The sequence below is a fragment of the Hyalella azteca genome, unplaced genomic scaffold (assembly GCF_000764305.2).
Source record: "Hyalella azteca isolate HAZT.00-mixed unplaced genomic scaffold, Hazt_2.0.2 contig16642, whole genome shotgun sequence".
NCBI classification, from domain to species: domain Eukaryota; kingdom Metazoa; phylum Arthropoda; class Malacostraca; order Amphipoda; family Hyalellidae; genus Hyalella; species Hyalella azteca.
Genome location: NW_025946456.1, coordinates 63,142 through 134,565, shown reverse-complemented (window position 1 = coordinate 134,565; position 71,424 = coordinate 63,142). Strand labels below are relative to the sequence as shown.

The following is a 71,424-nucleotide window of genomic DNA, read 5'->3' as shown; positions in this document are numbered from 1 at the left end:
TCTTTGGGAAGCTGTCACGAAATCATTTTTTGACGCACAGGGATGATTCTGGTACCGTTGAATGCGTTGAAAAGTGAGCTTTAAGATGAGCCCAAAAAGTGGAAAACGCCAAAATTGAAAATTTTAGGTTAGACGGTCCCCTTAAGAAATTGGTTTAAATCTTGAGTAAATAAGGAAATTAAAAATGAACCGATTCCAAGAAAGCCCGGGTTTGCCACTATCGGCACTATGCTACTACCTAGTAGACAGTACTCAGTAGTAGGTACCACTACCAGCCTACTAGGCATAGTGGCAAAGCAGAGAGTTTTTTAGACTCTCCCTCAAAGTTCATGTTTGAGTCCTATACGTAGACCAGTAAAGTATCCTGGATACCAGCATCATCATACATGATACATAAGAAATTGGTTTAAATCTTGGGTAAATGAATAAATGAAAAATGAACTGATACTAAAAAATATCTGGTTTGTCACAGTGTCACTATGCTACTAGGTAGTATGACTAGTAATCTAGTATCTACGTTGCCCATTTGCTATTGCACTGAGTCACTGACACTCAGCGTCTCAGCCTGTCTGACAGTACTGAGTACAGAGTACCATGACTACCGTCTATGGTATAATTCCATCCTTAACGTTTGTGATCCAAAATGCTAAGTGACAGTGAGTCAGTGACTATCACTATGGATTTAACAAATGATAGGACAAAACAATTGATCTTTTTTTCACATGATTAATCTGTCATTTATTCCATTAGGAGTTGATAAAATTTGACTAACAGATTTTTAAATTTACAGATTTAATTAGTAATACTGAAAACAATGCTCAACAAACTATTAATTAAAGCATAGCCTAGCCTATTAAAGAAATAGGAAGATTAGGTAGATGTATGTACCTATTGAAAATGTATACTTTTTTAGAAAAGACAGGAGAAATGAAAAATTATCCGTTTTTAGAGTGGTATGGTTTTTCACAAATCACAATAGTACTTTATTTGACCCCGTAATGAAATTCTATCACAGAAGGTACTTTTGGCTCTTTGTCCCAGTCTCAAGCTGTTTGCCTTGAACCAACAGTCTAAACCCATCTCATGGTCATGACCCCGAATGAATAATCTGACCTCATGGGCCCCTTGCAACCCCTCTCTAGAAACAGGGGGAGTTTCAAAATTGATTTAAATAAAAAAGTGTAGATTTGAACTGTGTAATTTCTTAGTTGCTTCTGTGGGTCTAAAATGCCATAAATGACTTTAAAAATGGCAATGACTTTCATTGGTTGTTCACTTGTTTGGTGTTTCACCGTCCCTATTTCCCTATACCAGCTTCCTTTCCACCAGTTCAGGCCTTTGTTTCTCTCTCACCTGGTTACTCATGATGTTAGTACTTTGACATTCAAAGGTTGACCCTACTGTCAAAGTGTCAGTATCACAATCAAAATTATTCACAATATCAAAATCCAAAATCTAATTCACAATCATTGGCAACATTTGTCCAGCCCCAGCGGTCCAAGTTGGATCGCTCAGTTTTCAAGTGACGTTTATTTTCACATTCAAATTTATTTTTGCTATTTTGCGTGAGAGTATTGCATTGCAAAAGTATTTTTTGCATGAGATATACTTTGAAGTTTCTCAATGTTAACAGCATTGAAATCCATGTAGAAACATAAATTTTAAATATTTTTAGACCAAAATTTAGCCTCCTATGGACTTGAAACCAAGGCTTTTGATTTCAAATTCTTAATTCAGTCCACATAACGAGGCTAGCTGCCACAGCTGCTGGCACAGCTTGAGCTTACAACATGATCGGCCCGTCCATTTTGTTCATTTATGATAGTGTGTAACTAACTTTTCTTTGGGAAGGTGCTAGTGCTTTGTGCAGTGGTTGGTCTGTAAAGAAGCATTGATTGCTTCAAAATGTCATAATACCATGTTCTTTCCTATTACCTACGTATAGAATTGCACTATGTTTGAGCCTCATCATTGTGCTGTGCTAATGCATGAACACTATTGACTTGAGCTCTGATTTGAAGTACATTTACAAGGCCAAGTCGACAGTTGTAAAGTGGATATGCATGTCTATAAATTACACTATCAACATTGATTATCAATTCAACATTGAGAAAAAACAAGTTATCAGTAAATTATTATTGATCCGCGATTACGGTTTCAGAAATAAGTATCACACAACCCAGCCTAAGCAAAACTTGGATTTTCATTAGAGCACTTCATGAGTTAACGAAATTACAATAATTACATCGATCGACGAAAGATCAGCCGCAACTTCGTATCTTTTCACAATAGACGACCATACAACTGCAAACCTGCATCAACGTAAACAAACTAACCCGCCACCGGTCACTTTTGAACTAATATTTATCTTCGCAGTCAGGCAAGAGTAGCCAGGCGTGCAAAGAACAGTTACTATGATGATAAAACTTATTTAGGACTCAAAATAAACAAACTGCTAACTCTATCTAATAGATTTCTACAATATATATAGCCAAATACCCATCTTTTCTACTCATCTCACGACAGTCTGATTCTAGATATTCAATAAGTATGCATAGGTAAAATCTAATAATATACTATAATCATGACATTAGACTGAAGCCAGCATAAGTCAGTTGAAGTTATGATTTAGTCTTTTAGTACGTACTGACATATCTTGAAATTTCAGATCCGTGCTGAATCGAGTACCATGTTGTAAAAAAATCAAACCATCGACATTTCCTCTTGAAAATATTTCTGCGCCCAACGTGTTGTAGAAATTCTTTCCAAAAGTTCGCCCCAAAAGTCTCCGTGTGGTCTACAACCGACGACAGCTATATCAAGCATGCTTGGATATTCAGAGGCACTGTAGTGAAAAAAAAAAAAAACTCATAGTACACTGTGATTTCCCGATGATAAACAATAGATGATGGGCAGCATGGTTGAACTATATAAGGTTGACCCACGAGAAGTTCCGTCTTTATGTTCAGTTTTCTTGTTACGTCACGTAGATCGAGAAACGTTAACAAACCCGTCATTCCCAAGACGGATTGGTTGACTGGTTTGATCGCATTTCGGTGATTGGTTAATAACCGTGACGTCACTGAGATCATTGACCTCACAGGCGATCAACGAACTACATCCGCAAAAATGGGCTTCTGATGGGTCAACCTTATACTAGTTCAACCATGGATGGGCAGTGTTGCCCAGTGGTTAAAGCTCAGGCGAGTTTTGAAAGTATGGCCCCAGAGTACCAAGATTGGCGCAGAGGTTCGATCCCAGCCATGGTTGCACCCATGCATCCCAGCAATGTGCGCGTTTCTGGTCAGAATCGGCAAGGAAGCCGGGCGGTTAAGCAAAAACATATTTGGAGCAGTGAGTTGCGAGTTCGAGACCGCAAAATGCTGTGAATGTTCTGCTATGTTAAGAAGCGGCGACAGGCCAGGCCTACAGCCTAATAAACGCTGAAACCACTATTATCTATTATGATGTACATTGTTTGTGCCTGATGAAGGAATTCACGATACATGCAGTTTATATTCCATCATGTAATCTGATTCAGCTGGCGTAAAGTTGTGTAGCGCAGTAATTTATTGATATTTCATTCACTTCAATTTTGATCAGATAGCTCATTAGTTAAAATTTCCATCCGTATTCGACGAAATATTAGAAAAATTCCTAAACGTAGAATTTTTAATTGCTCTAGAGTCAATTTATTGCATCAAAGTTGATAATTTACTGATAAAAAATAAAGGTGGTTTAACGCGGTGGTAGGGTTGGTATTTCGATACGTTTTCTTATATTGACATGAGAATATATTACTTATACAGAATTCCACACATATAATGGTAGGTTTGCATTCTAAAGGCTTTTAAATAAATATGGCAACCATAGTGGCAAAGCAGAGAGTTTTTTAGACTCTCCCTCCAGTTCATTTTTGAGTCCTATTGGTAGACCAGTGAAGTATCCTGGATACCAGCATTATCATACTTAAGAAATTGGTTTAAATCTTGAGTAAATAAGGAAATTAAAAATGAACCGATTCCAAGAAAGCCCTGGTTTGCCATTATGATGGCAACACTTTGTGACGTTTCATCGTTGCTGGCGCGTAGTGCGGTGTTTTGAGAGTCACGTAAAGCAAACAGAACTTGAGTAGCCTAACGCATACAGTTATTTTTCTTATAGCTTTTCATTTCTCGATGCGTCATAAATGTGTCGGAATATATAGCGTTTACCCTATTCCAAATTGGGATGCTATTCATTTTTTATATATGAATTAACTTTCAAGAATCAGTTTCATATATAGGCTAGTTTCTATTTTAATTGTATGACTATGCAGTTAAGAAAATAAAAATTTGCTTTACCTTTTGTAATAAAATTTATTGCTGATGCCACAGAAGTTTCTTCAGCCATGGCAAAAGACAACTTTCTTATCAAATTAAAAGCATGAGAAAGTGAAATTGATGGAAAAATAAAATATTGAAGTTGGAGTCTTGAAGGTTTTGTGCTTTGTAAAGTTGGGAGATTTAGCTAAATTGTATGACTTGTATTCGATTTTAACAAGTAATGCAGACATTTCTTGCTGCAAATATCACACATTCATATGTTCAAACCAATATGGTTAAGGGGAAAATAAGGGCTAAGGCGAGTGTACTTTTAACGTCACTCAAATTTTAAGAGATAGCTAATCAAAATCCAGATGTCACAAAAAACAAGTTATCAGTAAATTATTATTGATCCGCGATTACGGTTTCAGAAATAAGTATCACACAACCAAGCCTAAGCACAACTTGAATTTTCATTAGAGCACTTCATGAGTTAACGACATTACAATAATTACATCGATCGACGAAAGATCAGCCGCAACTTCGTATCTTTTCACAGTAGTGAGTAGACGACTATACAACTGCAAACCTGCATCAACGTAAACAAACTAACCCGCCACCGGTCACTTTTGAACTAATATTTATCTTCGCAGTCAGGCAAGAGTAGCCAGGCGTGCAAAGAACAGTTACTATACTCAATATAAACAAACTGCTAACTCTATCTAATAGATTTCTACAATATATATAACCAAATACCCATCTTTTCTACTCATCTCACGACAGTCTGATTCTAGATATTTGGTAAGTATGCACAGGTAAAATCTATTAATATACTATAAAATCAAACCATCGACATTTCCTCTTGAAAATATTTCTGCGCCCAACGTGTTGTAGAAATTCTTTCCAAAAGTTCGCCCCAAAAGTCTCCGTGTGGTTTACAACCGACGACAGCGATATCAAGCATGCTTGGATATTCAGAGGCACTGCAGTGAAAAAAAACTCATAGTACACTGTGATTTCCTGAAGATAAACAATAGATGATGGGCAGCATGGTTGAACTATATAAGGTTGACCCACGAGAAGTTCCGTCTTTCAGTTCAGCTTTCTTGTTACGTCACGTAGATCGAGAAACGTAAACAAACACGTCATTCCCAAGACGGATTGGTTGACTGGTTTGATCGCATTTCGGTGATTGGTTAATATCCGTGACGTCACTGAGATCATTGACCTCTCAGGCGATCAACGAACTACATCCGCAAAAATGGGCTTCTGATGGGTCAACCTTATACTAGTTCAACCATGGATGGGCAGTGTTGCCCAGTGGTTAAAGCTCAGGCGAGTTTTAAAAGTATGGCCCCAGAGTACCAAGATTGGCGCAGAGGTTCGATCCCAGCCATGGTTGCACCCATGCATCCCAGCTATGTACGCGTTTCTGGTCAGAATCGGCAAGGAGGCCGGGCGGTTAAGCAAAAACATATTTGGAGCAGTGAGTTGCGAGTTCGAGACCGCGAAATGCTGTGAATGTTCTGCTATGTTAAGAAGCGGTGACAGGCCTACAGCCTAATAAACGCTGAAACCACTATTATCTATTATGATGTACATTGTTTGCGCCTGACGGAGGAATTCAAGATACATGCAGGTTATATTCCATCATGTAATCTGATTCAGCTGGCGTAAAGTTGTGTACCGCAGTAACCTTATTGATATTTCATTCACTTCAATTTTGATCAGGTAAGCTCATTTAGTTAGAATTTCCATCCGTATTCGACGAAATATTAGAAAAATTCGACACGTAGAATTTTTATTTGCTCTAGAGTCAATTTATTGCATCAAAGTTGATAATTTACTGATAAAAAATGCCCGATACGAAAATAATGAAGATTTACATCATTTACTACAAGAAAAATCTTTATATTTTGCAGGGTGGCGCAGTAGTTTCAGTTCAGAGTAAAAAGAATGGAGAGTTGCGTGTTCGGGACCGCTATAAGCTATGAACGTTCTGCGAAGTTAAGGATCGGCGACAAGACCACGGCCTAATAAACGCTAAAATTTCTATTAATAGATCATTGTAGTAAGTAAATTATTCTCGTTGCAGAGGCGACATTAAAAAATTGGTTCAAAGTCAAAATGGAAGACGTCGCTTATGGCAGCAGGTTTTACGGCGAGCTCAGACATGATTTCTCGAGTGTGTATTAATTAAAACAATACCCATGACAATACACTGACTTATTGACAATAAGCAGAGTATTGAACACCTGAACGTCATGGGCCTTCACTCCGAGTGAGTAGAGTCTTGATAGTTCTATGAGTTCTGATGAGCCACACTCAACCGATGTAGTACGGATGCTCTTAGTTAACATTAACAAATGCTTATAATGCAGTAGATTGGACCGGCGTCGCTGGGCTTGACAATTTCTGAAGTTTTCAAATATTTTTACCCCAAAGCTCGTCATTCTCGTGATCCCCAATCCCGTTTATAATTAAAAAGCTTGTGCATTCCAATTAAATAAGATAATTTAAAATCCACATTTTACATAGATGATAGGACACCGACCAGCCCGTGTAGGTCTACAGCGCTAGGATTCAAACAAACACACAAACGAACTTTTAATCTAGTCTCTCCAGCAGGTAGGATGTTTTATTATTTGGGTCCCGAATGACTGTTCCTGTAATAAAGTAGTCACACATAAGACTTCAATAGAGTTATATACTTTCGTCAACGCGGGTCGGTTCTCATAGCACCTTAGACAGGTTGGGTCAATAAGTTTCCTTACAAAGATGATACTTTATTATTTAAATTTCTGAGTGCGTTTTCGAGTATTGTTTTCACAGTTTAGCGGTCATTCTATACAACTTTAAAAGGGAATTAAATGCTACTTACATCAATGTGCCGCCATGTTACTGATCAGTGTCGATAAAAGTTACAAAAAAGTCCAATTCAATATGAAAAGAATGAAAAGTAGACATGACGAAGATTTAATCATTAAAATTAGGTGATGTGCGTGTTATGTCGATCTAACAGCCGTCGTTAGGCAACGAGTCTAGCCTAATATTTGGTATTTATAGAACGCTCAATAGACGTAGCTCGCGTCGACGTCATTTAAAAAATTCACAATCCTGTAACTTTGAATCAATATAAATAAACTATTACTCTTACATCCTTTCAAAAACTCAAAATGTGATCTTAAGCTTGGGAATGTTCATGTGTTGGTTACGAAAATATACCGTACATAGTATTATTAGGCCTGCTGGAGACAATTTAAAACCGAATAATCCTGAGCACTTATCGTAAATCATTTTAGTCAATTGGAGTCGTAAATACCGCACGTCTAAATTTTATAGTTTATTAAGTGAGTAGTAGCTGAAATTTGTTCCAAACCGTTATAGTAGTAATAATTGTAATAATGTAATAATGCCCAAGCTTTTAGGCCTTTTTGAGTTTTTCAGTGACAAATTCAAAATAACGTAATAAGTTAATAACTATTCCTTTTTTCAAATTATACAATGTAAATAAGCAGAACAGTTCGTTGATATAATATTTTATACGCTTCTTTAACTCTGAAATCCTGTTTATGTGCTCAGAAATCCTGGATAATGGTGTCTTTTTTAGTTTTTGCTGTGGCTCTATTTTTATTGCATCACGGCATGGCGAACGCAAATGTGATAGGTTACCGGTGTCCGTTAGTTGTTAGTAGGGCGCCAATACTTCACAGTAGTTCAATTGGTGACGCTCCTCAACTTATCTAAGCAAGTTGTTGTTAAACTGGACTGATGAGAAGACGTTTGAACACTGAATCAGTGAGTGAGTGCAGTAATCGCCAATCGGTGACACTTGCCACTATCTCACAAAAATAAAAAACACTCAAAAAAAAGGGCGTGGGTCCCTTGGGGCTTGGCTCAGGGTCCCTGGCCCCTGCCCCCTGGGCAGCCTTTGACGTCAATTAACTTTACTAAAAGTGGAGCTGGCCAGCTGGGAGTCTGGGACCACACCAATGAGGCAATGACACCATTGTTATGATTGTACCTAGTCTAGTAGGCTAGTACCTAGAGGCTAGACAGTACAGTAGTACTAGTATGACTATTGACTAAATATAGTCATGTGAAAAAATTGAAGATACTAATTCTCCTATATTACAAATTTATTAGTAACTGACATTCAACAGAATGGTTTAATAACCTTCGTACATGTTAGTGCATGCATGCAGAATTAATCGTGTGCAACAGCTAAGGTTGCGGGAATCTAATTATGGTTAGTGTTTACTTGTTAGTTCTCATTACACAATTGGTGTGTGAGGTTACTGAGTAGCTACAGCCCATTAACTGCAGATAAAGCTCCTGAACTTGGAGACGATAATTGAGTGAAAACTTTACATGATATATTGTGAGCCTTCTAAAGTTTTAATAATGAAGAAATCACAAGGTTCACAGAATCTAAAGGTTTGAATGCTAAATTGTCGAGTAAGGTAGTCCATTCTAATCAGTCAATTGAGTCAAGGGTCATGTTGTGCATTGCCTTTTCTTCAAGAAGTTTCTCCTTTGCCAATGAGTTTATCCTCAATTTGAGAGCTGACGTAAAGAATAGGTGCACTAAATGTTTTTTTTTATTTAATTTGAAACCAGTATGTTAAACCTAACCTGCGAGGACTCTCGATTGTCTCTTCTGCTATGGCGAGCACCAGTTTATAAGGCATCCCAGTAGCCGTGATGTTAGGCAGACCAAGAACTTGGTAGCCTGGATGTTAGGCAATACAGCAAAAGTACAGTAAAATTTGACATACTTTGAACAGCAAGAGTAAATAGTATTTCCTTCTGTACTCTGTAGATTCCTCTTGCCTATCAGTGAGTGACGCACACAATTGACAATCGTGGGACCTTCAATGTGTAGCCTGATGTTACGTTCACGCCCATTTCCAAGGCTGGTTTCTGACAGGCGACAGACTACAAACCTGTTTCTAGTTGCCTTGGAATGTTTTTCTTTTTCTGGCAGAACACTTTTTTTTAAGTGAACCACTAATTTTAGAATTCCACCCTGATTATTTGAATAGATGATAATCATCTATGTAAGATTTATAGTGAAATCTTGTGTTTCTATTATCTAGGTATTCCCAATTTTACCAGTAAAAAATAAATTAAACAGCCTATTTATGCCTGTGATTTTGAAAAATTACCTATGAAATGATAATTTTTACCCACATTTTTTACTAAACTTCTGCTTGATAGGGTAAACGCGGTATATTCCGACATCGTGGGTAATTCCGACACCTCTCTAGTTTTTCCTTTATATTAAGCTTCGCCTTAGTTCCACGCATTTGTTGATGGTTGAAATAGTGACGTCATACCTTTGCGAGCCAAACTATTGCCAAAACACTAGGTTTGGGCCGTCTGGCGGGAAAATGTTGAGATCCAAAGAGAGACAGTGCATGCCACCAAGTGAGATCATCGAAAAATGTGTCAAAGTTGATAGTTGACCTTGCTCTACCAAATAGTGATAAACTGTTTGTGTAGAAAGAATATTATGGCTTGAGACTTTTAAATACATCTGTGAATATATTAGGAAATAGGAATCCTTTGGGTATACTTGTATTTGCTGATTTCAAGTGGTTAAATAAATTAATAGATGATTAAGTTAAGAAATTGAATTAGACACATAAAAACTAATTCCGACACCACTTGAATTGGACACACACAGCTTGTTCCAAGCTGTGTGCAAAAATTAAAATTTTCTTAATTAAAAGCTTAATAGCTGTTAATTAAAAGCCTAATTAAGTAGTGTTCAATATTAAATAGTGTTCTAATTCAAAGCCCTGTCGTATTCCAATACAGCTCACACAGCAATCGGAATTCAAACACAAGGATGTCGGAATTACGTAGCGTCGTAGCCTATTAGTAGAGTTTGAAGCGCGGCCATAATTAGTTCCACAACGTGCCAAATTTAGTCACACACAGCATCGGAATATAGGGATTTGGTAGGTTTGCAGTCTAAAGGCTTTTCAATAAATCTGGCAACACTTTGTCAGGGCTGGAAATAATGCGATATCAGACGTACTGATACGCCTGTAATTAAATCCGCAACATGCTGCGTAATTGCAAATATTCACACTAATTCCGCAGGAAGTGTAAAATTACAAGTGAATTATAACTCAATTCCGCACATGTTCGCCGTGACAAAATCCGCGGAATCTCAGCCGGAAAGTTTACGAATCACGAGCAGCAAGCTAACTTCCTGAGAGCTACGTTCACGCTCGCGGTATAGCTCATGGAACAACCATAACTTGAACGCAACGGATGACGCACAACTCTGTGGGCAGCGGCTTTGCAACATCACACTGATTCAAACATATAGTCTCACCGCTCACGGTTCTCAGTGTGTACTGTGTAAGTGACTTCGATCGCTATAGGTCGGCTGGCTTTTGTGCTACTACCAGGAACTTCATAATTTTCAAGAATTTTGGATCTTTCGAACAATCTACTCTATTAAAAAGTGAGTTGATATGTTTTTGCAACCGAATAAATTAATTATATTTGTTCTGAAGTGCTTTCTTGTATTCAAGGAAGAATGAACACATCTGCGGTCCGACTTCTTAAAGTGAAAATTTCGCTTGCCGACACTCCGAGCAATTGCATGCAAAATGCCCCACTTCAACTCATTCAAAGCAGGCCCTAAATTTCGGTATAGCTCCCGTTACTGACTGTCCGCTTCTCCCGTTACTGACAGTCCGCTTCTTCAAAATGGTAGCCCGTATGCTGCAATTCTAAACTTCACACAGGAACACACGGCGGCACACGACGAATGACTGGCTTCAAGGCAGAAACTATCTGTGCAGCTGTGTCTAACATAGGGTTACGCTGACGCATGTTGAAAATCTGCACCGTCACCTGTGCTCTCACTTCGTCCGGCAAACTCTCCATCAGCTTGCAAATGATAAATTTATACCTTTCACCTATTTCTCCAAATGGACTTGCTATGTCTGGTCGGTCGCATCGCGAACACATGAAAAGTTTCACCAGGCTGTCTCATCGTAGTCATAAACGCAGTTATCTTGCCAGTAGGTAAAATATCACGAGGAATAAACAATGAGACTAGGTAGTAGTAGGTTCTGCTTCACTGTATCATAGTCCAATTGATTCGAACACATGGCAATTAAACAGCGCTGCGCATCGCCAATTTAGAAGGATCTCAGCGCAATCAACCACGCTTCACTGTTGTTCACCAACCAAAAAAATGACCAAAGGAAAAAATTACCAACCAAAGAAAAGGACCAAAAGAATGAGCGGCGTGTAGCTCAAACGAACGAAAAATTCCGAAATACTCACACTTTTAACTGTTGGATCGATGTGATACGGAGGATTCATGTCGGCATATGTCGATCTATTCTGAGACATCGCATGAACAAATAAAAACATAAATGTTCACTAGTCTATAAAAAATTATCAGAATCACAGGTAGGGCTACCTAGTCCTTCCCTTCTGACACCAGAAAAAATGTCACCGGATGTTCGCCGCAAACTTCAATCTTTTTCAGAATGTTCGAGCTTTACTACCAACTATCTTGGAAAAAAACACTGATTTGGATAAAATTTCAATCGCTGGTACCTATTTTATTGCGCTTGATAGTTCATTAAAGCTCAAGTTTATACGGATAAACTTGCATTTTATTTCAGAAAAGAACACCTTAAAAGCAACACTATTTGATGAAATTGCTTTTTATGAAATTAAGTAACTATTTGATGAAACTTTCAGAGCAAGAACCACAAAAACTAGCGTAGGGGCACGAGATCGCTAGTGGGAGGTTCGTCTACGCCTAACCTCCCACTAAGGCTGGCGGGACACGACTGGCTACTTTACTAGTTACTTACTACAAGCAGACTAACCCGGCAGCCAATGTCCCGTCTCACAGCCATCAGACCTAACCTCTCACAGCCACTCAGACCTAACCTCTCACAGCCACTCAGACCTGACCTCTCACAGCCACTCAGACCTGACCTCTCACAGCCACTCAGACCTAACCTCTCACAGCCACTCAGACCTAACCTCTCACAGCCACTCAGACCTAACCTCTCACAGCCGCTCAGACCTAACCTCTCACAGCCNGGGGGTGCATACAATCTAAAGTAATGTGCAACCCCGGGGTGCATACAAACTAAGGAAACGTGCAACCCCGGGGTGCATACAAACTAAAGAAACATGCAACCCCAGGGTGCATACAACTAAAGAAACGTACAACCCCGGGGTGCATAACAACTAAAGAATCATGCAACCCCGGGGTGCATACAACTAAAGAAACATGCAACCCTGTGGTGCATACAATCTAAAGAAACAGGCAACCCCGGGGTGCATACAACTTAAGAAACGTGCAACCCTGTGATGCATAAACACAAAGACACATAAACACACATGCACAAAGTTAGACCAGAATCAAGAGAACTAAACCTAAGAAAAAATTCACTATTATCAACTAGTTTTGAATTTCAATGTTGAGTGCAACAAAATCCTAAACTACTTAACTTCAACAAGAAACGGAGCTCAATGACATAAAAAATCCAACTCTCAAACAAGAAGGAAGTTGCTAAAATTTTCTTAACTTCATAAACAGTCGGTGAATTTTAGTTCAAGATTCTTAATTAGTGCTCCCGAAGTCGCTTCACTCGTTTATGCTTATAAAAGACCTATAGTGCTTATAAGAGATATGCCATAGAAACATAATTTCTTACCTGAAGAGAGAGCAACATCAAGCCAAGACTCTAGCATGACTGTGTCGCGGCGGCTGTGAGGTTTAAACCACAGCAACAGAAGAGGGCGTCTCAGCATTGAGGCAGGATTATTAGGCCAAATCCACGAGTCTGAACTGGGTATGGCTGATACCAGCTGCCGTACTCTGGTGCACTGCATCACGTTCATGCGCTTTGACTGCTTCTCTTCTAATGTTCTGGAGTGCTGTACAACCTGACCATAAGATATAATAATTAAATTTATCTTCTGCTGTAAGGTTTGAAACATACATCTCATGGGCTGTACAACCTGACCATAAGATATGTTTAATAATTAAATTTATCTTGTGCTGTAAGGTTTGAAACATGCATCTCATGGTTTAAAACACTAAACTGAACTTGCATTGATCATATCAGTGTAGTAGAACATATGCCATTGTGAAGTCATGTTAATAAATTACACTGACTTGTCATAAGAAATAGACATGGATGCAAATTTAATAAACGTATTAGTGGCAATACTTAAGTCTCAATGGAAAATAAATAAATAGTGCAATAATGCCCAAAATTGATAAATATTATTAATTATATTTACAGGTAAATAACATACCACTATGTTTCTTCAATACCTCCGAGAATGTATGTATTACCTTAGGAACTGGTATGGCAGAATCTCTCAAGTGAAAATTAACTTTCTGTCTCTTGTAAGCAGAGGACCAGAGATCATCTCCATATTCCTCTTGGTCTTGGTGCGCTGCCGCGTGTCTTCTTATGAAGGCATCAAGGCCTGGAGCCATCAAACGGTTGGTGACAATTTTAGGAGGCATCACCATGCCATCATCGTTGACTAAAATAAGATCTGGGCGCATGGTGCTGTACAATCTGCCAAATGATCACATTATTAAATGCTATAGTTACCTCACACAACATACAGCCTTTGGGTACCCACACAGTGAAAGCAGGTTTGCCCGCGCAGGGCAACCTGCTCCAACCTGCCACAAGAATGAACATAGGATAATAATGTAAGTGTTCAAGGTGAAAACCTGTACGAATAGGCCAGCGCCAGGCCTTTTTATTTCAATTTCAGGCGCCAGCCTCAGCAGGTAACCAGCACGCTGGCAACCTGCTTTCACTGTGTGGGTACCCTTATATTGTATCGGGTGTTAGGATCAAAAAATATTTTGTAACTGACCTTCATTTACATCAAACATGATTACAATAACAATATAGGAGAAACTTATAAGCAAACATTCTCACACAGCAATTGATTGCTTTTTAAGAATTGAAAATGCAATTAAATAAGAATTACTGTGATGTTAAGAATTGAGAACAGGCCTATGGCCTAATAAACGCTGAAATCACTATTATTACCGTTAAAAAAAATGGAGGTAAAAGCAAGCTGGAGTGGTAAAACCTACAATTCCTACCCCTCAAAATTTTAAAGCCGTATCAAAATACGGCTTTAATAGTATGTAATAACATTACTTGAAAAAAGTCATGAATGCAACTTGACTGTGACATTTACCTTAACAACTTAGTTATGGGAGATGTTAGACCAGTTTTATTCTTGATCTTGAGTAGAAATTTCACTCGAATTGGCGTGACATCAATACGTCTGGTTAGCTTGTAAACTATGTCAGCACATAGACGAGCCTGCACAAATATATACATCAAATTTAAGGCAACATAGTTTAATGGTGAAGCATTTGCTTGGCCAGAGAAGGAAATATTTAGTTTAAATCACAACAGTGAAAAATGCAACAGAGAATAAATTCAGTAGAATAGTTTAACAACTCAATTTATTAGTACAGCAAGGCACATAATTTGAGACGAGTGCTTGAGAACACAAATGCTGGGGTTACTAGTACACATTATACAGTTGATCTCAATGATGACTTACAAGTTTGAAGTTACCAAGTAGATAAAAACAAGGAACATAACATAACCGCAGACGGATGTTCTCAGTGTCGAGGACATCATACCGCAGCAGAGCAGAGAGCCATCCCAGCACAGTGATAGCCCAGGACCCAATTCCTCTCTGAGTGAGAAATTTATAGTCTTGTTACAATATTTATAGAGAATTTATAGAGAATTTATAGAGAATTTATGGAGACTATAATTTATAGAGAAATTTATAGTCTTGTTACAATATTTATAGAGAATTTATAGAGAATTTATAGAGACTATAATTTATAGAGAAATTTGTAGTCATGTTACAATAATTGATGCTATAAATTAGCTATTGCTTATCATGTATCTTTTATTCATGGATATATCATGTTGAATATTCTAAGCAGGAAAATGTTCAAGCATGATGAGGAAAGTTATATTTCAGAATATACTACACTTACTAGGTATTATTTATTAGTAAATCTTCCTGTAAAATTTATCATTACTAACTGGCTTTTCCAAGGCAATTGGATAGATGGTGCAAAGAACGCATGGTATAATTTCATGTGGAAAACTCTCAGCCTTTGTAGAAATAAAGCTGTACAAAAGTCTACGCCTGATGCTCACACCTGAAACAGTTACAGTCCATTGGAGATAACAAATTCAACATGTTAATGTATACAAACACTGTAGACTGTACTGTATTTCTACACACAGTAGAAATAAAGCTGTACAAAAGTCTACGCCTGATGCTCACACCTGAAACAGTTACAGTCCATTGGAGATAACAAATTTAACATGTTAATGTATACAAACACTGGTAAAAATATCTGAGAAATAAAATTAAATTTAATTAATTCCAACTAATTACTCTACAACTCAGTAGTATAGCACACTGTCACTTATAGGTCACAAATTGTTGATAAATATTCAAAGTATGAACTATGTACACTTTGAAGCAATATCAATAATAAAGATACAGACTACTTCCATAAAACATAAATTCAATTATGCTTCATGATGAAATCAATTACCGTATGTATCAAATTCAGTTACAATTCTGTGTGTAAGAAGCTTCATTTGCTTGGCTTCTAATCCATGTTTTGATGAATGTTTATATACAATTTCAACCATTGCCTTCAGCCGTTCCTTCTCTCCCTGGGTTGCATGTTGACCTGCACATAAGCAAACGCATTAAAACTTCAGTCACATTCAGCATAACTTGGTTTTGACTTAAAATATAACAGGGGTGACTTTGACTATTTACAGCATTTACCTTTTTGTGATACAAATAGTCACATAGTGAATTTATAAAATATATATCTTTATTGCGTTTGTAGATTATCTTATGGTACTTCAAGAGCCATCAACACAATTTTTCTGAGGCAAGAACTTTTTGAGTACTGTCAACCGGGGCTACTCGGGACGATTTCAAACATTTTTCNCTTATTACCCGGGAGGGGAGTCTCTTATTACCCAGGGAGGGGAGTCCCTTATTACCCTGGGAGGGGAGTCCCTTATTACCCTGGGAGGGGAGTCTCTTATTACCCTGGGAGGGGAGTCTCTTATTACCCAGGGAGGGGAGTCCCTTATTACCCCGGGAGGGGAGTCCCTTATTACCCCAGGAGGGAGGTCCTTTATTACTCCAGGAGGGGTGTTCCTTATTATCCAGGGAGGGGTGTCCCTTATTAGTCCGTCTTGCAGAAATGACCATTTTTTTAGGGATGAGCTAAGCAAATTCTGTAAGTCACGTTTTTAAGCCAACACCTGTGTGCAACTTTTATGCAAGTAAAATTTTTTAATACGGCAAATATTTTTTGCTACAGACCTTAACAGAGGTACCTACTTGTAAAAAAGCTCACTTTTCATAGTTTTTTCAAGGAGGTAGAGAATGTATGATTTATTAACTTGTTTTATGCTACACAGATAGGAAAAATATTGAACTTTACAATACTATTTATAGTTTTGCAATATTTCAATTAGTTTAGTTGCTATAACAGTTCTACAAAATGTTGGAGGACTTCCTGATTTACCACATCTATCTCTTATTACCTTGTTTGATAGTATACTTGTTAACTAAATTATAATTTGGCTAGGTATCTTGCTCAAAACCTCTTTCAGAACCAATAGGTCCACTCAGTCCAATCGAATGTATGGTTTACAAAAGTCTAATGATATTAATTGCAGATGTATAGAGCTAGCATGAGTCATGCTACTAATTTGTCATGAAAGTAGTATCCCCATATTTCCAAGCTTTGTTACAAGTGAAATTCATCACCTGAGATGAAAATTTTCAAGTAAAACATGATAACTCATGTCATGTGAATTCCCCTCATACTAGTCTCCTTGCACGAGAGATAATTTGAAGTTTCTCTATGCTAACAGCAGTGAAATCCATGCAGAAACCTAAATTTTTTATATATTTAGGCTAAAATGTAGGGTCCTATGGACTTAAAACCAAATTTTGTCCAGGTCTTTTACTTTCAAATTAAAAATTCAGTCCACCTAACAAAGCTAGTAGCAGCAGCTGCAGCTTGCTGCCGACATGACTGGCCCACCTCTTTTGTTCATTTAGTCATTTTAGTGAGTAACTTTCTTTTGTTTGGGAAGGTGCTGGTGTGTTGTGCTGTGGTGTAGCAGTCCCTAAAGAAGCATTGATTAGTTCAAAAGGTCATCAGACCATGTTATTATTTTATATTACCTATAGAATTGCACTATGCCTTCCAGGCATTATACATAGCAGCAAAAAGTTTTTTAGACTTTCCCCCAAATTCATTTTTGAGTCCCATAAGTAGACCAGTAATTTAATAAAGTATCATGGATACTAGCATTATCATAAATAAGAAATTGATTTAAATCTTGAGTAAATGAGGGAATTAAAAATGTACTGATTCTAAAAAATCTGTAGTTTGTCAGATTGTCATTTCATTTTGCAGGCTGCAGACATAATGGACAACCAGAGATTTTTTAGAATCAGTTTATTTTCTATTGTCTTCATCTTATTAAGATGAAGTGTGGAATTCCAGAGGGGTAATATATTAACTGGTAAACATAGCAAATCAGAAAGCATGACCTACAAATCTGGAAAGGCCAGCAACCCAGCATACTTCACCTTTCAGTCCATCATCATCACTGACAAGTCTCTGTAAGCTGCCACAGCTGTTTCATTGGAATAAAAACAGAACGTGTCCAACGTCACAGTCACATAAATCCAATCATTGCTAGAACGCGTGCAACGTCACAGTCACATGAATCCAATCATTGCTAGAACGCGTGCAATGTCACAGTCACATGAATCCAATCATTGCTAGAACGCATGCAACGTCACAGTCACAAGAATCCAATTAGCATCAGAACGTGTCAAACGTCACAGTCACTGGAATCCAATCAGCATTAGAAAGCTAGAATGGACCACCCCAAATGCACACAATGGTAATGCACTGGTGCGGTGCTAATTTAATGCATAATGCTACATTTCTTATTTCAAGTGCATAATACAATACGTAATGTAGTTATGTTACTATTGATGGAAATCACAAAGAATAACATCTTCACTATGTACATTCACTAACAAATACATGAAAAACTACCTATGATTCAATCCACAAATACAAAACTGATCACTGATGCAATAAGCTGAGACATGGAAACTCCTTCCATTGCGATCAGGAATACCATCCTAACAAAAAAATGTAAACAAAGACGGTAGCAGGGATACCAACAAATGATACATCAATATAGTCATGTGAAAAAATTGAAGATACTAATTCTCCTATATTACAAATTTATTAGTAACTGACATTCAACAGAATGGTTTAATAACCTTCGTACATGTTAGTGCATGCATGCAGAATTAATCGTGTGCAACAGCAATTTGAATAGATGATAATCATCTATGTAAGATTTATAGTGAAATCTTGTGTTTCTATTATCTAGGTATTCCCAATTTTACCAGTAAAAAATAAATTAAACAGCCTATTTATGCCTGTGATTTTGAAAAATTACCTATGAAATGATAATTTTTACCCACATTTTTTACTAAACTTCTGCTTGATAGGGTAAACGCGGTATATTCCGACATCGTGGGTAATTCCAACACCTCTCTAGTTTTTCCTTTATATTAAGCTTTGTCTTAGTTCCACGCATTTGTTGATGGTTGAAATAGTGACGTCATACCTTTGCACGCCAAACTATTGCCAAAACACTAGGTTTGGGCCATCTGGCGGGAAAATGTTGAGATCCAAAGAGAGACAGTGCATGCCACCTAGTGAGATCATCAAAAAATGTGTCAAAGTTGATAGTTGACCTTGCTCTACCAAATAGTGATAAACTGTTTGTGTAGAAAGAATATTATGGCTTGAGACTTTTAAATACGGTACGTCTGTGAATATATTAGGAAATAGGAATCCTTCAAGTATACTTGTATTTGCTGATTTCAAGTGGTTAAATAAATTAATAGATGTCAGATGATTAAGTTAAGAAACGGAATTAGACACATAAAAACTAATTCCGACACAACTTGAATTGGACACATACAGCTCATTCCAAGCCGTGTGCAAAAATTAAAATTTTCTTAATTAAAAGCTTAATTGCTGTTAATTAAAAGCCTAATTAAGTAGTGTTCAATATTCAATAGTGTTCTAATTCAAAGCCCTGTCATATTCCAATACAGCTCACACAGCGATCGGAATTCGAACACAAGGATGTCGGAATTACGTAGGCTAGCCTATTAGTAGATTTTGAAGTGTGGCCGTAATTAGTCTCACAACGTGCCAAATTTAGTCACACACAGCTTTGGAATATAGGGATTCGGTAGGCAGGATGGAATTCTAATTTCGAAGGTTAATATATTATTTCGATCCACCAAGACCACTTTTTCGATCCAACATCGTTATTTGAGGCAAAAAATGAACTTCTTAAAGGCTAAAAACACGTACGCTAACTTGCTCAGTTTCTATAAAGTACCTAATCACTTGGAAGTTGCAAGTCTGCACCTTTCACTCAACAATTAAAATTAGACTTATAAAAAGTATTAGTTAGTTGAAAATTTGTCTCTTAAGTTGACCGCAATGAACTAAACTTCTTTAAGTAATTATAACTATGCTGCAAAGCAGAGTTTCACACACACGCACACTAAACATCATGCACACTAAACACGCAATTCAGAGTTCAGACGAACAGAACTATATATCACGTGGGCCAGCATGCAACTGAATTAAATATAGATAATTCTGAAATCGTATGTCATAACATCTATTGAATTCTATGAATTCTAATACGGATCGTTAATTTTAACATCGTATTTCCAAAAATCAATTATTGCATTTATTTTAATTGAAAAATATCCTTTTACATAAAAAAACAATGAATTTTTTCTTACAGCTCCTCAGGAATGACGAATGAATGCTCCTCATATTGACAAATGACGATCTTACTCTTAAAGCTAAAAATTTTAAATTGAATGATTTTGTCATTTCAAAGACTCCATTGATTACAGAACTTTAGTTTTTGGAAGTGTATTCAAGAAAAGTTTCTGTTGCGTGTTATGTCGATCTAACAGCCGTCGTTAGGCAACGAGTCTAGCCTAATATTTGGTATTTATAGAACGCTCAATAGACGTAGCTCGCGTCGACGTCATTTAAAAAATTCACAATCCTGTAACTTTGAATCAATATAAATAAACTATTACTCTTACATCCTTTCAAAAACTCAAAATGTGATCTTAAGCTTGGGAATGTTCATGTGTTGGTTACGAAAATATACCGTACATAGTATTATTAGGCCTGCTGGAGACAATTTAAAACCGAATAATCCTGAGCACTTATCGTAAATCATTTTAGTCAATTGGAGTCGTAAATACCGCACGTCTAAATTTTATAGTTTATTAAGTGAGTAGTAGCTGAAATTTGTTCCAAACCGTTATAGTAGTAATAATTGTAATAATGTAATAATGCCCAAGCTTTTAGGCCTTTTTGAGTTTTTCAGTGACAAATTCAAAATAACGTAATAAGTTAATAACTATTCCTTTTTTCAAATTATACAATGTAAATAAGCAGAACAGTTCGTTGATATAATATTTTATACGCTTCTTTAACTCTGAAATCCTGTTTATGTGCTCAGAAATCCTGGATAATGGTGTCTTTTTTAGTTTTTGCTGTGGCTCTATTTTTATTGCATCACGGCATGGCGAACGCAAATGTGATAGGTTACCGGTGTCCGTTAGTTGTTAGTAGGGCGCCAATACTTCACAGTAGTTCAATTGGTGACGCTCCTCAACTTATCTAAGCAAGTTGTTGTTAAACTGGACTGATGAGAAGACGTTTGAACACTGAATCAGTGAGTGAGTGCAGTAATCGCCAATCGGTGACACTTGCCACTATCTCACAAAAATAAAAAACACTCAAAAAAAAGGGCGTGGGTCCCTTGGGGCTTGGCTCAGGGTCCCTGGCCCCTGCCCCCTGGGCAGCCTTTGACGTCAATTAACTTTACTAAAAGTGGAGCTGGCCAGCTGGGAGTCTGGGACCACACCAATGAGGCAATGACACCATTGTTATGATTGTACCTAGTCTAGTAGGCTAGTACCTAGAGGCTAGACAGTACAGTAGTACTAGTATGACTATTGACTAGTATCTACGTTGCCCATTTGCTATTGCACTGGTAACTGGTTAGACAGTAGGTACGTACAGAGTAGCCTTAGTAGACACTAGACAGTAGGTACTGTCTACGTCCTACCGCGGGTACTGCCTACGGTATCCTTCCATAGTAAAGACAGGAGAAATGAAAAATTATCAGTGTTTTTAGAGTGGTAAGCCTACGGTTTTTCACAAATCACAATACTTTATTTGACCCCGTAATGAAATTCTATCGCAGAAGGTACTTTTGGTTCTTTGTCCCGGTCTAGAGCTGTTTGCCTGGCCCTTGAACCAACACTAACAGTCTAAACCCATCTCACAACCTGGAATGAATAATCTGACCTCAGGCTCATGGGCCCCTTGCAACCCCTCTCTAGAAACAGGGGGACTAGGCCCTAGGGGAGTTTCAAAATGTATTTAAATAAAAAAGTGTAGATTTGAACTGTGTAATTTCTTAGTTGCTTCTGTTGGTTCCAAAATGCCATAAATAACTTTAAAAATGGCAATGACTTTCATTGGTTGTTCCACCCTTGTGACCTTCTTTCCCTATAGGCTATACTGGCTTCACGAGTTCAGGCCTTTTTTTTTCTCTATCACCTTGTAACTCATGGTGTTGGTACCTACTTTGATGTTGGAAGGTTGACTGGTTGACCCTACTGTCAATATCACTATCAAAATTATTCATAATATCAAAATCCAAAATCTAATTCACGATCATTGGCAACATTTGTCCAGCGGTCTAAGTTGGATTGCTCAGTTTTCAAGTGACGTTTATATTCAAATTTATTTTTGCTATTTTTGCATGAGAGTATTGCATTGCAAAAAGTATTTTTTGCATGTGAGATACTTTGAAGTTTCTCAATGTTTACAGCATTGAAATCCGTGTAGAAACATGAATTTTAAAAATTTTTAGGTGGAAATTTAGGCTCCTATGGACTTGAAACCAAGGCTTTTGATTTCAAATTCACAATTCAGTCCACCTAAGGAGGCTAGCTGCCGCAGCTGCTGGCACAGCTTGAGCTCACAAGTCACAACATGATTGGCAAGTCCCTTTTGTTCATTTTTGGTAGTGTGTAACTAACTTTTCTTTGGGAAGGTGCTAGTGTGTTGTGCAGTGCTGTGGTTAGTGGGTTGGTCTGTAAAGAAGCATTGATTGGTTCAAAATGTCAAAAGACCAAGTTCTTTCCTATTGCCTATAGAATTGCACTATGTTTGAGCCTCATCATTGTGCTGTGCTAATGCATGAACACTATTGACTTGAGCTCTGATTTGAAGTACATTTACAAGGCCAAGTCGACAGTTGTAAAGTGGATATGCATGTCTATAAATTACACTATCAACATTGATTATCAATTCAACATTGAGTGCCTTCATAAGTGAAAAATAACTATGATTTTTGCTAAAATACAAAATTCTCAAACTGCTTTCTCACTCATGATGTTAGTACTTTGACTTTGAAACGTCTTCTCATCAGTCCAGTTTAACAACAACTTACTTAGTTAAGTTGAGGAGCATCACGCTGTCACCAATCAGACTATTGAAGTATTGGTGCCCTACTAATTTACTAACTACATGATGACATGATGTTAGTACCTACTTTGACTACCAACAACAAACAGACAATTGTGTCTGCCAACAAACAAAATTATGAACAACAAACAAATTATGAACAAATTATAACAAAAAATTATGAACCTCTGTGACAGAATGCAGGAAGCCTTCCAATCAAACTTTGCTAGGTTCAAGTGTTGCTAGTGGCTTCTAGCAGCTTCTAGTCCTGTGGCTCCTAGCGGCTTTCCATTAACCTGAAAATAATAAAATGAGCAACAATCATTGAGGAAGCAATTTTTCTGTAAAAATGGCAATTGAAAGTCATAATGAAGTGCAAATATTGCTGGATAAATTGGAAAATTTAGTATATAATGACAATGACTCAAATGGAGGTTTTGCTAAGGATATAATAGTTGATCTTTCAGAATTGTTGAGCAGTGATACTACATCAGCCCACTATGGTGAGTTATTGTTTTTCTTTTTAAAATTGTTATTAATTTATAAGCATTTGTGAGAGGTAAGCTGTGTGATTTTGTTTGTTTAAAATCTGAAATGGTGAATATATTATGATATATGATAAATAATGATATGCTGATGTGATATGTGATGTGATATGATAATAATGATATGATAAATGATATGCTGTTTGGGAGCAAGTCATCAATACCTACTTACCATGTTGAAATATTACCTGTACCTAAGAATTTATTCTAAATGGGGAATGGCATGGCAAAACTTGGAGGAAAGATGTGGATAAAAAATTGACATTTTACTTAGAGGATACTTATAAATCTAATTTAGAAGACATGAAATTTTTTACATGTTAAAATGAATCAAACCACTGTACAAATGAGTTCAAATGCGGGTGGAATATGGAATGGTTTTTTAATGACATACATAAATTTTATGCCTAATAATAGGATTTTGGATAAAAAGATCATAGAATTGTAAAAATTATAGACTGTGGGGAAATGCTGGTTAATCTCCAAATGTAACTAACTTAAAAAATTCAAATTCTTCCTCTAAATATTTACTTGGATACATTTTCTTTTTAACACATTTTGTCATTTATGGAAAAAATGCACTATTGTGCTTGCCATGTCTGTCTGTCTGTCCATGACCTCAAATTTTCGTGGACGAGAAAATGCGCTCTCTGTCACTCACTGCAGTGAGTACTAAGTTATATTTTTTTATATTTCAGATGTACATGTGAGCTGTATATTCTTGTCCTATAATACACTTAGTAGAAATAAAACATATGCCTTATCAGCCACAAATTTATCACTCCTTAACTTAACCTTGATGATCAATTTATTAATTTATGTGTTGAAATGTGCAGCTTGTGAGCGTGTTGCTGTACCGAGGGGACCCTGCAGCTAAAGTGCGCTGTGCTGCACTGGAGCTGCTGAGTGTCTTGCTGCTTCGCTGTGTCTGCTACCTCAGTGCTGACATCCTCAATGTGGAGCAGCTGGTTGTTGACCTCAGCATGGGCATCAGGGGTGCCAAAGTGCCATCAGGTATAAATTCCAATAGCTTTTTCCATCTTTTTAGCGCATTTTCTCATTTATGGAAAAAAAGGCGCTATTGTGCTCATTATGTCCATCCGTCTGACTGTCCGTCCGGGACTTCACGGACGGACGAGAAAATGCACTCTTTGTCACTCACAGCAGTGAGTACTGAATTATATTTTTTATAAAAGTCGTCATAAGGTTCATGAATATTGTTCAAAAATTTGCTAGTTTCAATTAGCAGTCTAGACTTACTAGGGTCACTGAATATGTCAACGTGAAGGGACCAAACTATTTGTGAAATTAACAGAAAGACTTGATTTTGCAGTTGTTCACCATGAGCTGCAGCTACTGGGGCTGCTGACCTTTGCTCTTCCAGAAAAAGCTCAGAGTCAAGCTGTGTTCATTCTGAAGGTGCTTCGAGACCAGCTCAACCGACATGTCAGTCAATCCTGTTTATTTTCTTTCATTTGTTTAGTGAATGCTGACATAATTCATGTTCCCACGAGGGAGAAAAAGTTTTGTTTGTTGTTCCTCTGTTAGAGTAGAACTTATCATGTGTGCTTGATTATCAATTTTACAATTTTCATTAATATAGTAATTTTTTAATGAATCATTGATGCTACATCTCTAAGTAGGCTGCATGCTCATCCTCTTTGATTTAAAAATTTTCCATTTTTGTACATCTGTAATCAGAAATGGCCTTCTTAAATATGGTTACAATTCATGAAATTTTACCACTTGCATTGACGTGCTCTGCTTATTCAAGTATTTACTCAGACTGGTGCTCGCCCTGACCTCACTATTCTGTCTGGATGCGTACGAGGGCTCACATATTACCTGCACCACTTCCCTGATGGAGCTCACGACACTCCAGAGCTTTTTGCTGATCTTTATGAGAGGCTCCACAAGATCATCAACCCTGCCCTGAACCTGCCCAAGAGAGAGGCTCCCAGAGGTGCTCTTGACTGTTGATTGATTGCGTCATTAAAGATTGAACTATTTGCTATTGAGTGGACAAAAGTCTTTTTAGAGAACTTTAAGTAGAAGAATATTTCATTTCTTATAGAATGTTAACATTCATGAAGCCATTTCACATAAAGTCGTAGATAACAGCTAATTTTTCAGACTCAGTTTGTAAATGGATTTAAATAGTAAATTTACCTAACATGATCTGCTTAAATACATTTCATTACACGGTTACAATTTCTTATACTGAAACAAAAGTTCATGTCTAATAATACATTCTATTACATTTAATCTACCGTCATCTGAAGAAAAGTTCCAATCACTTATAATATAAATCAACGAATTCTCTGGTCATCAATCGCACGTGTATAAGTAATACATTCATAAACGTTCTGTTTGTGTCTGCGTGCAGTGACCCTGGAGTTGCTGCACCAGCACGCTGCACGGTTCAGCTCAGAGTTATTGAAGCAGCACGCGTTGGTGTATGCGTGGCTACTGCGTTGGAGCTGCGCCTCCAACACAGATGACCTCAAGGCCGGCAGACGCGCCATGGAGTCTTTCCTTTCTGTGCTTGCTTCTGAACTGGAGCTCAACCCGTCCGACGTCGCGCACACTGCTTTCTCGGTCACTAGTTATATTTGATACTTAGTTATTTAGTTAGAGTTATTTACTTATAGGTAGTTATTTAGTTATATAATAGTTACATTTGATACAGTTATTATTTTCTTAATTAATTGTTTATTTTCATATAATATCTATACTGTGAAGAATACAACCAATATCTTGATGTTGATTACAAAATATTTTTCAATTTATTGTGCAATTCATGTCTCAGTTTTTTGTTATTTTTTATATATTTATATAAGTTTTTGTACATATATTCTATTATCAAATACAATAATATTTGGTTAGGCTTTTATTAATTGAAGTTTATTGACAGCACCTGGTGAATGAGTTCAATGCGCTGCTAGAGAGCGTCAGAGCGTTTGTAAATTTATTTAAGTTTTTGTATGTATATTTTACTTTCAATGACAATAATATTTGTTTAGGCTTTTATTAATTGAAGTTTATTGACAGCACCTGGTGAAGGAGTTCAATGCGCTGCTAGAGAGCGACAAGAGTGAGGGCAACTCAAGTTACTGTGTGAGCCTCGCCGTCCGCGGCTACGGGCTTTTTGCTGGCGCTTGTAAGCAGCTGTTGCCCTCCCAGCAGCTACGCCAGCTCTTCTCTACCGTCCTCACTGCCAGCCAACACGCCTTCAACCAGTCAGCACTTGCTTGCATAAATGTTATATGTCTTATTATGTATCTATGTATCATGTATCTATGTATCATGTATCTTCTCTACCGTCCTCACTGCCAGCCAACATGCCTTCAACCAGTCAGCACTTGCTTGCTTAGTTGTTAGATGTCTTATAATGTATCGTGTATCATGTGTCAAATGCATAAACTCTCAAATGTATCATGTACCTAATGCATCAAGTACCAAATGTATAAAGTATCAAGTGTATCAGGTATCAAATGTATCATGTACCAAGTGTAACAAGTATCAAACGTATCAAATATCAAATGAGAAGCTTACTGCTGCTGGTACTGTTACTCGCTTCTTAAGTGAGCGAGACCCCAGCTCTTGCAGAACTGTTTACTTGACATCTAATTGTATTTAACGAATCTGCTAAAATTAATGTTTGCACCTTTCCTGATGCTTTGCCACTGGATTTAATTTCTTGATTGCTAGTCTTATGATTGCTAGTAAGCTTTAATCTGCATCACTCTCATAATGTCAAGATTAACAATTTTTTCCGATACTCTGAAATATTATGGGTTTCAGAGAGTAGAAAGATAAATCTTTAAATTAAGGCTTAATTGGATCTTTCAAGTATACACATATCCATCGTTATAAGCTGGTTTTAACATAAATTCTTTGTCAAATTGTTTAGATAATATGATTCGATGATTTAAATGATTGTTTTGATTACAAATGATTCTAGATGGAAGTTGACTTGCGTTAGGACAAAAGTATATAGCATGAATAAAATATTGAGAAAGATATTAATGCTGCAGGGCGTCTTATGTATCAATATCATGAATCTATATATCATGTATCTTCTCTACCGTACTCACTGCCAGCCAACACGCCTTCAACCAGTCAGCACTTGCTTCCATAGTTATTATATGTCTTGTGATGTATCTATGTATCATGTATCATGTAGCTATGTATCATGTATCTTCTCTACCGTCCTCACTGCCAGCCAATACGCCTTCAACCAGTCAGTACTTGCTTGCACTTTTTATATGTCTTATGATGTATCAATGAATCATGTATCACATGCATCAAGTACCGTATCAGTGTATCATGTATCGATTGTATGAAGTACTCGTATCAAATGAGAACCTTACTGCTGCTGGTACTGCAACTCGCTTCTTGAGTGGGCTATATCGCCATACAAAACATCAAGTCTCCTCAACACCGAATGACTGCTCATGCAGAACTGTTTACTGGACATCTGATTGGATTTAGCAAATCTGCCAAAATTACTATGCTAATGGATTTTAATTTTAGGATTTGGGAGAAGTCTTAAGACCGCTGGTAAGCTTTAATTTGCATCACTTTCATAATGTCGAGATTAACAATTTATGTCTGGCTTTTTGAATTACCTATCATGGTTATCAGAGAGTAGAGACGCGATAAATTTTGAAATAAGGGTTAATATGATCTTTCAAGTATGCAAAGACTCGTCGTTATACAGCAGGTTTTTAACATGAGTTCTTTGTCGAATTGTTTAGATATGATTCGACAATTTGATGATTTAAATGATTGTTTTGATTACAAATGATTCTAGATGGAAGTTGACTTGCGTTAGGACAAAAGTATATAGCATGAATAAAATATTGAGAATATCCAGTCGCTGGCATCCATCATAAAGCATCTACCTGACGTGAGTGTTAATTAAACCGCTGTGCCCGTGTTAAATTAAATTAATTTTATTAATTTAATCTAACAGGGGCACATTTAATTTAACATTTAAATTAAATGTTAAATTAAATTAATGCTGCAGGGCGTCAGAACTGTTCGACACGAAGCTGGCCAATCTGCCCAACTTCATCCAGTCGCTGGCATCCATCATAAAGCATCTTCCTGACGTGAGTGTTAAGTATACTATAGTCCCCGCCATACCTGCACCTGCCTGTTTAGTTGTGTGTGTTCAGCGCTCACTGCATTTCGTACTCGAGCGTACGCACGTGTGATAGTGTTTGTTCTTAGGTGGCTTGCTGATAAAGGAACCGTCGTGCTTGTTCGCTGGGGAGGTTGAGCATTAAACTCGTAACTTCTTAAGGCCCATTTACACTAGGGGCAACGATATGGCGCTTGCTGCAGCGCCTGACGCTTACAAGCGTTCACACTTATTTTTGTGTGCGGTAGCTCGCGACCGCGCGCTCCGAAGATAAGTTGCTAATTAGACGTCAGTGAGGATGGATGCATCCGAATTTAAGCTCTGGGTCATTGTTCTTGGTGTGCTGCTGTGATAACATTCATGGTCTATATAGGCATTGATGGTCTATAGGCATTGATGGTCACTACAGGCATTCATGGTCTCTATAGGCATTCATGATCTCTACAGGCATTGATGGTCAGCACAGACATTCATGGTCTCTATAGGCATTCATGGTCTCTATAGGCATTGAAGGTCACTACAGGCATTCATGGTCTCTACAGGTTCAATTAAGATCAATTAGCCTCTCTACTAGAGAGTGAGTATTAACAAACGTGACGCTAGTTGACACATTGTTGATAAGGACCAGCGTATACAGACAATCTCGCCAGACCACAGACAGCCGTCCACTGTGTGCAACACTTGTGTTGCAAGAGGCAGGTCGACTGCGAAGCGCTAGCTTGTCAATCGCTTCGTTGCCCGTCTGAAGCGCACGTAGACGCTGCACAGATGGGCATTAAGGCCCTTGACACTGATACCTACTACCACAGACACTGATACCTACTATTCGCGATACCTACTATATTATCATTTAACCACAGACACTGATACCTACTATTCGTGATACCTACTTTATTATCATTTAACTACAAATTGCTAGAGTCGTAATGATGGTTTGTCGTCAGGCTGACAGCGCGAGTGTTAGCGCCGTGCTGGAACTGAGCGTGGCGCTGACGCGGCACTACCCACAGCTGGCCGCCCCTGAGCGCGGTGTCGCCCATGCTGCGCTACTGACGCTCCTCGCCACCTCTACGGCCGCTCCTGGGCTCAGCTGCATCCGCTCTTCTTGGGGTGAAGTATTTATAAAGAAGCGCCTTATTCGGGTATAAGGATGTAATGCTCGCTTAAATTAATATGATATGCTTTCAACCTTACCCTTATACCTGCTTAAATTATATGATGTGCTTGCAACCTTACCCTTATACCTGCTTAAATTATAATGATGTGCTTGCAACCTTTCCCGTATAGTTGGCTAATTTATTGAGAAAATTATTTATTTAATGTATATGGCGTATCACTCCGGTGCTTTCAACCTTTCCCTTATACCTGCTTAAATTATATGATGTGCTTTCAACCTTACCCTTATAGTTGGCTAATTTATTGGGCAAATTATTCGTTTAATGTATATGGCGTATAACTATGTTCCTAAACGCATTACATATAAATCTATCCGTCCATGTTCATTAAATTGTCAATGTTTTCACAATGGTTGTATGATTATTTTTCTGAGTCAATGTTTTCAGAATGGTTGTATGATTATTTTTCTGAGTCAATGTTTCCAGAATAATTGTATGATTATTTTTCTGTGTCAATGTTTCCAGAATGGTTGTATGATCATTTTTCTGTGTCAATGTTTTCAGAATGGTTGTATGATTATTTTTTTGGGTCAATGTTTCCAGAATGGTTGTATGATTATTTTTCTGAGTCAATGTTTCCAGAAATGTTAATAGATTGTTGGTCCAACTACAGTGCACCAGAGTATCCTGCTGACGTGCTCGCATAGTGTCCCTGGGGACGACGCTGTCCCTGCCAGCGTCCCGACAGGAGGCCGGCGGTGGTTTGGTGTCGCGGACGAGCCCGTCTCCTGTGCCAGCTTCTTCCCCCTGTGGCGGGCGCTGCTGTGCCCCACCGCAGCCAGCGCCGTCAAGTGTTCTGGTGAGTGGGTGGTCACCTCACTCCCGTAGGTCTGAAGTGGTATTAAGTTGACCAAATATATTGGTATTAACTAGACCAAATATATTGGTATTAACTGGACCAAATATATTGGTATTAGATTGGTATTAACTAGACCTCAATTGCTATTAGATTGGTATTAACTAGACCTCTATTGCTATTAACTTGACCAAATATATTGGTATTAGAGTGGTATTAACTAGACCTCAATTGCTATTAGATTGGTATTAACTAGACCTCTATTGGTATTAGATTGGTATTAACTAGACCTCTATTGCTATTAGATTGGTATTAACTAGACCAGATCAAGTTTTATTAAATTGGTATTAACTAGACCTCAATTGGTATTAACTAGACCAAATCAATTGTTATTAGATTGGTTTTAACTAGACCTCAACTGGCATTAACTAGACCAAATATATTCAATGAGTAAAAGTGTTTTAAATTATTTTCTGGTTACTTGCCTCGCTAACTTGATGCACAACACATCGTCACTTTAGCTTATTCTCTACATGCATGACATTTGTAATAGATCTCTATAGCTGGGAAATTAGTAATAGATCTCTATAGCTGGGAAATTTGTAATAGATCTCTGTAGCTGGGAAATATCTCTAGTGTTAAGTGTTACATGTGTCACAGAGGTAGCCGTGTCACGACGCTCAGCGGTGTGCAGTGCACTCTTCACTGAGTTCTCCTCAGCAGCGGACCTCATCCTAGGGCAGCTTGACCTCAGCACTCAGCAGCAGCAGCAGCAGCAGGAAGATGAGCTGCCACCACAGGTGCAGCTTACACATACGTTAAAACTTAAGTTCAAAATTTAACAATAATTAAATGCGAGAAGTCCTTTTGAGTAATTGAATCAATTTAACACATACCAAGAACAAGTCACGACCGTCAGTCATACCACCAGTTTTGTAACTTATTTAAAAATTTAACAATAATCTAATGAAACACAATAATCTAATATTTAATTGCATCAATTTATATCCTAGCTTTAGGGAATTGAGATTTAAAGATTATCTAAATTATAAATATTATATTATCTAAACTGACGTGATTTTGATGGCTGGTCCTCTCATATTCGTTATTAATTCTTGCAGGCGTTGGATGCCACAGATAAGAATCCTGTGCGCACTGACGTCGTGCTGGATTTGGTGGCTAAAACTCCTAAGGACTTTCAGGTAAATTGTTCTCACATTGTTTGGGTTCATTGAGTATTTAAACAAGTATTTCCACTGCTTGTTCAGTGGGAAGAAAGACAGACTCAGTTTTAATCGCTTTATATAAATTTTGCTTACTTGTTGGTCAGTGCAAAGCATGCAACTGTCAGAAATAGAATAGATTTGAATAGAAATAGATTTGAATAGAATAGATGCAATAGATTTGAACAGAAATAGAATAATTAAGACTCGTTCATAAAAGATCAACGAGAGAAGCAATCCATTCGTAGACTTCAAATGTGTGTCTGGCCATGATTGCACTAACTAACTGTATATTATTTTCTGCTGAGGGTTTAGGCCTAGATTGTATTAAATCAACTAAATTTTTTGTCCTTAAATCATAAAGGTTTGTATGTACAAATTGGCAATCTTTCATTCGGATGTCTTATCGACATCATATTCTAACATAGTCGGTTTATAATTCAAACAACTACATTACTACATAACAGCTGTAAAAACTCTTAACGTTTACTAACATTTCTCAGGTGTACGACAGCTTGGTAGCCCTGATGTCAGACTGTAACTTTGGCTGCTACATGCCAGAAGTAAAAACTCTTATCGTTAACCAACATTTCTCAGGTGTACGACAGCTTGGTAGCCCTGATGTCAGACTGTAACTTAGGCCGCTACATACCAGAAGTAAAAACTCTTAACATTAACCAACATTTCTCAGGTGTACGACAGCTTGGTAGCTCTGATGTCAGACGTCCCGGAGGCACGCTACATACCAGAAGTAAAAACTCTTAACGTTAACCAACATTTCTCAGGTTTACGACAGCTTGGTAGCTCTGATGTCAGACTGTAACTTAGGCTGCTACATACCAGAAGTAAAAACTCTTAACGTTAACCAACATTTCTCAGGTGTACGACAGCTTGGTAGCTCTGATGTCAGACGTCCTGGAGGCACGCTGCCCGCGTACGAAGTCTGAGGACAATCTAATCAGCCACTCGTCAGAAGGCGACTGCGAGGCTGCGGTGACATCAGCTTTCTGTGTCGTGGCGAGGGCGATCCGCGAGCCGCTGGTGTCGCAGCACTACGCGCTGCTCACGGTGCTGCTGCGCTACCTCCACGCTCACCAGCTCTGGCAGAGACAGCAGGTTTGGGATCAACATAACGGAGTCGTGGAAGTGCGGCAAGACAAACACTATTGAGCATTTCCACGCTCACCAGCTCTGGCAGAGACAGCAGGTTTCCTAGGTTTCCTTGTTGTTGTTGTTGTAGTTGTAATTGCCCATCCTGGTAGTGGCGACAAGGGACGGGGGTGATAGGTCAGTTTTTCCGGGCACTCTGTACCACTGGTAGTTCTACGACCATCGCTGGCTCGCTGACCCGCCAGAACCATTTCCACCCGCCATCCTTAGTTTCCTTAGTATTTGTTTGTGTCAGGTGGTCGATTCTGTGACCACCTGATGGATTTCAGGATTCGTAACTAAGAGTCAGGGTACTTTATTGTTCCAAGTAGGACTAAGGCAGGACAAGTGAAACACATGGTAACACTAGTTATATTATAATAATAAACTGGCTCGGTGAGTACAGAAGGACGGGGATTTAACAGGCTATAAGATGGTGACGTATGATAACCTAGATGGTGATAAAGGATCACCGGACATTTGGGACATAGCAGTCCCAGGCCACGATGGATCGCCGCCTCTGATTATCGTTCATCCGCCCTCATTTGGGCCACCTGATGCACGATGCTGTTGCTCTTTAACATGCGAAGATTCCCAAACACATACAGATACAATTATTCGTACAGTTGAAAAATACTAACTTAGTTGCAATAATAATAATGATAATAATCAATGGCATACCCTTCCATCTTGGTAACCTCCATGCCATTAATTAATAATATTGCAACTATGTTACTATTTTCCAACTGTACGAATAATATTGTCTGTAGTTGTTGAAGAATTTCTGCATGTCAAAACGTTTTGAAGTTACATTTTATTCTGAAAATATAGTATTTTTTTCCCATTACTTGCTGCTTAGTTCAATCAAATCTTAGGCTCAAACGTGCTTTGATTATCTATTTATTGAAGAAAACATTGAAAAGAAATATTTGTACCAATAATTTTGGTGCTAGCTGTATATTCGTAGTGTCCGCAAGTATTGGAGCAAGTAACTTTCCTAGAGTAAAACTTTTATTTGACGGAATCTTTTAACTAAACATCGCTCAGCTGTGTTGATTTTAGTTCTTGCCGTATTTAATTTTCTTCACGTCTCTGAAGATGAGGCGGAAAAAGAGCTAAGCAGTCGTGGAAGCCATTCTTAATCGATTATATTTCTTGTTTTATTCACGTTGTGGCATTGTCAGTGTAAATGGCGTGCACGTTCAATGTTCTAACTTCTTCAGCAAGTTCTTTAACGAAGCTGGTCGATTATGTTCCTTTATGTTTTACAGCACCTGTAGCAATACTCAGTCTTATGGGCACAGTAAATAATTATCATGTCTTCATTACAAATGTTTCTCCATGTATTACATCCACTTGTCAGCTTTTAGATGTTTAATCGTAGAAAATTATCAGTAATCATCTTAATTGTTAGTCATAAATTAATAAATTCAAGCCAACAATTATACTTACTCAATCCAATACCTATGAGCTTTTTGGATTTACGGACTTTAGTTATTGATATTCTGAATGCCGCTCTAATTATTTAGAAAGATTTACAAATTAATAATTAGCTCTTCAAGTAGCAAAAAAGACACACCTAATCAGCATTTTCTTCGGAGTTGGTTTGTTTGAATAAAAGTGATTCAGGTCAAAGCCAAAACACACACTACAAACCATATTGAATCAGCACGTTTTATGTTTGTTTCACTGAGTATGCCTGAGCCCAATAATTTGAATTAATAACTAATATTATTTTCTTACTCAAGGATGTGGCATCTCGTAATCTTGGCGAGCTCGTGGTGAGCTTCGCCAGCGACTGCTGCGAGACGAGCAAGCAGTTCAGCGACCATCTCCTTGCGTCCTGCCTCGCGTTCCTCCTGGCTTTGCCCAAGCCTCTGGCCAGACAAATCCTGCCCCAACTGTCGCAACCCATGCACGTCAGTTGCTTTTTAGCATCTATCGTATTAATTATTAATTTCATTAGAAGCGTGTGCAAAAAAGCGTTAATTTTTGCTCTGAAAATTAAGCTGCATTCATTTGCCTACTTCGACTTAGGTAAGCAGTTTTAATTTAAAAACCTCTAACAAAACTGTGAAGTACTTGTTTTCTAACCTCTTGTTCGTTTCGTTCACAGACTGCACTGGCGATGGGATTAAGCTTCCTTCCCGTGGCGCTCTCGGCCGTAGCTTGCCTACAGCGTCTTGTTGATGACCTCGCCTTCAGTCAAGACGGTCAGTAATACGGGCTCTTTATAGTTGCAACGCCTTAAAACATTCGTACAAAGTTATTTTAGGCCCCAAATTTACATTCAACACATTTGTTTTTAATTGTAATCTGAAGTAAAGTTATTTGAGTTGTAAATTGGAAGCTTACTCTGCTGACGCCGAGCTGTAGAAATGCTAAGTCCCTTGTCAATACCATGCTTTCCTCCACTACAAAACATCAGTTCACTGAACGGAGCTTATGTCGTACGAGGAATTATTTGAATGTCCTGATTGCTGTATAGGTAATTTTCATCTTCAAAATGGACCGATTATAATTATCTGGGCAGAGAAGTACAAGGCCAACATCCGCGGGCTGGTGCAGAGTGTGCTGCCAGACTTGCTGACGCACGTTCAGAGCCCTCAGAGGGAACGTTCTGAGCTCCAAAGTCGTGTCATTAACGTTAAGCTGTCCTTGCTTAATCAGAGACGTCGAGTCGACGTAAGAAAAATGAGAGACGCTCGATGTTCAAAAGTTAGCCCCTCGATAGACTTGGAACGAAACGTGTTGAAATTGCTGGGCAGTCTGGGACCAGACGTGTGTTCAGCATTGTCATCTGAAACTGGCTCTGTAGCCAACACTTCGTCTGAACCAGGCATAGCTGTTGAAGACACGGGTATTAGATGGGATGAATGCGATCACGTGGCTTTGAAAATACCCTACGAGCACTCTACGCTTGACCTGCATCTGGACTCTGCCCTGCCTCGTATAGCGCATCTTGCGCTACACGCCACCAACAGACAAACTAAAGTTGCAGCGGCCGAGCTGCTCCACTCCGTTGTCATCGTCCTTATTGGATCGGGTGAGCCACGATATTCCGTTCACCCGAACTCCTGACGACCTAATTGTTATATGATAATCGTTACTCGAAGACCGTAGACTAAATAAATCCATGCGATTTTCTTTCACGTGCCGAGACAGTACAATGCGGTCTTTGTTACGGTTGACTTACTATTAAACTATTGAATCAACTTTATTTTTTTATGGCATTATCAGAAATTTACTAAGCTCGCTTGTTCGTTGTTTTTAGAGGTTTAGTGAAGTATTGCATACTCAGTACTGTTAATTATCTCTAATATAATTCGTGCTCAGGACGGACGGCAACCCGACCAAGTGCCCCCGTCTACCGTCACTTGTTTGCCGCCTGCCTGCGCCTCGCGTGCGATGTTGACCACGTGAGCCGCCACCTCTTCGTGACGCTCATGATGCAGTGCACGCACTACTTCTCCAGCAACAGGGGCTACGAGCATCCGGACACGGTCGCCCTGCTTGATGCCATCATGGTAAGCCATTGGCTCGTAATGACACGGTCGCCCTGCTTGATGCCATCATGGTGAGCCATTGCCATGATGCCATCGGCTCGTACTGTAGCGTCAACTCGTGTTACGGTCAAACTGGCACTGCTGCTTACTGCCATTGTAAACTGAAGTATATTGTTCCTTCAATGTACTCTTAGTTTATCTCAATGTGATGATGTTCGGTTGTTCCGACGATATATCTTATTTACCGGTATGAGTGTCTATCGCATGAAGATATTTGAATGAAATATTAGCAATTATGGTGCTTCCATCTTGTTGAATTTACCTGTAAGGAATCGAGTGACTATCTACTCTCTCTTTTCAATATGAATATACGTATTCCATTAATAAATAAATAACGAAGAAACGTTACAATAAAAGCTCATTGGTTCACAAAATAATGGCGCTGGTCTTCGAAACGTTCTACTAGAAAATATGGTGACTTTTTAATAATTTTTTTATATCTTAAGTAAAAGGTTATGTGGCGATGTACGAAATATTAATATTCATATTTTTATTTTGTTCGAGTTTATTGATATGATTGGATGACAATGTTTTAATCTTTCACTGTTCAGTCATCACAGCATCAAAATTTATGGCCTAGTGTTGCCGCATCCACTTCTCATTTGATCACAGTTTTGCTACTCCTCATTATAGAAGTGTAATTATTTTAGCCTAACCTTGCGTTGTGTTGCAGGAAGGCCTGGAAAGTGTGAACAATCCCGCGCTGCGCGACTTCTGTGGTCGATGCTTGTGCGAGTTTCTGGTGTGGTCCCGCAAACAAAATGTCCAGGTATGTCATGAAAATCTTGATTCAATACTTTAATTTATGATAAATTACTTGAACTAAATAACGTCTAATCCACAATTTAGTGAACAGAAATTTCGCCTGGGATTTTTTTGCATATAACAGTCCGTACATTGATTCTAAGTTGCCTTTTATATCGATGCCTAAAATTATTTGGCGACAATAGCCCATGAGATTAAGAAGAACTCACTGCAGGTAGGGTAATGTATGTAATATTTAACTGAAGTATGTAAAGGCACGCACCTCGAGCCGCGCCACGGGTTCTGCTGCCCACGCTGACGCGGTGCACCACAACCTCAAGAGCGTCATGAAGAGGATCATCCATCTGATGCGCCACCCCAGCGCCTTCAAGAGAATTGGTGCGTCTTGCTCACAAATAGCATTTCGAATTACCGGCGAAAGCTAATTGTATGGAATTGCTAACATGAATCAATAGCATTGGTGTCGAAACGATCTTCGCGATTAGAGGTTTTACACCACGCTATAACAGAGGCCGCGAGCCTTCTTGTTTTTTTAAGAAAATACATAAATTCGTGTCACGAACTTTTGGTTTATAATCCCGAGTTCATCGACACCAAAAAAGTCTTTATATTTATTTGGTTACAATGTTTGTCTTCTACTTTTGACCCTGTAATGTCCCTCAGGCGGGTGCGTGGCTTTCAACGCGGTGTACACGGAGGTGCGTGAGAGCGAGACGGCCGTGAACGTGTGGCTGCTGGAGCTGTTTGCTGCCGTGGCCGCCTGCCTCACGCTCGCAGACAAGGACCACGCCGCTCTGCCTTGTGCTGCTCTCGCCTCTACCTCGCTACGGCATCTCTGTCGTATAGCCACCCACTACAAGAACTTGTTCAATGCTGTGAGTTGCGTCTTATTTTACACCGGCAACTCTTTTGGTTCAATCCCGTGGCCATACTTTCAAAACTCGCTAGGTGAACGTAAGTACTTACGCTCTATTTTCTTGTCTTTGATTGGTGGATTTTGCTTGAAAGGTCGTCAATGATTGGCAGACGAACTTACGATCTCTTAACTTTTTCTGAAAGTATAGCCCCTGACTTCGAAGATTGCGAGGTAGGATCACTTGCCTTCACCTTATCCTTCGTGTGACGTACAAATGTTTTCATGGTACTTTGAACCCATCCCTGAATCCTAATCCTCTTCCTGAAAACCTTTTTATTCTGTAGCCTTTTTTATTCCCCGAATTTTAATCCTCTCCTTGAAATGCATTATTGTTCTGTGCTCCAAGCTGATTCCTTGGAATCCTAATCCTCTTCTTGAAAAGCCTTTTTAATTTCCAACCTGCTCCTCTCCTGTTGCACAACTTCCCCACCACCCCAGCGGTCTGAGATTAGCATCCTTGGTTCCTAGTCTTCCTGAATTTTGTTCTGTACTCCAACCTGATCCTCTCCTATTCCACATCCTGACCTACCACCCCAGCGGTCTGAGATGAGACGCATCCCTGACTGCCTGACGGGGAGCGACGGCACGCTCGCTGCCCTCACCGAGTGGATGCTTCGTCTGTGTGGCCACCGCGCCTCTGCGTTGCGTCACGCTGTCACAGCATCGCTGCCGGGTCTTGCTTCTTCTGTGCTCGGTGAGGTTACGTTTGTGTCTTGTAACTATTGTTACAGCATCACTGTCACAGCATCACTGTCACAGCATCACTGTCACAGCATCATAACCCCTGTATTATTTGTGTGCCGATTGTTAGACTCAGATTGTTGTGTATTTTGTTACAGGTTGCAGTAACCTTCAAAGTTTGGTAGACCAGCGATTTATCAAAGCAAATCGTCTGGACGTGCTTGTGGGTGAAGTGCTCGAGCGAGGTGGATGCAAGGCGTTCGCTCCTGTGATTGGGTCCGGCGATATCTCCCCATCACCCGCTCATCCTAAAGAGTGGACAAGCTTCTTGGAGGTGCTTCTTAATCTTTTAGGTCATCACTTACTATGACTACGTGTAACTCTTAACGCTCGGCTTTGGTATTGTCATATATATAATCATATAATAGGAATTTTGGTCCATGTAAGCTAAAGTGGTGTCTATTATAATTACAAGTTGTATTTCGGCAGCTATACAAGGTTTTCCTAAATGATGGACCCAATTCATTAAATTTGTGTGTACCTAAGTATAGGTTCAAAATAAATAATATATACAACGATGGAAAGGGAAAGATTCAATTTTTTACTTATACGGCGCAGTGCACCCTAGCAGTGATACAGTTCTTCAGATCAATAGGAGTTGCTGGTAGAGGCGGGACGTAAACAGTTTTCTTGACGTAACCCCATAAGAAATAGTCACATGGAGTGAGATCATGTGATCTCGGTGGCCTGATCTTCATTTCCTATGCGTCCTACCCAACGCTCAGGAAGTGATTGATTCAAAAAGTTTCGGGCATCAAGATGCAATTGGGGCCAAGTTGCCAAACGCAATTCTGCGTTTGAATAGGTTACAACAAATTTGAATCTTTCTATTTCCATTGTATAAATGATTTATTTTGAATATATACATGAATAAATACGAATTTATTAAATTGGGTCCAACATTTAGAATAACCCTGTATACAAATACCAAATTCTATTTTCCACTGGTGCTCATGACTTGTTTTGCAGCGCCTACTGGCATGTCTGGAAGGCAACGTGTGGCTCATCGGACATCGGCTCGTACCAAGCACGGTGCTGCTCACCCATCGAGACTCCAACCTTCTGGCTGCGCTACAACTATTCTTACTCAATGTTGTGCCTGAACCACGTCATGTTCTCTCCTCTAGCAAGCAAGTCAGCAACTGCACTCTCATCGTCAGGCTCATGGATTTTATGACAGTCGTCATGAAAGACGTGAAAGAAACTTCGCAGTCTCTCCTTGCTTCAATTTTTTGTCCCAATTTCCGCAAGATTTTTGTGACTGCTGTGTTGGAACCTGCTAGTGTTGGCTTTGATTTGCGAGACACTGAAGTCAATGAGAAATTATTACCCAGACTTGTGGACACACTGCAAACTTTTCAGCGATATCTTAGCCAAGAGCAGAAATTAGTTTTGCGCAAGTCCATAGACAGCCTGATGAGTGGAGACAATCTCCGTCTTTCAACTCTCCTGCCACTTCACTCCTCTGCTGTGACGTACGTGGCGCCACCAACGCGTCACTTCTTGCAGGTACAGACATCTTAACGTCGCTGAATAGTTACGTGGACAACAATGATTTTACACGAATATTAAATTGCATCTCGCTAAATGCAGCGGGAATTGGACCATATTATGATACATGCTGCCATGTTTTGAGTCAACTTGTCCAGCGACTCTTATTCCCTAGCGCGAACTCGGTCTCATGATATACAGTTGAGTTTCGAAAAATCTTAACATTCAAGTTTTTTTTTCATGCGAACTGGAATTAGTTTAATTTATGTGCAGGGAGTGGCAGCTTTACACCAAACTGAGTGGCTTGACTCTCTTGGTAGTACCGACGATCTAGCGCGTCACGTTACACGCTGGGCATCAGATTTTCTCATCACGAATCCTAGCCGTTCTGTTGCAGCCGCTTTCGCCCCAATTTCTCATCAAATCACGAGCTTTGCTTCAACTGCACTGCATGTTGCCTTGCAGTTACGTGAAGAGGTGAGTCTCACCTCGACGGGTGATTATTTTACTGTGTTAATAGGAAGGGAAGTACGAAGAGTCTGTCTGTCCTGTCTATTCTCGCTTACAGTATGAAGAAAATTCATGTAATAATATCGTTCTATATTAATGCAGCAAAACTGCATAGTAAACTTGCTTCTTTGGATCTTGCCAAAAATCAGTATAACTGCCAGTGCTATTTATTCATAGTAGTTCCAAAGTACTGATGTACGCAGAGGTTGTGGTCTGATGTCTGGTGTGAGGAGGGGGCGCTGGGTGGGAATGGACTGCGTGGTGGATTGAGAAAATGAAGAAAACCTGGGAATGTGCCTCGATTGCGTTTTTTTTCTTCAAATATTCACATTTTCGGCCTTGTTCTACCAGCAGTCAATTTGAAAGAAGGAAACAGTTTCAGGATCCATTCCAACAAGAATTTAAGATGTCACTTTAAAAACCGGAATAAATCCTAAAGTTTTGGTGTGATAATTTTGGGATCACTCCGAGCGATTCATATGTTTGCATCATCTTAATAACATTTGTATGGCCACTTACCAATGATATCCTTGGTTTAATAATAATAATAGCGGATTCAGCGTTTATTAGGCCGTAGGCCTGTCGCCGGTTTTTAACATCACAGAACATTCACAGCTCGTTTCGGTTTCAAACTCGCAACTCACTGCTACAATTCTGCTGTGTTTAACCGCCCGGCCTCTTAGCCGATTCTGACCAGAAACTGGCGCACAGAGCTGGGATCGAACCCGCACCTCTCTACTCCAATCTTGGTACTCTGAACTGTAACCACTGGGCCACCCTGCCCAATGTGACTGCCTAACTTCACGTGTTGAATCACATCGTTGATTGACTCCCCATTATCATACAGACTGTGAGTGAAGTGCTGGAGCTGGTGATTGCTGCTGGTGACGAGCCTCTAGTGCACGCAGACGCAGTGATGACGGTGCTGGTGCTGCGCTGCAGCTACGCTGTGCAACGCTGTGTTCAGCTCGCCCAGGCTGGCGGCTGGAAAAAAGCAGTGTTGCTGCTGCTGTCTCTTGCCAGGACCTTGCTTAAAGACTCGGCTTTGCGCAAAAAGTGAGTTATTTGATGTAGGTACCGGTAATTATTTTGTTGATATCGCAGGGTGACTTTTGTGTATTGAAATTGACCCAAGACTCAGCATAATCAATAGAATTAACGAAATAAATTTAAGAAGTTAGTCAACAGATATGTTAACAGTTAATACTTTTATACAATTATTGTCGTGACGCACGGGGTGACTTTGTTGTTTTGAAATTAACCCAAGACTCAGAATAATCAATAGAATTAACGAAATAAATTTAAGATGAAAGTCAACAGATATGTTTACAATAAATACTTCTATATAATTTTTGTCATGGCGCAAGTCATGTAATTCAATCGCAAGTCATGTAATCGCATTCAATTCAATCGCAAGTAATGTAATTTTGTCAAGATATGTCAACAATTACTAATACTTTTATATAATCATGGTCATGACGCAAGGCTTTATTCTGCACCTGGATTCTCATGCTTAGGTACTCGGAGGAACTGGTGCGAGGTGTGGAGACGACCTGGGGGACCTTAGCCACGTACGGTAGCACCAGCGACCTGGTGTCGCTCATGATAAATGATGAAAATCTGGTGCTCAGGTACTCGGAGGAACTGGTGCGAGGAGTGGAGACGGCCTGGGGGACCTTAGCCACGTACGGTAGCACCAGCGACCTGGTGTCGCTCATGNCTCGCTAAGATCTTCTGCCACGAGTCTAATCACAGGTACACGCCAGATTTATCTGTAGATTTTATCGTGTGTACCGTGTATCGTGTGTACCGTGTATCTTGTATACCGTGTGTACCGTGTACCGTGTGTACCGTGTATGCGCTTCTGTTGCACCTCGCTAAGATCTTCTGCCACGAGTCTAATCACAGGTACACGCCAGATTTATCTGTAGATTTTATCGTGTGTACCGTGTATCGTGTGTACCGTGTATCTTGTATACCGTGTATCGTGTGTACCGTGTATCTTTATCTGTAGATCTGATACGAGATTTATCATGTGTATTTTGGTGATTATTACAATGTTATTGCATGATTATATTCTCAAGTGTTATCAGTAGGTACCAATCCTAATCAGGGTTGATGCAAAGTTATCAGCTACACTCGTTTATGGCAAATATACCTATTCTTTGAACCTCATCTTCTACTATTATTTGACATAGCATTCTTTAATAAAAATCATTTTCACCAATGTGGCATAAAAAAAAGGAACTCTAATAGTTTGTTGATCTGGTCACATTGATGAAATCATTTTCACCAATCCCCACTTGACCATCCCTGGACCAGGTATAGAGATGAAAATGATAAATATAAATAATAAATATAAAGATGTACTAATTTTTCCCGGGACCAGGTATAAAGATCTGCTGGAGAGCAGCATGAGCAAGGTGATGGCAGGCGTGGGCACAGAGGCTCAGTTCTCGCTTGCGTCCCGCGTCTTCCAAGTCGTAGAGGCTCAGGAAGCATCAGGCCTCCAGCTGCACCGGCAGCTTCTGAACGAGCGCGTCTTACTTTCTCTGCTGAGAACTGCTGATGTCGTGAGCGTGGAGCGCTTCTTTGAACGTCATCTCAAATCTATCATGAACCTCTTGTCCTGCTCTCTACCTTCGCGCCCCGAACAACAGCTCTGCGTGTTGACTGGCAAACTCGCCGCACTTCGACTTTTGCAAGTACGTGATGAGTATCAGAAGGCTGTATTGCTGTTTATTGAAATGTTCCTCATTTATTTTATTCGTTTTTTTAACAGAATGTAATTCTATAGTTTGAACAGTAAAATGACGAGAATTTCATATGAAATCAACTTTCAAATTGAATTATTAGCGCATTTTCTCATTTATGGAAAAAATGCACTATTGTGCTCGTCATGTCCGTCTGTCTGTCTGTCCTGTCCGTGATCTCAAGTTTTCGTCGACGAGAAAATGCGCTCTCTGTCACTCACTGCAGTGAGTACTGAGTTATATTATTTTTTTATTTTGTTTCACAGCTGCTGTATGCCAAGCTGAGCCGTGATCAGTGCTTTAGCTCCGCATCTGCCGTGAATGCCGTAGTGAACCCAGCGGACGCCTCGGGAAAGGAACTGACGAAGGAACTTCTGAAGCGAACTGTACGCCTTGCTAAAGGCGAACTCCGACACGACACGACTCACGCTGAGCTGCGACGCTTGTGTGCCTCAGCTGCGTATTCCCTTTTGATCGCCATCCTCATCAACGTTCAGGATGATCTCAAATTCTACAATAATTTCCTTTTTGTTCAGAACACTGCAAAAGGAGAAGCTTTGTGGGCTTCAATGATCGACGTAAATCAGAAATTAGAGTTTGAAGAAGAAGTCGGCGTCGCAAGCAAGAACACGAGCCGTCTCGTGGCGGTGCGTCAAGTCCTCTCCAAGTCCGATGCGGTTGCCGAGGCGCGCTATCAACCAACTGTGCTCATGTTCAAGTCCAATTACCTGGCTGACAGTAGCCTCAGTCAAGACCTGAGTCAGTATGATTTCTCATCAGCTCTCGTCTTATCTTTGGGCGAGAAAACTCAACACTCCAAACCCAGAGACATAACTGAAGGAACCTTGCTTCCAATGACTCTGGAAACGTGTGATTTTAACAGCCATGAGGTAATGCCTGAATTAACTGCTGTGTTGCATCATATTCACAGATTAACTGAGGATAAAAGCCAGTCTTCGCCTCCTCTCTGGATGACAGAGATTTTGAAAGAGCTTAGCAACTCTAAAGCACCTCGTAATGTCCGGCTTTTCCTTCTTAGGCTCCTAACCAACACGGCCCAATTGTTCGCTCCGTACGCGCGTCATGCTAGTAGAGCTGTCTTACAGTGCATCACCGATGGCACCACTGGCGTTGGCTTTAATTATTTTTTGGCAGACTTGGTAGTGTTGCTTGTCGGATGGGGTGTAGATGGAGCACCCAATGACCCCGATGATAGTCCACTTTTGGCAAAACTTATGTGTCACCTCATTACTTCGCTGCCCCATCTCAGGGCAGACGTGTTCCGCTACAACGTCGACCTCCTTCGAAGCCTCGTATCAGTTTGGTGTTCGGCGTGGCCCACAGTGGATGGAAGTGCAATAATAGAGCTGCTCGAGACGCGTGAGGGACATAAGCGGGAAGTTGATGCCGGATTGCACGCTGCAGCCTGTCTGCTTGTGGCCGGCGTATCGCCTTACAACGAGCAAGATCGCATGCAGGAACGTAAGATGCATGGCGTGTTATTGAAGTGTCTCGCTAACCCTCGAGCAGCTGTTTACAACGCTGCTTCTGAAGTTGTAGGTCTGATGCTCGCACGATCCATGACATCGAGAGGAGGTGTGGGTGATGCTGTGCCCAGCAGCAGCAGTGACAGCCTCACCAGCGAGGCCACTGTTGGTTGTGATGAGTTCTTCGGTGATGTTGTTGCCTGTGTTATGGACCTCATAAGCAAGCATCAAGCTCAGGGTCTCTCGGTGCTTTATCACATCCATAAGCACTTCAACACTATTGACAACCGGTCAGTCATCTATATTTTTTTACATTTATATTTTTTCCCATGTCTTGATATCATTCCAGGATGCACTATGGTGGTTTGTTTCAGATCTACAATTTGTTGTGCATTAAAATTTCTCAACTTGAACGAATAACATGAATGTTATATTTATGACATGTATATATTAGCTATTACTAAAGTGGTTTCCATTGTATAACAACCGACTTCTATTGACTTGCATTGTGAAAAAAGCCATTGCTGATTCTATAATATTTGCAGGTTTACTTCGAAGCTGCTGGTGCTGCTGCCCAAGCTTTACGGCTTGCAAAAAATGCGAGCTATGGAGTGCCTCATCGCTCCTCTGTCTACGCATCCCGACTGCTTCCAGCACCTTCAACAGCAGCGCATCACAGACGCCCTACAGATCAGAGAACCCGCTACGCAGCTAGTTCTTCTGCAGCTGCTAAATTCTTCTCTGACTCAGCTGACGGCCAGCCAAGTTTTAACGTTCTTACCCTTTCTAGTGAGCTTTCTAAAACACCCGGTGTCGTCTTGCCGCGAGGTAGTGTTTACGTCGCTTACTTTTCTACACGACCGTTACCAATGTGAAAGTTCAGAGGACCAGAAAGAAGTCTACTGCACAGTGCATGATGCTCTACTGCAAGCGGTCGCAGACGAAGACACTGAATTACGCAATTTCATTCTTGACTACTGGACGCGGAGGGCTCAAAGCCTAAGTCCTCATGAGCTGCTCGTTTTTGTTCTTCGTGACCTATACAGTGTAAGCAGTGAAGATACGTACTTACACACAGTTTGCCATGTATTGCTGCAAATCACTCACTCTTCGCCGTCTTATGCTCGACCCTTATTCGAACATCCTCTGACTGACTGCAAGTTCGTAGAGATGAAAGTTTGTCCGGCATGGCGAGCTCGTCATGCGTCAATGGTGCCTTTGTTCAGTAACACACAGAGCAGCGCTGACTCAAATGGACCATCGCTATCGCAGTTGGTTGCTTTGACTCAAGGAGGCGAGGTTGGTCATACTTTGGCTGCTATTGCCGCCACTCAACAGCGACAGTTTACGCCAACTCAGGCGGCTCCAGAAACACTTGGAGGAACGTTTGATATGGGAACGGATGCGTCGATGCAGGAAGAAGTCTCGTTCACTCAACTCCAAGATAAGGCAAATACTGTGTCTCAAGGTTCTGCGGGCCTGGTTTTCTCTTTGAAAACTAATCAAGCCCGTACGTATTCGAAAACTGGACTCGGTAAAACGAGACTAAAGCCCAAAACATTTGGTGATGAAAATGACGGGGATGAAACTCCTTCAGCGATCGTATCATCGCTCGTTCGGCGCCGGTTCACTCGTCAGCAAGATAAGGAACAACAATACAGATACTTTGCGCAGGCCGAAGAAAAGCGTCGTGCGCTAAAGCATCGACTAGAACGAGAACGGACGTTGCGACGTGAAGCTCAAGTGACAATGCTACGAGAGTATCGGGTGGGCGAGTTGCCTGACATACAGATTCAGCACAGAGCTGTTCTGGACCCACTGCAAGCACTTTCTGAGAGAGACAGTTCTGTAGCACGACATGTGTTTGTGCTACTGTGCGAAGGCCTCTTTCGACATGGGGAGGAAAGGCTGTCTGAAACTCAACTTAAGAACTGGAGGGAAGAGATTAGATCAGCTCTAAGCACCCTCCTCGTCGAAAGTGTGCAGAACTCTGCGCCTGTAATGGCAGCCGTGTTGCACCTTCTTCTTAGTGCCAAGATAATGGCTGATCCTAAACTTATCACAAATGCGGCCCTTAGCAGTGGGCAGGAGTCACTGGGTATCCTGCTTCTTGAACAAAATGTTTTAATGATACGCAAAGATGTGAAGTCGTCTCCGCCGCGGAAGAGACAAAAGCGAGGCGTGACAAGCGAGTTAGCACAATCTTCAGAAGACGACGTGCCGAAACTGATGATGCATCTTGCTGAGCTGTACAGCAGCCTCGGAATGTGGGATGCCGTGCGTGGTGTGCTTCAAAGCAGCATGTCTTCTCTTCACGGCAATACTAGAGAGGCGTTACACTGCGAGTCTCTTGACAAGCCACTTGAGGCTTATAAGTTCTATCTGTCTGCTTTGAGCTCCCCAGAAGTAGAGCAGTCATCTGAAGAACAAAAAATTTGGGAAGAACGTTTGTGCGCTACTGCCAGTGAACTTGGCATGTGGGGAGTGCTTGATTCATTTCTGGACCAACGTCTGCTGACAGATCCTGAGAGCGGTGCAGTGGATACCGAGCGGCTATGGCAATTGCCGCGCCCTGCAGCTGCCATCACAGCATTCGTCAACTCTCGAGTCATGAAGCTGCTTTCTAACGCTGAATCTGACGGCGGTCTTCTGCAGTTTGTGAACAATGCAATGAAAGATGAACCGAGGAAGATGCTACTCGAAGACAATGTCAGTTTACAGCTTGGCGTGTTATCAGTTTACCAAGAATCCCCTACAATAGCTCGAACTTTCCTGCTGTCCGCCACAAACGCTTTGGTTGGAAAACTAGGCCATCTATCTCATTTGTCACCCAAGCCACTCGCAGCGGCATTACGGCATCTTCAACTTATTTTGGAAATGGATCAGTATTTGTCCATTCTTCAAGAAAATTCAGAAGCAGGAAAAAAGGCCCTGGCTTCTAAATTGTGCTCTAGCTGGCTACATAACCTTCCTCGAAAGGAAGATGACGCAGTTTTTGCTCAGTTTCTTGCGTCATATCGCGGAATTTACTTGCACTTCATGTCTAAAATGTGTGGACGTGAAATAGCAGATAAAGTTAATGAAACTAAAGCCAACTCTCATATCGGAGTCGTAGAGGTAGCGCTCTCCACTGGAAACTCTTCTTTGGCAACTCAACAGCTGAGTAGAGTGGACCCGCTCGTGAAAAAAGGCCTTCTTACCGAGAGCCTTACTGTCAAGTACCACTTTTTGTGCGCCAACACAAGTATCATTATTGGTCAAAATAAACGTGGCTCAGAACGAATCAAAAGTCTCGTGGAAGCTTGGTGCAGACAACTTGGGGAAGTGGAAAAACTGCAGGAAAGATTCACTTCCCCATTCGTCAACATGGAGTACCTGTGCGTCGAAAGTAAACTCTGCGTCGAGCTATGCAATGCTATCCAGTCTTTGGGAGGAAATTTCGATGCTCAAAACGCGCACCTTGCCTTAGTGGCTAAAAAGTTTCCTGAAGTTCAGAATGATCCTCGTTCCTGGTATCAAAGCTTGCTCATGTGTGCACTCAATGCCCAGGTTCAGGCCTGTGAGCTTTCCGACAAAATCAATTCTGAAATGTTGGATGGCAACTTAGTTTCGTCATATCATATTCAAACTCACGAAAGTTTGGCAGTATTCTGCGAAGATTGCATCAGCGCCTGGTCCGAATCAATACAAGTGGATGAGTACCTCAAGATCCTTGTTACATCGACTCTGAAAGCCATGACAGCAGGATCTCGTGTTTCTCACTTCAATTTCCCGCGCCTTATTCACCTCATGGAGGATCATGCCGAACTTATCGAGGTTTTTCAGCGGGAGATTTCAACCGTTCCCGTATGGCTGTTTCTATTATGGCTACCTCACATATTGATTTATCTGGAGAAAACTCCGGGGCGAGTGTTGCGACCTATAGTTGTTCAACTTGCCGAAGAGTATCCACAAGCCGTCTTTTACCCCTTCTCAGTGAGTAAGACTTGCTACAAGTTCGACGGTCCACACGGTTCTGATGTTCGGGCCACATGTGTCAAAGTTGAGGAAATTCTAGACACGAAGTGCAGACTTCTACAGCCGTTCCTGGAGGCGATCACACTCGTTACCGAGCCTTTTGGGGACGTCAAAGTTGATGTGAGGAATGCCGAGAGACTTCCATCCAGTCAATCAAAAGCGAATAAATTAAAATATATTAAGGAGCAATTTTTTGCAAACGTAACAAGCCTTGCGCTGCAGCAACAGGAAACTCAACGTGGAGCTCAGTATTACCTGATCCTTGACAAACTCAAACTTGTCTTCAAAAAATATTTTGGTGACAAGGGCAGCGAGATGAAGTCTCTCAAATGTACGGAAATCGATCGTTGTATTACAGAATTGCTATCGTGCTGGTCCAGCAGCTTGAATGATGTCAAGGAACTCTCTCCGTGGCTGTCCAGCTTCCAAGGATCTCAGTATTCCGATAGAATTGAAATTCCAGGTCTGTATTCCGGCTTCTCCAAACCAAATGTTGAACATCACCCGTGCATTTCAAGCGTTGACAACAACCTTGTCGTCTTGAAGTCACTACGAAGCCCAGTTGTGCTAAAAATGCACGCTGATGATGAGAAAACGTACAAATTCCTCGTTAAAACTGGCGAAGATCTGCGCACTGACCAGCGGATCGAGCTTATGTTCACTCTCATGAACAACATTTTCGCTCACTCGCCCGTCACTAAGCGCCTGAGCGTTGAAGCGCGGGTCGTTACGTACAGTGTTGTGCCGCTCACGGTCGAACTTGGCATGTTGCAGTGGGTTGATTCAACTGTAACGCTAAAAGATTTCATGGAGGCCGCACTCACAGACACAGAAAAACGGCCTTATTCTAAGAATCTCGTGAAATACGGCGACGGGCTGTCAACTCAGGACTTGCTAAAACAGAGTAAAGTTGATTGTGTGAAAGCCTACTCCGAAGTGGTGAATTCCTTACCATGGGATTTGTTACGTCGCTCTTTGTCTAACCTCGCCAGTAGTTACGAAAGTTTCTTCGTAATACGCACTAAATTTTGCTCGAGCCACGCGGTTCTCTCCATTGCTCAGTGGCTTTTGGGCATTGGTGACCGGCATCTGTGCAACTTCCTCGTCGACTACAAGACGGGTACTATGGTGGGCATAGATTTTGGACATCATTTTGAGACGGCAACTCAATTTCTTCCTCTTCCCGAGCTGATGCCATTTCGCATGACTCCTCAAATTGTGAATGTCGCCCAGCCTTTCACTACAAAGGGCATCATCCGCGAGTCAATGGTGTCGTGCTTGCAAGCCCTCGTCTCAAACAAGAAAGTCATTCTAGCAGCAGTCGAAGCATTTGTCAAAGAGCCCACCCAAAACTGGCTTGAGTTTGTCAAACTACAGGAAGATGTTGTTGATCAGGAAGGGATTCAATCCTATTCAAGTATGCGGATGAAAATCATCACCAAAAAACTGGACGGCGTTAATCCATGCATCATCATTGACTGGGCCATGAACAAAAATCGTCGTATTCCGCAGAACGTAAAGTCTGTTCTCTCGAAGATTATCATGGGCCAGGACGAAGGAAGAGCGTTGATGGCAAAAGAGGGACTGAGTGTACCACAGCAAGTAGACGTTCTTTTGGAGCTTGCCTCGGATCCCAATATACTAGGAAGAACTTATAGAGGCTGGAGTCCTGTGACATGAGCAATCAACGGTCCGTCGTCAGGCTGTGTTGATTGCCGAAGTGTTGAACACAACTTGATGAAGCTTACATACATCATTTGTTGCTAATCATTAAATAATCTTATTATGCTAGGTATTGTATCTATTTTAAATTTATTGAAATGTATGTTCCATCATCGTATACACTTCAGAATTCATTAAATTAATTATTAACCGAAGATTGTCTGAAAAATTTCTAAACGTGAGAGGCACTCGTGGAAAAATTAACGGCCTGCTCCACTTTCTGCGACGAATTTTTGCATGAAGTTGAGACTAATCGTATTAGTTTTGTGTGGCTTGAAGGAAGCAATATTGCGCCGAATAGGGTTGGCATGCGCGTTCGTTCAAACGCCATCATTCAATTGATTTGTGAAGGAAATTTGCCTTGTACGTCCAATTGAGGGAGGCCTGAACTAATTTGTAAATTTTTCTTGATGTATTTTGCCTTTGGTTAAATTTTTACGAGCTCATTCATTACTGGTTTCAGTTTAGTGTTTAGTGTACCAGCATCAGTTTAGGTTTCAGTTCAGTGGTTTATCTTTCACGTGATAGCTGAAATTAGTTTTTCCCCCCAAGTCTTAGGAGGAATCCTTCTTAATGGAAAAAAATGCTACCAACTGTTTATCTTGCGTCGCAATGAACACCAAGAAGATGGAAATGAACGATCAGGTAGACCCCAACAGCCAGGTTTACTCACACTAAATTTACCACGATGACTGCTAATCCATAGAGTTATACCAACAACATATTAGTGGGCTATTAATTAACACGATTTATATTAGCATTTAAAAACATTCCATCGTAAATAACCTAGGAAATAAATTCTGTACATAAACTCCTTGAAATAAAATAGGCATCGATTGAACTCGTGTTGGTGCGACGCTCGTACACCTATTACTTCTGATGCACGTGGCAAAGCTTTAACAAGCGATCTTAACACATTGAGGGCGGCAAAACCGACCAGCGCTGCCAGATGGCCTAAAACGGCCAAATCTTCTGATTGAAAGACTTATAATTCAAAATACACTAGTAAATTTGTAGGTTCCGGAGCAAAAATTAAAATTTCCTTCCTTCCGTAAGTTTCAAAATTTTATGAGGTAGAACTGCCATCAGACATTTTTGTCGGCAAACACAATTGAAAAAAAATAAATAAATAGCGGATTTGTCCGGAAAAAATACCCTGTAACACACCGGTGCGTCGCGCCGTACTCAACGTGTTAATACGAGCTCAAACATGAGAGGCAAGAAAGGACGGTTCTGCCGTACGAATGGCCTGCACAAGATAATCTTACGAATGGCCTGCACAAGATAATCAAAGTTAACCAACGAATGACTTGCACCACAGATACATGAATGTTTGACATCGCAAGGCAACAACGCATCCCTCGCATCAGACGTTCAACAGATATCCCATTTACCAATATACATTTCGCTCGTGACACGAAACATAATAATCTTTAACCTGAATTGACAATTAATGTTTACATTTTGGAATTTTGTTCGATTCACGTAAGTTGTTAGGAACCATGTGTGTGCGCTCATTAAATGCTGCAAGAAAATATTTCTAATAATGACTGCATTTTACCTGGCATCGAGCAGAAAAAGTAAGAACCATCTAAATATGATGTAATAATTAATGGAACAGACGCGCATACAATTTTAATGGAAGGATGCACCATTACGTTAATATACCTTCACTATTTTGATGGTCCACAGTGCATAAAAAACGCTTGCGTAGCAAACATTAGAAGAGCAAAGCCTCCCCATAAGATGCTCCGCAAAGCATACAGCAATAATCTTAAAACATTGGCTGCAAGTAATTGATTCGGACACGTGATGACATTTACAAGTGACGTGACCGTGCGATTTATATTAAAGTTTGTGGTTCGTTAAAAACAACAAAGCAAGAAATAGAGTACCGGTATACAATAATTTCGGATGAGGGTAAAACAAATTTTGATTAACAAAACCAAAATCTTCCAGGCACATTAAAAAATTTAATCACAAGGTCCTTAAATATTCCAATAGGAGGCAGCTGCGCGAGGACATGTAAGGTTTGGGCGCTACGGAAAAAGTCGCCAACTTCAATTCGTGTTACAATGCAAGCAACAGCTTTTGAATTATAAATTGCACTTGTCAAAATATCAAGATTAAATTAAATATTAATTGTTCAAATCAGCTCAAACCTCCACTCCTACATGTGAGCAAGATTAAAGCATGTGCGGTACAGAGAGTATGGATGTTAGAAGTAAAGAGGGACAAGAACAGTAACAAATATGGATGCCAGACAAGTGCGTGCCTAAAGTAATCAGCGCAAATGAAGGTGATGCTCGTATCGAACAGTGCTCTTCAGAGCTAACATCTCGAGACACTTTAGTGAGAGAACACAGCTAACCTTGACTAATATACATTCATCGGAAGAATCGGTCATCAAAGTTGAACTGCCATTAATTTTACTTCAAGAATAAATTAATAATCAGAGATGGCAGTCCCACAAATAAGATGAATACTAATTTTTAATGTACTTTAAATCTTACTAAGGCTTTTTGACCGCTTTATTTACTTCACACTCACAGCCGTGAAGCTGATTACATTATTATTGAATTTATTTCATCCGTAAAAAAATTAGGCAGACATAAAAATCAATAACTGTAGCAGTTGCCAGGTCCCAAGAAATAGTGCCGGTTTATTGTAGTAGACCGTAACTAATGAGAGTCCACAGCCTGTCAAGAGATGCCTGATATACACATTAAGATCAAGAATCTCTTTGAAGTAAACAAGGCATCTACGTTTCAATAAAGATACGCGAGAATTTGAATAGCAATTAATATATTTAGTGAGTAGTTCAGTAACACAAGTCAGGTACAGGAGCGAATTCAAGTTGTGCTCGCTAACTCATGTTCACGTCTGGGTCTGGAGGTTGGCCACTTTGTGGGTCGAAAGAGCCCGGACAAGGGAAAGATGACAACAAGGAACCTTGATCATTGTTGGGACAATAAGAGGAGGCTGAAGAGGTACACACGGCATCAGAAACTGCAGGGAAATTCATCAAAGGGGTTGATGCGCCACCATCTCCAACACTGGAGAATGGGAGAGGAGCACTCATAAATGAGAGCCTAGGAATCGTGGCAAAATCTCTGTTAGGACTGAAGGGATTCAGAGAGGAGCAGGAAGTGGCGGCGGCTGCTGCAGCATGTGCGGGAGACGGGGGTGGCGCTACAGGAGGAGATGAGCCGAGCTCTTTGAGGTTCATCATTTGCTGCATGAGAGCCAAAGTCCCACCATCATCCACTTGCAGTATCACCCAAATTGTGTCTGTAGAAAGTAAATTGTGGCAGTCATAACGAATAGATGCAGCAGTCTGATCATGGCACAAACGTGTTATTAATCCTTCCCTAAGCAAAAAAATCCAAGGGAGGATACTGATTTTGACTTACCACCAAAGAAGTGTCCCTGATGTGTAGTCATTCTCCACTTGCTGGAGTAGAGGCCTTTGTTTGGAGGAGCCACCATCTTCATGGAGACCTCAAGACTGGTGTGTGGCGGTAGACACAGTAATGGATCACTGGCCTCTGCGGCTCCCAAGCGATCACCACCAGTGTGCAGTAGGCGGCAACCCATCGGCCATGGGTCATTCCCACTGTTCTCTACTCGCCACGTTTTCACAAAACTGTGCAAATTATCAAGAGAATTTCACTGTTACAGTTAGTAGGTCATACATACTTTCAGAGTAATTTTTTAACCATAGATATTTAATTATTTACTAAGATCTAATTTCCACCAGCAGGATAATAAAGTATAATTTTACCTTCTGCAGCTAAATAAAGGATTAGAAACCTAGTTTACTTATTGCTTAGGCACAATACCTGCATGAAAAAAACAGATATTTAATTTCATTTCTATACATACAAATATAAATGATATATATAAATGAAATGGTATCATAAACAGTTAAAAACTTTTAATACCTGGTGCTTGGAGGTACACTTTCCCCTTCTCCAATAGTAACATCTTGCAAGAACGTCATTTGAGGGAGCCTTGTTGATGACTGTAGGTCAAAGTAAGCACATATGGCTGCTTGCAAATTCCTGTCAAAAAACAAATTTGCATTCATAGCAATTCTTCATAGAAGAAATTTGTGTCAAATTAAAACCATCAACATTCTCATGTTTTCAAGATCACTAGCTCTATGGAATTATAAGAATTTGAATACAAGTTAAAAAAATTTTTGTAGCAACAATGGTAGAGAACAAATGAGTGAGAAAAAAAAGAAGGAAAATATAACTCAAACCTGAACAATGGACTTGTTATACATAAATTCTTTATAATTCTAAATCATGATCAATTAATTTCTTGTTCAAATTTTTTATTTGAGCCAGAAATTTGTTTGTTATTTAATTAATCAATTTTTAATATAATCAGTTAATTTATTATTCTTAATTTTATAAAGCAACTTACCAATCAGCCATATCAAGGTAAAAACGTGCTGATTGCTCAGTCAATTCCGAACTTTTGCCCAGCAATCCTTGAAGTTCTTTAACCAGAACCTCTTTGTCAGATGTGTTGAGACAATTGAACTGACGCAGTAAGTCAGCTTCTACCTCGTCATCAACCTCCATTTCTAAAATTTAAAGCCTTTACTAAGTAACAATTAAAATATTTCCAGTCTGAAGATGGATAACATGACTATAAGAAATTAACTAAGCAGGAAATATGCAGAATAAGTTGTGGAAAGAATACCCATTTAGGTACTTTATCATCTGTTAATTTAAATATTCATCATTCAGTTATAAATCATTAAATGGAATATAATTCTAAGAGGTTCTTCAACACTCTATGCATATTACAATTACAGCATCTTGTAAGTCACAAACCACCCTAGACCAAGGTTGATTGAAGGATCTTAGTAACAAGTGAAGTCTGAAGAGTATCTGTTGGTTTATAGACCATATTGTCAGGGAATATTAATAAATTCTTAAATAAATTCAATGTAATGTGTAATATATTCTCTCAGCTGCAACAGGGTTTTTGGAGTTATGAATTATTGTATTTTTGTGCCATGTGACTGTGACGACACAATATTTTACAGAAAAGTATGATTTTTTTAATCCAGGCAACACTAGAATTTCTCTACCTGTGGGTTGAACACAACTGCAAAGGGATAAACATGACAGCACAAGATGAACGCAACTATGTGAAGCAAACATGACCAAGTAAGACAAATACAACCCTGTGAGACAAATGCAACCATGTAAGAGAAATACCACCATGTGAGAAGTGTTTTTGTAGCTAGTATACCACAGGCATGGAATTTATCTACTTGGTGAGCGTTAGCCACAACTGGATTTTTCAAGCCATGATTTTATGGGTTTGCCAGCCATGATTCCATTTCTTTGAGCTGTGAATTCCATATCTTGGCCATGAAGAGCCATTTACCAGCCACAAACTTATTTACAAGTCCTGTACAAATTACCCCAAATCTCTAATTTTATAATATAAATGGCAACAGTAATATTTATCTATACTTTAGTGGCAACTGAACACATGATAGGGTAAACGCGGTATATTCCGACATCGTAGGTAATTCCGTCACCTCTCCAGCTTTTATGGACAAAGAAGACGAAAATGTTACCCGTTGCAGTGCAACGGGTAACATTTTCGTCTTCTTTACCCGTTGCAGTGCAACGGGTAAGTATCCGATTTTTCGCCGATTTCGCAGATTTTAGGCATTTTTAGCGCAATTTTTGAGTCGGAAAAAAATCGGTTTTCCGATGCCGACCGCCAAAAATTGATTTCAGATTCGTAATCTACACCCCAAAAAACATATAATTAAAAAAAAAACACCATTTTTTTTGGATGTAGTTAATCTGCAATAATACCCGCGTAGTGAAGTGTTTTGAGAGTCATGTGAAGGCAACAGAACTTACGTGACGCATATGTTTTTTTTATAGTTTTTCATTTCTCGATGCGTCCTTAATGTGTCGGAATATACCGCGTTTACCCTAATGCACTCTCACAAGTGACTGTCTCTGACTGCTCTGATGCAACTGCAACTATGAGATCTTCAACAAAATGTTTTGGGTCAACTTGTTACAATAACATTCTGCAGGATATTTTGGCTGGAGTTTTGAAGCACTGCAAATTTCAGAAGTTGAGAATTTTATAAAATGACATGTTTTCAAAGTGCAAACTGCAATTTTGTTAAGCAAACAAAAATAGGACATGACGTTACAATTTACAGCCGCATGGTTTCATATCTACTGAAATTATATAATATTAGAGCCACAAAATATAGCAGTTCTTGTTCTTGTATTCTCATAATTCAGAGTAGAATTACACAATGGACTAAAAGATGGAAAAGACAATGGCAAAAAAATTGATAGGGTGGTTTTGTTCCTAATTTGTTTTTTGACAACTGACTGATTATTATATTGATATATTTTGGAGTCAGGTCACGCAGGAGAGTTTAACTTGTTCAGTTGTTGCAAACATTGGGATTGCCATTGTGAACTGAGGTCAGGACGTCAGGTATTTTTAGAATTTTAGATCTTTCACAGCAATTCGAAATTCTACCTAAATCCTCTACCTCTAGGGTATTGGTAAAGCGTAAACGTACGTAGCCTGATAGTTGTAGGAAAAGCCGTAGTGGTAAGTGGCCAATAGAAGTGTATAGCTTCTATACAAAATTACAAGGCGTTGTTTGGTTTTGTGATTATTGGAGCTATAATGCTATTCCATGTAGCTCCAAATTGAAATTACAAGGTGCTGACGAAAGACGAGAATGTTGCAATCTTGTGTATTGTCCGCAGATGCGGAATTTTCGCGAGAAGTTATAATGAATTTTACTCATATGACTTTCGCATTTGATCACGAAGGCGAATTCAATGATAGTTTAGCTTTACCATCTGTCAAATACAATGCTACATGGAAAGACCAAAGTGTCTTCAGCTAGTGCATTAACACTTTTATTTCTATATGTCAAATCTCTCATCCGAGACACCGTTGCTCTTTGTTGGGCTTCTCAAAAACATCTCAGAATCAGAGAAGTCTTCGTAGCGTCTAGACTGAGACTCCGGCGACTAACTTGAATTTTGGTAACACTAACTAAATCATAACTTCATATTCATTTTCAGATCTTTTCTAAACACAGTAGCCACATCTCGAGCTAACATTCATTGTGTTAATCATTTAGCAAATTTTGATAGAATTTGCATCAGTGTTTATTTTGACCTAAATAAATAAGCTTATGTTTTCCTTTGATAAATTGTTGTGATATTCAAGTTTTAAAAATATTATGTGTAAGTGAATTAGATCATATATGATATATCATATATCTATGAAAATTTATATATGAAACCTGTGACGAATTATCTCGGTGTAAATTTATATTGTGTGATTTTCTAGTATTGTTATTAAGCAGTTCCCAAAACAAACCTATAGCCATTGGACGAACTGATTAAGGGTACGTGCTTATAGAATTTAAGTTCCATTAACTTAAATTTCAGTTTACGTCTGTAAAAACATAGCCATCCCCCATGACAAACTAGATGTGCACTTCTGAAGGGTTGTTTGACAGTAGGAATAATATATCACGAAGCTCTTTGAGGGAAACTTTTATTAATTTTTTGTTAATAGTCCCAAGCCGATGATACTGATAGGTATGTTCGCATCACAGCGTTTATGTATTAGGACATCGTATCTGACTTGAACTTCGTACTTATTGCTGCCAGCAAAATACTGAGCGGAAACTTGAACTACATTTACCAGAAATATGTTTAACTAATATCAATTATATCACATGAATGTGGTGAAGTTTATTTCTTTTTTGAGGTCATTATTCGAATAAATAATTAATACCCGAAAATAACTGTCACATTCCTCCATGTTAAAAGAATCTGGCATTCATTTTATCATTCCATACAAAATTATATATTGGTATAGTACGGCAGAACTTATTATTTCACATACATGCACATGCAAAGCATATTTATAATAATTATGAGTGAAAAATTGTGTTGCAACACGGATTGGTTACATGTTTACCACATAGAAGAATGATATATATTTTTAATGTGCGATGCAGCTAGAAATAGACAAATGTAAGTCATGGGACTGGTTTTATTATAAATGGTAACGGAACATTAGTGAAAAGTACGACATCGGTGTATTTGGTCACGTAATTCCGTGGTCCAGAGTTCCTGTCATCGATGTGCGCACTGCGAGACCGATGAACATGACTTTTCGTCACTGCCGCAGTTTCGTGGTATTGGTTTTTAGTCAAAGTTTTCTTGTCGCTATTTGGATTACAATGAAAAACGTAAGTAACATAACTTAACTGCATGAACATTTCATAATACAAAATTCATTCAGTCACAAAGCAAGCCGTTGAGACAGACCTGGCTGGAGGGAGGCGCTGCTAACGCAAGCTCTGTTCTCCCTTTGCCTCGGTGTCCAACTTACGCAGAATTTCATTCATCCCGCGGCACGGGTGAGTTACTGTGAATGGGTCCAGTGGAATTTAATTAAAATTAGAATAAATCATCATTAAATTATGAATGAATAGAGTAAATGAAAAATTATCACACTGAATTAACTCTTGCAGTATTAATGAGAATATAAATAAACATCTTAATAAGCATCTTAATCTAGCTATGTAGATTGATTTTTAAAGATGTCTCATGCTTTCAGATGTGACTAAATGTGTGAGTCGCTCTAGGTAAACCTTCAAGATTGTTTGTTCCATTCTTTCAGATGTGGCTACGCTGCGGACTGACGTTAAGATAGAAGAGTCCCTCGCACTTGTCGAGCTCGGGGGCAGCTACGTACCGGGCAACTGTGATCCTAGGTACGTACTTAGGGCTCGGGGGCAGCTACGTACCGGGCAACTGTGATCCTAGGTACTAAGACTAGTCTTTGAGGAGTCATTGTTTGGTCTTTTTCATTGTTTGATTTCGGGACAAAATTCATTCAGTCACAAAGCAAGCCGTTGAGCCAGGCCTGGCTGGAGGGGGGCGCTGCTAACGCAAGCTCTGTTATCTCATTGCCTCGGTGTCCAACTTACGCAGAATTTCATTCATCCCGCGACTCGGGTGAGTTACTGTGAATGGGTCCAGTGGAATTTAATTAAAATTTGAATAAATTACCATTCAACTATACAGAAATACAGAGTAATGGATCAATCGTATCAACAGTATTAATGGAATGAAAACAGTATTAACAGTAATAGTATTAATAGGGTAATAAGTCAGCCAATTAAATAGGCTAATTGACCTTTACGAGTGTTTAAGAACATTAAAATAACAATTACACTCTTAACCGAGCTATGTAGATTGATCTTTCAAGGTGTCTCCTGCTCACATATATGACTTAGGTGTTAGTCGATCTAGATTAACCTCTTAAGGTTGTTTGTTTCATGCTTTCAGATTTGACTAATCTGTGACTGTGAGTCGCTCTAGATTGACCTTTCAAGGTTGTTTGTTCCATGCTCTCAGATGTGGCTACGCTGCGGACTAACGTTAAGATAGACGAGTCCCTCGCACTCGTCGAGCTCGGGGGCAGCTACGTACCGGGCAACTGTAATCCTAGGTACTTACTTAGGGTTCGGGGCAGATATTTTGACGTGAATGAGATCGATAACATTCAAGATTGTGAATATTCTGAATTAAGCGCAAATTTTATCAGATATTTTTCCATCAGGTTTATACATATTAATTCACATTTCAAAAATACTTAGAATACACAAATGATCAACCTTCATTGTCATTCAAGACTTACCTGTAACCAGTCCCCTGTGTCTCGCAGAGAAAGACTGGCCGTGCTTGTGCCGCTGCGAGGACGGGCTGACGCTCTGCCAGGCTTCCTGGCGCACCTTCACTTCTTTCTGCAGCAACAAAACAAAGCTTATACGATTGTTGTCATCGAGCAAACAGGTTAATTGGAACCTTATACGGTTGTTATCATCGAGCAAACAGGTTAATTGGGACCTTATACGATTGTTGTCATCGAGCAAACAGGTTAATTGGAACCTTGTACGATTGTTGTCATCGAGCAAACAGGTTAATTGGAACCTTGTACGATTGTTGTCATCGAGCAAACAGGTTAATTGGAACCTTGTACGATTGTTGTCATCGAGCAAACAGGTTAATTGGAACCTTGTACGATTGTTGTCATCGAGCAAACAGGTTAATTGGAACCTTGTACGATTGTTGTCATCGAGCAAACAGCTTAATTGGAACCTTATACGATTGTTGTCATCGAACAGACAGGTTAATTGGAACCTTATACGATTGTTGTCATCGAACAGACAGGTTAATTGGAATTGACTTTATGCGCCAGAAGGTCAAAATAATCTGTGAAGTGTATGACTAGAGGTGCAACGTTGCGAGAGTAGCAGTTATTCTTACTTCTAAATCATTGTATTTCAAAAAATAAAATATAATAAAATAAATTTAATATTCATTTTAGAATTAAGGCAATTTAAAACACAAACATGACCTGACATTGCGCACACGTATGTTCTGTGTATGAAATATACTAAACCAGGGTAAAAATTAACGATCGTAAATGGATCAACAAAACCGAAATGTATTTCGATCCTCACAATGTGCCGCTTCGTTTGGGTATTATTTTTTTAAGTTGTTCTAAAGCCAGTCTGAGAAATTTTTTTCTCTAAAATTCATACACATATTTATCAAATAACATATATTTTCAAAGTCACTACACTCAAATTGCTTCGAATTGCAATGAATCAACTTGGTAACAAGTAGTCTGCTGGGCAGGGTGGCCCAGTGGTTACAGTTCAGAGTACCAAGATTGGAGCAGAGAGGCGCGGGTTCGATCCCAGCTCTGTGCGCCAGTTTCTGGTCAGAATCGGCGAGGAGGCCGGGCGGTTAAGCACAGCAGAATTGTAGCAGTGAGTTGTGAGTACGAGACCGCAACAAGCTGTGAATATTCTGCGATTTTAAGAATCGGCGACAGGCTTACGGCCTGATAAACGCTTAAACCGCTATTATTATTAATATTATTATTGTTATATTTCCCTGCAGCTAACGCTCCGTTCAATAGAGCGTCTCTGCTAAATGTGGGAGCTATAGAGACGATGCGTAGAGTTGCTGCAGTGAACTGCTTGGTTCTGCACGACGTCGACGTGCTCCCTTTGAACCTCCTGAACGACTACAGCTGCGCTCCTGGGGCCGTCCGACAGCTCCTTCGATCACGCAGTGATCGCAATTTCACGTAAGGGTAAAATTTAAATTGGTTTCCCATGAAAAACTTTTGCTGGCTTTTCATCAATGCTGAGTTTCAAATTTCATCATTTAATGGTGGCTGTTTATCATTTAATCATTAATTTATCATTAATCTGTGATATGTTTATCATTAATCATCATTTAATGATAGAGTGGCTGTTGCAACGATTTTTATTGTTTATTTTGTGTCGTAATAGCATAAAGCATTCCGATTGCTGTTGATATTTGCTCATGTTTATTGCATGCATAAATAACTAATTGTACAGGTATTCCAGTGAATAATTTATTAACAACGCTGAACTGAACAACGCCGTTTGATTATCAACGGTTAGCTAATGAAGACGGTAGATAATTGCAGATGAAATCGATAGATAACTGTAGATGAATTTGAGTGATAATTGGAGATGAACTCGATAGCTAATTGTAGATGAAGATGATTGATAATTGCAGATGAAGTTGATTGATAATTGTAGATGAACTTGATTGATAATTGTAGATGAACTCAATAGATAATTGTAGATGAAGTCGATAGATAATTGTAAATGAAGTTGATAGCTAATTGTAAATGAACCTGATAGATAACTGTAGATGAAGTTGATTGATAATTGTAAATGAAGTTGATTGATAATCGCAGATGAAGTTGATAGATAATTGTAAATGAAGTCGATAGATTATAATTGTACCCCCTAAAATATAAGCAGCCCTTTCTACGGGCGTTTCATGGGCGGCGTGGTGTCGCTGACGCCGCGCAGCATGTCGCTGGTGAACGGCTTGAGCAACGCTTACTGGGGCTGGGGCGGCGAAGACGACGACTTCGAGCGTCGGGTGCTGCGCGCGGGACTGCGGCACTTGCTCGTGCCCAGCCGCGTCGCCCGCTACCTTCATTTTATATTATATTATATTATATTATATTATATTATATTTTATTATATTATTATATTTATATTATTATAATGAGAGAAGGCACTGTAACTTTGATGGAGTATAACACTGCTGCTACTGAACACTTCAGTGTGGTGGTGCTCTTTTATAAATACCTTTCACTGAGCTTTTCATAGGGCAATTCAATTCCCAATCAATATGGTATTGATTCAGTGCGGTAGTGCTATATACTTTGGCATGGTTAAAAATCAAGTAATTAAGTAAGAGCTGCAAAGAAATTCATACTCAATAGAGTTAGAATGAATTAATTTCGAAATTCATTGGAAACTGGAAATGCTTCATTGTCAAATGTAAGAAAATCACTGCATAGCCTCAGATATGCGTGTTAATTTATGGTTGAGAAATATTTATGTTAATAGAATGTTTAAATCAGAATTGATTTCATATCAATAATTTAGGTATTTTAAACAGATATAAATAATTAGTCACTTGATTAAAAAAGGCCTGTAAATGAATGGGACTTATACGACTGTATTTATAAAAGTATTTATAATCGACGGTTTACTTTCTAGATTCGAACTGGTGACTAAACAGAGAGGCCGCATGGACGATGGACTGTCGAGCGTGCGCTACACGTTGCTGCGGTGCACGAGGTTGCCCACGTACACGCTTCTGCTCGTTGAGCTGCACCAGCAGGAGCCCTACCAGGCTCCCCGTGGGGCATCACCTGAAGAACCACTAGCGTGTGATTGAAACATGAGCTGCACCAGCAGGAGCCCTACCAGGCTCCCCGTGGGGCATCACCTGAAGCACCACTAGCGTGTGATTAAAAAGCCACTAAATTTGTTATTCTATCAGTTTTAACGCGTTGACTACGATTGCTTCATCTTGTACCTACTATTATTTCATTTTTTGTACTTTTTTCAAGCAGGGTTGCCAGACGGTCATTTTTTCCGGAAAAATTCCGTGATTTAGTTTTTCTCAATTGCGTAAGCCGGCTAAAATTTATAATAGGGGTACTTCCTAATTAAATTTTAAATACTGCAAAAAGAAAATAAATGGAATTTTTATAGCGGAAGCTACAAATAAACTAGTATACATTGAATTATCGGCCTTTTTTGTTCTCGGATTTGGCCGATTTTAGGCAACCTTAATTATGTGCCACTAACTCCTGGAGAAATACATTTCGTGGTACGCATATGTATCAATACGTAGTCAACGTGTTAAAAACAGAAGCGAATTTTTTTCAAGTCAAATTGAGAGGTTGTGGAAGTTAGTTACTAGGTGAATGCTTTTGTTGTTTAGAGCTCCCATTAGAAACGTCAGGCTGAAAGCTCAAGGTCAAGGTTTCTCACATTTTGCTAATCGTATTAAAAATCTCACAAGGTTACGATTGTAATCAAGTTTGCATGAATATTTGTGGAAAAATCTATAGCTTATTTTCCTAGTATTTTAATCATTTTTATGGTAACAATTTTGTTTCACGAACTACAACTTTCCTCACAAGTTCATTAGCTATAATCAGAAACGAATTCTGAGTAGAATATGCTTTTCTAGAGCTTGTAAAAAGATTTTTCATTTACGCAGGTTATACATCAAAACATGTATCGAAGGTTCTTCAGTAGAATTGCACGTATATTTGTTAGATTCCTAAATATTACCTTCATTAATGTTATAGAATATGTTTAAATAACAGAAGACGTTGCATAATTATGGCTTTTACAAGTTCAACATATCAAGTTTAATCAGGTACCTAGTGAATTTGTATTGACCCTGGGCTTCCGCATTACTGGTCATCAGCCGTCATAAGAGTGCGATGAAGAATGACAATGAACGATCCCGTTAGTTAATAACTGATTAAACGGTGTCAAAAGATAGCAATAAATTTATTATTTGGTAGTGAGTCGCTAAGGCAGCTAAGGGAAGAAATTATGTTTTGATAACATGTCATTTAATGAGTTCAACCAGCCGTATTATTATCTTCACTATTCCGCTGTGTACTTCCCCTTCCTGGACCGACTTTTTGCCGGTCGCGACACTAGGAAATGATTGCAGAAATTTTTCGATTAAAATGTCTCCCGTTGATTTTCTTTCGCATTCCTGAAATTAGGGGCAATGATATAAAAAATTGTAGGTATGCAATGCGGAAGCTTTATTAGGAAGTTTAGTCTAATTCAGTCGTGAACTTCATCACCAGACATTTTGGACCGTTTCCAGTAATTTTGCTAATACATTTGAAGAACTAAATTCTCAAACATATGACGAGCAAGAAAATATTTGTAGGCTATAACGATTGGTACAGATGCTTGTATAAAGTGTGTAAAATAAAGCCCACAAAAAATAACTTTAGATAATATTAATTTTTTATTGATATTTTCAAACTTACGCATTAGTCAGTCCGTAAGATGGCAAGTATATGTAATGAATGGGTCAGACAATGTTATTTTACAATCTTCCACAAGAAGCTTGTATAATGAATTCAAAATTCAAACATTAACATTATTTGCAACATGTTCCTAGTTTTCTAATCATTACTATTATTACGTACCAATGTTAATAATATAATGTTAATAGTAATGTTATTACAGTAAGGTTATTAAATTGTATCTTGCAGCTTCGTTTCAGTACCAGAAGTTTAAATTTTGGGCGAAGCCGAAGGTGCCTTGCTTCAGCTGTTACGTCGAAACAAAGAAAATGAGAGTATCGATGTGTGCATATTGTCTCAAAGATATTCAGAGCCCAATAAATGCATTCATCGCTGTTTTGGTATCAATATATTTGTATTTCATGCAGAAATATTAATTAAAATTTCAGTACCGAGTTGTAATGTCTGTGTCACAATACACTTGAGGAATGAATGATCGCGGAAGAAGGGGTTAAGATTGAATATAGAAGTTACAAATGGCCGTCCCTAACCTAATTAATTAGTGTAAATATGTATTATGTAGGTTGGGGTAAAGAAGATGAAGGGTTAATATGTTTATTGATGGATGGAATTATCGGTGATGACACCGATAAACACCTGTATAGCCTTATAGGTGATGGTCGGTAGAATAAAGACATGACATGGCAATCACATGACAAACTAGCATAAAACCACATCGAAAGAATATTGAGAGCACGCGGCAATTCAGTTTTTACAGTTGCAGAAATTAGACGCATGTTGTTCATGCTTGAAAACTGATATTTTTTATTAATATTTTTCAATGGAAAATAGCGAACATTAAAGTAAATAGTTGAATTTTAGCCAATAAGGTTACATGAAACTATAAAAAATGATCTTCAACGAGCTAGGGAATTTAATAAAAACAATTATGACGTTTACAAGAAATGATAGTGCGATTTATGAATTCGAGTCCCAACACAGTATTGGAATACAGAATACCATGCACTCCCTCTTAAAGTGCACAAACAAAGTCAACTAATGTGAAGATTGTAATACTCAAAGCACTCCATACAAAAAAAAAAAAAACAGAGCTTCCTGTACTTGCGACTGCTCGCGAGACAGAAAGTCGTGGCAACGTGGTGCCCGTAGGGCACAGAGAGCGGTTATGGCTGGTGACTTCCCGCAGCTGCTCGCAGTGGTTATGTTCACTGACTAAACTTCATGCGACTAAGGCCGACTATCCAAGTGCAGTGTGCAGCGGATCACTGTGGAGTGAGGACATAGCAAATCGATTTGCAGCTCTGTGCTCGAGCCTTGTGAGCGTGTGCACCGAGAGTCGTTTTCACTGCCATTTTAATTTGTAGTATCCTTAGTGATTGAAAACTCTTGGTCGACACTGTATAGAGTCCTTCTTACAACGGTTCAGTAAGCGTTGTGATCATTTGTCAAGTTGTCCATCCAGGCTCCAGCTGCAGTGACTGCTTTTAATCTAACATCAGTGTCTTTGTAGTGCCTGATTTGTGTCTAAATTCAGGAGATAGTGTGGTGCACGAACGAATTCCATCGAAGTTCTTATTTACTCAAAAAAGTCCAAATTATTATCGATGTGACATGAAAACAAACTTCTTAGGTCACGTGTAACTAGTAAGTAATGGAATGCAGCCTTGCAGGCAGCAGATGGATAGGCTAAACGGTGGATTGGCGCAAATATTTCTGTGGCATTACCTAATTTTAATAATGTTGGTAATTTCCAATTTTAGGTAATTGGTAAATGTTATTGGAACGTTTTTGTGCATGCACTATAAATTAACAACGATCGATTGGATTAGCAACGACGCCAACGTCCCAACGAACTCAGGCATATTACGAATAAGCTACGGCAGTCGGCACTACAATGAACAGCTAATGTGACTGTTGAGAATAGCCTTGACGCGCATACGGAAGGCCAATTATACCACAATTACCTAGCCAATTACCCCACGATATGATTTGACGGAATTTATAGAAGATTGGTTAACCCGCATTCTACCTACGACACTGTACCTCTCAACACTACGTTTTTTGTAATAAATTACTACTACGGGGCCGGGAAGGTTATAGTAGCAGAAAATAGGATTTAAAGACATTTTGAAGTTTAAAAGAATTTGAAGTCGTTGCTGTAGCCACTTTCTATAGACTAAATAGTGCCAGATGTAATATAGTAATCTTGGCGTTGATTGTTGTGTAGCGTACTTACGGTGACTGTACCGGCCTTTAAAACAGTATTTCCATAAACATTTTGAGATCGTATTTAAAGTTTTGATTGATTCTCATGAAGTCGTTGTGTCTTGTATATTGCATTATATCTGGTTTGGCAAGCTGATTATAATTAGCGAATATTTGAGAAATTTGAGAGTCGTGTTTCGATATTACGATGAGCTGCCAAAGCCGGACGTGTGTCATGCAGCTAGAGCTGTGAATGGTTCCTGGTTCATCTTGTTTCAGAAATAAAACATTTTTGCGTAGTATTAAATAGTTCACGCAAGTTCGTTCATGACCTAGAAATTTTTAGCTCACCACTGGGAAGGCCTTCGCTTACTCGCACTATAATAATTGTGAGCCATTGTTCTCCAGCTTTCCTAAATCCTAATGCTTGCTTATCGGGGGTAATTATCAAGGAAATTACAGATTTTTTAAAGTTTACACCAAATCAGGTCGGTATAAAATGGGTTGTAAAGATTTTCGAAAACCGTATTTAACAGTGAAACGGAAATGAACTAAAAAAAATATGTAGAGGTGGCTGTTATGTTTTAAGTTCGTTCCGCTTACTCAGCAGTTACAAGTATTAGGTAATTTAGGTCTCACTTTCGAATTGCATGCTTTGAACGGCGTATCAGTGTTAACGATGTCATTGGACTTGTACAGCGAATTAATGCCTGTCGACACCTTTATTACGACGCTGAAAATGACAGTAGTTGAGCCAAATTACATTCTTCCGGTGCTGGACGGAAGAATGTTCCACCCAAGTTATCCGTCAATGTTAGCCGTTAACAGCAATCGGGAAGTAAAACTCTGCCGCCATTTATGTACATGGAAGTATTTTTTTGCGCCTCTAATTTTGCTTAGATTTTTAGAATTCTTTATGATAAAAGCTCGTACATGTGTTTTCAGTTGTGGTTACTCCTAGCTGCGTGAACGCCGCGTCTACGAATAGGGGAAGTGCCAGCCACGCTAAGCGCATGAACATAGGAGCCGGCTGCTCTGAACGCACTACGCCGAGGCTCGTTTTATGAAAGTAATAAGTTAAGACGTGCTTTCACTTTCAATTTGATGGTCCTATATACACGTTTTATTCTCAAAGTTAATCCCCTGTTGCATGCTCAGTCTCGATTTTAATTGTCGTTGTGAGGTGGGAGAAGGAGGTTCTAACGAGATGTAGAAGATTACGTAAGAGACTCCCTTACAAATGCTAGTTTCTTTGATCGTTCAACAATCCGTTATTAGGTTTTGCGTTGTTTAGTAAGTGGAATTATTGTACAAACATTAGTACTTAAGAAGATATTTTCTAAACCTTTAAAAATGTAATTCTGCCTATTTAGTAACGATTTCATCAACGTCTTTGTGAGTTTACGTTCGTGCACGAGAAGCGTGATCCAGCGTAGCTCTGTCGGCCAGCCTTGACATGGGAAGGCATGCTGCGCGCTCCTCTTCAGCGGTCGCTAAGTTCACATCTCGCTTGCCGACTCGGAGGAAAAGCTTGCAGGCAATCAATTGCAACGAAGAATTGGTATATATTTTCCCAAAATACTACCAAAAGAACAACAGTTTGAGACGAGTTTGCTGTGGCGAGATAATTTTTTGATGTTATTGATTTTGATGATTTAATAATTTTGATGTTGCAACCTACAATGTTAATTGAGAAACAAGGGTACGAGATAGTAGCATTATCCGAGTTAATTAATATGCTTATTAAATAATTATTCTTGAATTTTGCCTTTTTTGATCTGTAATTTCTTTTGTGCGGATGGTTTTGAAATGTGTTAGGTAAAGGAGCTGAGTAAGAACATCTTTTGTATCGTAAAAACTTTACACTTCTTGCTCATAGATTTTGGCCTAGACGACACCCTCAAGCATGTTGCATTTGAGAGGCATTCCTGTTGAATTTTTTTTATGAAGTGCGACATCAGGTAGAATTTTCCTTCGTGCGACTAATGGCAATACTTAAGTGTAAAGTGCGACAATACTTAAAAATAAGTGTGACTAGTGACAATACTTAAGTGTAAAGTGCGACAATACTTAGAAATAAGTGCGACTAGTGACAACACTCATTCGAATCCAGTTTTTTTTCTCTACTGAAGTGCTTACAAATAATTTTATCAGAGACTGTGGGATGCTGCAGCTGAAGATAAAAGCGTCGCTCTCGAGATGGTCGCCGAGGAGAAAGCTGTTGCCTGCTCGCCCTGGCCATGATGGCTTCCTTTCGACAGGTTCCGTGGACTGCAGCTATTCACAATTGGCCCTGGCTTCTATTTAGATTTATTCTTCTAGAAACTTCACTTCCCTTTCCTGAAAACACCTAAAAACTAATCCTGCAAAAACACGTGGATCTGACGTGTGGAAAACTGTAAAAAATTATTTTTATATAATAAATATAGGTATGTGAGATCAAATTTTTTAGGATCTCTCTATATGTATATTTGATTTTCCAAATGTTAGCGCTGATGCGTCTAACTCAGTGTGCGTGTTATGAGATCTTTGTTCTCCTTAACCTCTCCTATCGATCTCCTGTTAATTTCCACAGGTCTTTATTGTGGCCAGTTGAAGGCGGTAGAAACAGCATGGCTTTGAGAATGTTTGTTACCGTTCAAGTCGCAAACGAATGCTGAACCATTTGCACATCCGGGATAAAATGACGCCACACAAATTTAAGTCACGGATTTAGTAGTTCTGCAAACGATTAGCTTCAGCGTTGCAAGAAAACTTATGCGTTTCAACACTGGTGATGAATTAGATTTCTTGTTGAATGTAGAAATTCTGACCAGCTTTTGCGTCCGAAATTTAATGATCCACTGCAAGATTTGCATCGTCAAGTTAGAGCCAAAGAAATTTTTAATATTGAATTTAGTGTTGCAGTTTTAAACATTGGGGTCTAGCATTGTTATGCACTAACAATTGTTCATCTTAAATTTGTGAACCCATTGCAATGCTGCGTCTTGAGTTGAAAAACGCTGTACGGTTTTTACGCCGAGAATATACTGATTCAGTGTAAGGTTGCGCATTGAATTAAGCGAAGCAATACGATGTTACTAGCAGGCAGGACTAAACAGACCGGTCCGACACTTCAGCGAACTCGCGTGCGAACTGGCCTGCGAACCCGAATGCAAAAAATAACTTCATTTTCAACTCAAACGCCCATAAATCCGTCAATAATGAACGGATTTTATTCAAATTTGAAATATAAGTAGATAATATCAGTAATTTGTGGAAGGAATTTTTTCAGATTTTTACATAAATGACTTTTTTCTAATGCTACAAAATACTGAAACTTGACCTGACTAGGACCTAACCTGCGAGGTGAACGTGAAGTTAGGTTTGCCGTATTAATAAAAAAGTTATTGATGTACAAATCTGAAAAAATTCCGTCCACAAATTACTGATATTATCTACAAACTTATATTTCAAATTTGAATAAAATCCGTTCATTATTGACGGATTTATGAGTGTTTGAGTTGAAAATGAACTTAGGTTTTGCATTCGAGTTCGCAGGCGGGTTCGCAGGGGAGTTCGCTGAAGTGTCGATTCGGTACTAAACAGCGCCCTATCACGGAGTGTAATATGCACATTGTTTACATGTATATAAGGGCCTTAACTCACACGATTTTGCTTATCAAGTGATGCCGCCGCTAA

At 39.4% G+C, this 71,424-nt stretch overlaps 4 protein-coding genes across 4 annotated transcripts; 2 read left to right on the top strand and 2 right to left on the bottom strand.

The window, feature by feature from the left end:
* Positions 1-12,646: 12,646 nt before the first annotated feature.
* LOC125179326 lies at positions 12,647-15,530 on the bottom strand. The gene is made up of 6 exons (XM_047884973.1): positions 15,413-15,530; positions 14,913-15,050; positions 14,538-14,665; positions 13,663-13,894; positions 13,016-13,247; positions 12,647-12,663 (listed from the first exon to the last, which is right to left on the bottom strand). Exons 4-6 carry the CDS (start codon positions 13,879-13,881, stop codon positions 12,647-12,649), a joined length of 468 nt encoding a protein of 155 aa, XP_047740929.1. The 5' UTR covers positions 13,882-13,894; positions 14,538-14,665; positions 14,913-15,050; positions 15,413-15,530.
* Positions 15,531-24,540: 9,010 nt separating this feature from the next.
* Positions 24,541-51,203, top strand: LOC108681316 (DNA-dependent protein kinase catalytic subunit). The gene is made up of 29 exons (XM_047884972.1): positions 24,541-24,602; positions 24,922-25,034; positions 25,374-25,551; positions 25,975-26,186; positions 26,640-26,827; positions 28,621-28,705; positions 29,682-29,847; positions 30,526-30,711; positions 31,369-31,508; positions 31,830-31,910; positions 32,435-32,554; positions 32,811-33,047; positions 34,829-34,999; positions 35,197-35,293; positions 35,614-36,126; positions 36,417-36,607; positions 37,320-37,415; positions 37,666-37,789; positions 38,075-38,286; positions 38,865-39,021; positions 39,167-39,342; positions 40,038-40,577; positions 40,833-41,036; positions 41,917-42,125; positions 42,701-42,778; positions 42,825-42,977; positions 43,459-43,774; positions 44,089-45,599; positions 45,855-51,203. Exons 1-29 carry the CDS (start codon positions 24,572-24,574, stop codon positions 51,004-51,006), a joined length of 11,637 nt encoding a protein of 3,878 aa, XP_047740928.1. The 5' UTR covers positions 24,541-24,571; the 3' UTR covers positions 51,007-51,203.
* A 493-nt stretch (positions 51,204-51,696) lies between these two features.
* Positions 51,697-55,953, bottom strand: LOC108681322 (protein ILRUN-like). Its single transcript, XM_018170342.2, has 4 exons — positions 55,483-55,953; positions 54,993-55,112; positions 54,462-54,694; positions 51,697-54,339 (listed from the first exon to the last, which is right to left on the bottom strand). The coding sequence occupies exons 1-4, from the start codon at positions 55,641-55,643 to the stop codon at positions 53,915-53,917; spliced, it is 939 nt and encodes a 312-aa protein (XP_018025831.1). The 5' UTR covers positions 55,644-55,953; the 3' UTR covers positions 51,697-53,914.
* A 4,552-nt stretch (positions 55,954-60,505) lies between these two features.
* Positions 60,506-63,905, top strand: LOC108681315 (beta-1,4-galactosyltransferase 3-like). The gene is made up of 5 exons (XM_018170336.1): positions 60,506-60,609; positions 60,826-60,953; positions 62,070-62,259; positions 62,972-63,115; positions 63,725-63,905. Exons 1-5 carry the CDS (start codon positions 60,506-60,508, stop codon positions 63,903-63,905), a joined length of 747 nt encoding a protein of 248 aa, XP_018025825.1.
* Positions 63,906-71,424: the final 7,519 nt, after the last annotated feature.

Bases quoted from the DNA above. Each gene is read 5' to 3' on its own strand.
- LOC108681322 (XM_018170342.2), bottom strand. From the start codon at position 55,643: ATGGAGGTTGATGACGAGGTAGAAGCTGACTTACTGCGTCAGTTCAAT. The intron at 55,113-55,482 runs GTAAGTTGCTTT...GTTTTTTGACAG, and splicing joins TACCTTGATATGGCTGATTG to GAATTTGCAAGCAGCCATAT. The intron at 54,340-54,461 runs GTAAGTCAAAAT...TACTTTCTACAG, and splicing joins TCAGGGACACTTCTTTGGTG to ACACAATTTGGGTGATACTG.
- LOC125179326 (XM_047884973.1), bottom strand. From the start codon at position 13,881: ATGCGCCCAGATCTTATTTTAGTCAACGATGATGGCATGGTGATGCCT. The intron at 13,248-13,662 runs GTAATACATACA...TCTTATGGTCAG, and splicing joins CTGCCATACCAGTTCCTAAG to GTTGTACAGCACTCCAGAAC.
- LOC108681315 (XM_018170336.1), top strand. From the start codon at position 60,506: ATGCTCTCAGATGTGGCTACGCTGCGGACTAACGTTAAGATAGACGAG. The intron at 60,610-60,825 runs GTACTTACTTAG...TGTGTCTCGCAG, and splicing joins CCGGGCAACTGTAATCCTAG to AGAAAGACTGGCCGTGCTTG. The intron at 63,116-63,724 runs GCACTTGCTCGT...TTTACTTTCTAG, and splicing joins GTGCTGCGCGCGGGACTGCG to ATTCGAACTGGTGACTAAAC.
- LOC108681316 (XM_047884972.1), top strand. From the start codon at position 24,572: ATGGGCATCAGGGGTGCCAAAGTGCCATCAG. The intron at 35,294-35,613 runs GTCAGTAATACG...TTATCTGGGCAG, and splicing joins CCTCGCCTTCAGTCAAGACG to AGAAGTACAAGGCCAACATC. The intron at 39,022-39,166 runs GTGAGGTTACGT...ATTTTGTTACAG, and splicing joins TCTTGCTTCTTCTGTGCTCG to GTTGCAGTAACCTTCAAAGT.